This window comes from Agelaius tricolor, unplaced genomic scaffold (assembly GCF_023055355.1).
Source record: "Agelaius tricolor isolate 1412-34295 unplaced genomic scaffold, bAgeTri1.0.p SCAF_6, whole genome shotgun sequence".
Classification (NCBI taxonomy): domain Eukaryota; kingdom Metazoa; phylum Chordata; class Aves; order Passeriformes; family Icteridae; genus Agelaius; species Agelaius tricolor.
This window is the reverse complement of record NW_027269266.1, coordinates 30,492,846-30,563,964: the sequence shown is the minus strand read 5'-3', so window position 1 is coordinate 30,563,964 and position 71,119 is coordinate 30,492,846. Positions and strand designations below refer to the sequence as shown.

The 71,119-nt window shown below is 40.7% G+C and overlaps 4 protein-coding genes across 9 annotated transcripts in view; 2 read left to right on the top strand and 2 right to left on the bottom strand.

Annotated features, from left to right (window-relative positions):
* Window positions 1-400, bottom strand: part of FAM221A (family with sequence similarity 221 member A) — a 9,063-nt gene extending 8,663 nt beyond the window's left edge. The window contains exon 1 of the mRNA XM_071429201.1: window positions 110-400. Within this exon, the coding sequence (XP_071285302.1) occupies window positions 110-165 (56 nt within the window). The 5' untranslated portion in view covers window positions 166-400. The remainder of the gene's footprint in view (window positions 1-109) is intronic.
* A 6,685-nt stretch (window positions 401-7,085) lies between these two features.
* On the bottom strand, window positions 7,086-22,933 carry CCDC126 (coiled-coil domain containing 126). 4 transcript variants are annotated; one of them, XM_071429222.1, is made up of 5 exons: window positions 22,822-22,919; window positions 22,293-22,424; window positions 11,921-12,053; window positions 10,899-11,303; window positions 7,086-8,682 (listed from the first exon to the last, which is right to left on the bottom strand). In XM_071429222.1, the coding sequence occupies exons 4-5, from the start codon at window positions 11,134-11,136 to the stop codon at window positions 8,501-8,503; spliced, it is 420 nt and encodes a 139-aa protein (XP_071285323.1). In that variant the 5' UTR covers window positions 11,137-11,303; window positions 11,921-12,053; window positions 22,293-22,424; window positions 22,822-22,919; the 3' UTR covers window positions 7,086-8,500. The 4 variants fall into 4 exon arrangements, with proteins under 4 accessions (XP_071285323.1, XP_071285325.1, XP_071285324.1 ...); XM_071429224.1 differs by lacking the exon at window positions 22,293-22,424 and having other exon boundaries at window positions 11,921-12,058; window positions 22,822-22,933; XM_071429223.1 differs by lacking the exon at window positions 22,293-22,424 and having other exon boundaries at window positions 22,822-22,909.
* Window positions 22,306-23,190, top strand: LOC139591345 (uncharacterized). Its single transcript, XM_071429906.1, has one exon. It carries the CDS (start codon window positions 22,306-22,308, stop codon window positions 23,188-23,190), a length of 885 nt encoding a protein of 294 aa, XP_071286007.1.
* A 4,238-nt stretch (window positions 23,191-27,428) lies between these two features.
* Window positions 27,429-51,698, top strand: TRA2A (transformer 2 alpha homolog). Of its 3 annotated transcripts, none has more exons than XM_071429200.1 (8): window positions 27,429-27,679; window positions 36,629-36,762; window positions 38,309-38,468; window positions 40,886-41,074; window positions 49,125-49,240; window positions 49,673-49,780; window positions 50,478-50,545; window positions 50,720-51,698. In XM_071429200.1, the coding sequence occupies exons 1-8, from the start codon at window positions 27,644-27,646 to the stop codon at window positions 50,728-50,730; spliced, it is 822 nt and encodes a 273-aa protein (XP_071285301.1). In that variant the 5' UTR covers window positions 27,429-27,643; the 3' UTR covers window positions 50,731-51,698. The 3 variants fall into 3 exon arrangements, with proteins under 3 accessions (XP_071285301.1, XP_071285298.1, XP_071285299.1); XM_071429197.1 differs by having other exon boundaries at window positions 27,434-27,679; window positions 38,303-38,468; XM_071429198.1 differs by having other exon boundaries at window positions 27,437-27,679; window positions 38,303-38,468; window positions 49,676-49,780.
* The last annotated feature ends 19,421 nt before the right edge of the window (window positions 51,699-71,119 follow it).

Here is a 71,119-nt window from a genome sequence, read left to right as displayed (position 1 = left end):
CGGGCATGCCTCCGGGAGGAATGCCGGGCCGGCTGCAGGGGATGCGACACGGCTGGAAACGCCCGTCCCCCGCCCCGGCGACCCCAGCGCGCCGCCCCTGTGCGCTCACCGCCGGTACTCCGCGTACTCCTGCAGGGCCTGCGCATCCACCTGCAGCCGCTCCATGCCCGCCGGGCCGCCCGGGACACGGGGCTGGCAACGGGCAGGGCCCGGCCCGCGCACGGAGAGCGGCAGGCGGGAGGCAGCGGGGACAGGCGGGGCAAAGGCGGGGTACAGGCGGAGGAAAGGCGGGGGACAGGCAGGAGAGAGGTGGGGGACGGAAGGGGACAGGCGGGGGAAGGCGGGGAACAGGCGGGAGGCACCCGGAGGTAGCGGAGGGGAGGCGGGCGCAGGCGGGCGGCTGGCCGCAGCACGCTCCGCACGGGCGGCTGAGGAACGGGCGGATGCGGGAGGCGTGTGTGGGCCCGAGAGCACGGCCAGCCCCGAGGGCACGGCCAGCCCCGAGGGCACGGCCAGCCCCGAGAGCACAGCCAGCCCCGAGAGCACGGCCAGCCCCGAGGGCACGGCCAGCCCCGAGAGCACGGCCAGCCCCACAGGCACGGCCAGTCCAGAGAGCACGGCTAGCCCCAAGGGCACGGCCAGCCCCACAGGGCACGGCCAGCCCCACAGGCACGGCCAGCCCCGTGGGCACGACCAGCCCCACAGGCACGGCCAGCCTCGAGGGCACGGCCAGCCCCGTGGGCACGGCCAGCCCCGAGAGCACGGCCAGCCCCACAAGCACGGCCAGCCCCACAGGGCACGGCCAGCCCCACAGGCACGGCCAGCCCCGAGGGCACGGCCAGTCCAGAGAGCACGGCCAGCCCCACGGGCACGGCCAGCCCCACGGGCACGGCCAGCCCCGCCCCGGGTGTTGTCCCGGCCGGGGTGTTGTCCTTACCAGGCGCGCAGCGGGGCGAGGTGCGGCTTTGTTTCATGCGCAAAGCAGGTAGCTAGGTGGCAACCCACAAAAGGCTAGGCCATAAAAAACTTTACACTGTTTATTACGTTTTTAACAAAGGCATCGGCATTCATTGGCTACAAATTGCGCAATTTTTCTACTAATTAGTATTCAGCCCCCTGTTTGCTAGTCATACCTCTCGCTTGTCATGCTAATTAGTACACGGGCACAGTTCTGCCCTTTTGAGTCTGGGGTCTGTTTTGAGCTGGTGGTCGTGATTGCCCACAGCTGGAATTCCCTTTCCCGCAGTCACTGCTCAGTTCTGCTGGCTTCACTCCTGGTGGCTCTCATCCAGACAGTCCATTCATTTTGGAACTGTCTTCTCTTTTCCTTAAAACAAAAAATTAGCCAAGAAATTAGCCAAGCATACAACTTTCACAATGCAATTGCTCAACCATAACTGTCCAGCTATGGCTATTGATTAACACTGAAAAAAATTGCAAAGTTTGATTCAAATCTTGAGGGGCTCGATATCAAGCACAGGACACGCGTGGTGTGCACAGACTCTCTGGGAAGGCAGTCGCTCCCTGTGCCCCTTGGGATAGACACACCCCCGGAGCAGCAGTGCCAGGGCACAGCCGCACACACCCACCAGTGCCGTGCCTCAGAAGGGCACCCACAGTCTTGGGTGCCACCCAGCACAGCACCCAAGCCCTCCCAGCGCCTGCCCTGCACCCACGTTGCCCTCTGCCTCTGTTTAGACCCCACTTTTCTGGTGGGTAGGTGAGGGGTACTTTTGGCTGGTCACCAATTCCTCTTCCTTTACAAAATAAAATGTATGTTCCATTAGAAAATATGTTTGGCTCGTAGTTCAAGACTACAGGAGGCCAAATTTGGAAACATTCCTAACCAAAGATGGTTCTTAGACTGGCAACCTGCAAGTCCCAATTCCTCTCCATATGCCACAATCAATGTAACCATATTGGAACAACTCCTCCAATGTGTTTTTAGTGAATCCACCACAGGCTGCTATTTCTGACACTGCACTCTCTGTGTAAATTGATTGCTTCCCCTTGATACAAACAGACTGGCCACAAAGTGATCAAATATGTGAAAAAAAAAATAGTACGTTTTCCTTATCCAAGCTTTAGGAAATTGGTATTTAAATTGTGCTCTGCCTGCTAGCATAAGCTATGAGCCTTCAGGCTGTCAAATTGAGATCCAAGAGGAAAGGCTTTTTCCATACCATACAATGATACTTCCCTGGAGGAAAAAAAAATTAAAAAAAAAAAAAAAGGAAAAAGAAAAGAAAAAAAAAAGAAAAAAAAAAAAGATACAGCAATTCAGGGAAATCTCCACATAGTTTTGAACTGGGCAAGCCACCAGCAATGCAGCAGAAGGTGGTGAAGAGGAATGTCACAAGGACCATGGCGATGTTTGGCTAAAACATCCCCCAGAAGGAGATGAAACAACAGGGACACTCTCAGTATCCAAATAAGGTGATAGGGCATATGGTCTGGGCATTTGTCCTGTGGCTATGCCACATGTATAAGAAATTTCAGCAGAGCAGGCAGCACTGCAACACAACATACACATTCTGTCCCACTGAGATCTGAACACAAAGATCACCCTCAAAGGCAGGAAGATAAGGGAGCAAGTCCTCACTGCCCTCAATATATCTTCAAGTAGTGGAAGACAATAAAATCACACAAAAACCCCCTGTATTGTCAGGGAAAATCAGGGAAGAGAAATTTTTTCCTGACCAAAACATCAAAAAAGAAACAGATGGGGGAAAGGGGACCTTGAAAGCAGGATTAGAAGCTCTGCAGACAGAGTTTGAACATACTGAGGAACACATTGCTCCACAGGAGCTGCACAAAACAGAAGATCTCTGAGATACCTTATCTGTATGCACATTTTGCTGGTGCCAGAGATCCCAGCCCTGCCAATAAAGGGGGAGGTGTGGGGGTGGGGGCAAGAGCTCTGGCAAGCCTGGTTCACACAGAATGAGCAGAGCTCCTGTGTCATGGGTTGATGTGCCTCATCTGTGCAAGATCTTTGTTAAAAACAGTCCCCTGAAATACAGCTTGGGTTTAGAGAGAAGAACCAGGTTTCATACTAAAGCAGCTTTCAGTGAAGGGTACAAATGTTAGTCTATATGTCACTCATGTCAGTGTTTATGCATGAACAGCCAGGGAGAACTTATTGAGAGTAGGAAATCAAGTCATTTTTTGTGAGGCATCTGTCTTATGAACTACTTCCCATTAAAAAAATAGAGGATTTTTTCCCTGGATTTCATCGCAGCAAGAGTTTTGCAATACAGACAGTGTTCAGTTTATTAGCACCCAGTGCTAATAAGACTCTCACAAGATCTGCTTGGATCCAAATCTAGATCAGTAGACTTACCAGTAGACTTACTTGGGATATAAAAGGTACTTTGTAACCTTTTACAGATATAAAAGGTACTTTTGTAACCCAGAAATGGTGTTCTTAGCTAATAAAGGTATCTCAAACACTCTTTTTACTGTCATAGCATGAGTATTGGAATACATTTTGAATATAGAAAATCCATTCCTGTCTCTCATCCCTTTGGGAGATTGTTAATAGCCAAAATAAAATTCATTAAAGATTGCTCAAAACAGATTTTTTTTTTTTTTTGTAAACTACCAAATAATTTTGAATAGCAGGAAAAAAAAAAAAAAAAAAAAAAGAAGAAGAAGGCTTTCTGCTACCATGAAGATGCCATGACACAAGGTAAGTAAAAGGACCAGGAATCCAGATGGCATGTTTTACCTCCTGGAGTTGTGATGTAGCATACGGATACTGCTGGCCCAAGATCTCTGAACACATCAAAGTGGGTTGAACATATGGACACATACTTACAGTACAGCTCTGTGAGACCTAAGGTGCTGCCTACACATCAAAGGCAACAGCTTAATGCTTCACAGGGTGTTGACAGTCTCTCTCAACACCCTCTGTTAACAATAAAACGTGTGACCCTTTAAATTTTTTAAGCCCTTACAAATTTGACAAGTGCTTAAAATTATTCTCAGTGAAACATCTATAAATTGAAGATAGCCACTTCACTAATGCAAAAATAATTAATTTAGGAAAAACCTGTTTTAATATTTTAAACCTCAAGTCATCATTCTGAAGTAGTAGTCAGTCATTCTATTTCTATGGATCTGGTCAATGACTATCTGACTAGCTCTTCTGAAAGCAAGAAGAATTTAAGAGGCATAAAGCATAACAGAAAGAGTTTTCCATCAAATTGTTTCCTCCCTCCACATGTGTTATCAATATCCCAATATACTTAAAAGTAAATGCAAGCAGCACTCTCTTTTATAAACTTCTAACCATGACCATATACTATGCTACAATAAAAATTAGCTTGTGTATTATTAAACCTAGTTTACAGGACTTAAAAATGTTAACATATTTTCCTTCAGTTTTGCTTTTAGAAAACCAGAACGCGATTAGACACCAACTGACAATAAGTTGATGAATGCTACAGGGAATGTGGAAGTTCATGTGGAAGCAAGGATCAATTAATAATGAAAGTTTTTGCTGGAGGTACTGACAAATACAGTTAGGAAAGTTGTAGTAATTAAGATCACTTAGAGATAAGATAATTCAGCAGCATGTGATGCCACTGGTGCTTAAGAGATGTGATTCCATGAATGTATGTAATGTGATTTTTTTTTTTTTAATTTGACTTCCTTTTAGTAACCTAAAGGATATTTTCAAATGCCTGTGTGCATGATTCCTTACAAACTGAGATTAGTGAAATACCCATTCAGTACCAGTCACACATGAAAAACATAGCAGAAGTCCAATTCACTTTTTGGCTGCTGTAAAGGGAAGTCTCCCATTTCGTTCTTGCCTTTGAAGGTGGCATGCTATCAGATACACTAAATTGAACCCCAAAATAGCAGACTCTTTGTTTTGTAAAGTACAAAATTATAAAAGAGCACACTTGCTAGGTAAGGAGGATCATATTTGGATTGTTAATTTACATATCACCTTTAAAAATACCACATGAATTTTACATAAGAATATTTTAGACATTCAGCTAATTCAATTAGTCAGTGTATTTTGGGGAACTAAAAGGCTTTCAAGAAAATATAATAAATTAGAATGTTAAATTTTATGCAATCATTTTTCTAAATAACTTCTTGATAGAGGTACCCAAACTTACTCTGCTTCTGCATTCCCATGAATAAAGGCTGAGAGCAGCAAACAGCCCCAAAACATGTACCTGCAAAGGAGGAGCTTGGTTGCTAAAGCAACTTGCACACATCACAAACATGATGTGGTTTGGAAACCTCTGAATTAGCAAATATTTTAAATTAAAATTCAGATCTATCTAGTCAGCTTCTTTAAATGACTGTGTTATTAAAAAAGGATTTAGCAGTCACTTGGAAAAACAGACAACTGTGCAATATGTAATGCATAATACTGGCTGCCAAGGATACTGATGTTTCACAACACTAAACACAAGAACCTGTACATCCTCAGCCATGTTTCTGTATTTTTAAAATTATTTCATTTAAAACAGATCAGCAAACTTCCGTGATCTCAACACTGCATAGGCAGCTTGTTAAGAGTTGTATCGGTGTGTTTCAGAGTGTCTGTCCATCCATTCATCTCAAAAGTTCTTTAATGTGGAAATGCTCAGCACTTCTTCTTCTTCTTCACATACAATTGTGAAAAAATGCTTGGATATCTTCATTACATTAAGATTACTCTGCCGAGATTCAAAACTATTTATTTAGATGAGAAAAGCAACAGAAGCGAATAAGCGAGCGAATAAAGACAATTTCCCCAAGATTTTTGCCTGCCAGGTACTTAGTTATAGAACTCTAGGGCTGTATTGAGACCTGGGCTATTTCTGTCTATTTAGACAGAAATCAATATATTCCCTTCTCTTTCCATTTTTCTTCATTAGAACTTTTGTTTGGAAGTGAACCTTGTCATTTTTTGCTACCTACATTAAGCAATCACTTAGAGGCACAGAAGTACTGCCAATTACCTAGTGAAATCAGCTGATAAACACCCATGAGGCAAATTACAGCTGGGAAAATTCAAGTCCCCTAATTTACCAAAAGATTTCAAGAACAAAACAAAAACACCCCCCTATCCCCAAATCAGCAGTTGTTTATATAAGAGAGGTTATATGTCCTCCTGCCTTCTAAAGAATAGCAGAAGAAAGAAAAGGAAATAATATCCCAAACCCCATCCAGCCTAAGAACCAACCATAAGGAGATCCCATACACACAAGACCTGAATGAGGTCACTTTGGGAGGTTTTGTGATGTCATCTGAAATGGGGAAATACACAGCTGCATCATAAAAAACTGCAGCAGAAATACAACTTAAATATTACTCAGAAAGAAAAAATATGCTTGGCAACACAACCAAAAACTGTGATACTATGAAGCATTTTGGACCTGGGTTAAGTTGTAGGCTTTCTGTAGGCTTTCTTCACAAGCTCTTGGGTTCTTTACAAGACCTCCCACCTTGGTAGGGCTGCCACACCTCTCACGTGTCCTATACAGGAGGCTGCAAGCTAGAACATGCAGATGTTTTCTTACTACTGTTAACAGGAAAGTCAGCTGAGACCCTCCCTTTATCCCTTCCTTACCCTTTTTTACCTTAGTCTACACACCTGAAGTTTAGTTTTGCCACTCTGAAAAGAACTATGTGTTTATAGCACAAAGGTTTCAGTTTGTAACAAGCAAGTATCAAGGAAAGAAACCAGAGAGATGGATATAAAAATCTGTCTATCTATCTATCTATCTATCTATCTATCTGTCTATCTATCTGTCTTCACACTGTCAATCTGCAGGTTCAAAAGAAGTTCTGCACAGATCTTCTTTACTCTTAGGTTAAACAGTGAAGTCTTTGCCATTAAAGATCTAAATCAGTTCTTTTATTTTCAATTCTTTCTCCCCTCACCTCTAACCTGAGGAAAGTTTCAGGGCATAAGAATTTCAAGAGCAGAAGAAGTCAGTGACTAAGAAGGAAGAATACCAGAAAGAACACTACTACAACTCAGAGATGTACAATTTTCCAATCCAGAAACTGATAGAGGACATGTAGCAAGAATGACAAGACCATTTAATTACAAACAAACAAACCCAGGAACATTTACAAGTACAATTAAAAATTTATTTTTCTCTTTCAGCATTGAAGTGAGTACATGTTTACACACAATGTGACAAAAAAAAAATCATCTGGATATTAAGTACTAATTAAGATTGCAATTGTATTTTCCTTTATAACCATCAAGAATATAAGCAGGGAAACAGAAGAAAGGAAAAAAACACAACTTTGCCTGTATATCACCCAGTGCCTCTGGTTTTACTCATCCCCAAAACCTCACTTACAGGACACTTTTGGCAAAAGTCCCTGAACATTCTGTCCCCCCCACACATTCAGTACAGTTTAAAAAACAGGTTCAGTGGCACTTCAATATGATTTCAGTAACATTTGAGATACAGTGCACCCAACACTGCATGCAATTCACTTTGCTGTAAGGCTGACTTAAACGTAAGGCAAACATTACCTTGGCTCTCAACTATTCCATGATTAGACACCCTTAGAACACATACCCCTGTTAAATGCAGAGATGCCTTGATTCCCTTCATTGCTTTTCCTTCTGATCAAGAAAGCAATTCAGGGAGATGGTGTGCTATACTAAACACGAACTGCAAGGCATCAAAATGTTAAAACAAACAAAAATGAATAAAAATAAACTATATTCACATATTCAAAACTTATTTCCATCACTTAAATAATTTTATCTGCAATTACAAAATACATACACTTAAATATCTTTTAAAGAAATAATCATCTAAGATATCACAGATGATGATTTGCTTTTCATAATCTAACTGCCCTATCCCTGGCATAAAGATAAACCTGGACAGTGTTACTACCTAGAATGTTTTCCTATTATAATAAATTTTCTTAAATATACAGTAACTTCTCTTTAACTATTCTGACAGATAGTGCAAATAAAGACATTCTTTGGGTCACAATTTTAAAATATTACCACCAACGCTATCCTCAATTTAATATTGTTTTAGTAAATAAGTAAGAAAATATTTTAAGTGTACACATCTTCTAACATCTGTTTAGCAACACATTTTCCTCAGTTACCTTGGCTTAATGCAGACCACAAAAAATGAATAAACTACAATATTGCTCACCTATCCAAAAGATATGTTATAGTCATACTTAAATAAATATATTTAGAAATCTACCTATAAGTTTCCCATTGCTTTCCATGTATTGTTATTATCCAATGGCCTACTACATCAAATCATATCAAAATATCTTTAGAGACAACAAACATCACTTCAGAAGCACTGCTCAAAGGCAATGAAATAATGCTCTGAGAACCTAAGCACGTTAGGCCTACACAGATCCAAGCATGTTGTAGAATACAATAGTTTATGCTTGCTTTAGAGTCAACTACTGCTTTGCCCTAGCCAGAGACAAAAAGCTTATCTTAAATATTATCCATCAATGGTGCAGCAACACAAAGTGGGCCTGTTTGCTATCTGATGTTGCTTGCTGGCTTTGCACGTTTGTTTGCAGTCACTGGCACCTGGTGGTTCGTTCCATTAGTGGTGTTTGTTGCTGAGCCATTCACAACGATGTAATCAACCTTGTTTTCCAGTTTCACCAGACGTTGTAAGATGTCATCCAGAAGAACAGCAATTGTTCTCTTAAGATCAGCTGAAGATAATGGAAAAAACAAATTACAGCCTGTTATTTACTCTGTGTGGAAAAGAACTGCCATTTCAACACATTCACATCTTAAGACTTGCTACGCTCCCTAGCATACTTTTTGGAAAGGTGTGCAGATTGATTAAGAAGTACAGAATTAAACAGCTGCTTGAATTTTCTTTAATAACATTCCTTTGTTATTTTAGGGAAGGAAGATACCATTACAACAGGGAACTGTGAAGGCAGCCAATTAATATTAGAGTATAAGAGCAAAAACACTAGTTGGAACATTAGAAGTGGCTATTCAAATGTATTATTTCAAATTTCATCCTGACAACAGCATTGGAATACTCAGCTATGTCATCTTTTAGCCTTGGATGCAAGAGAATATATCTAAATACTTTCCACCATAAAAAACGTAGCTAATAGCTTTCCCATAAATGACAGATTTAGCCCACAGAAAAGCTGTTATTAAAAGGTATCTTACTGCTTCTTACATAAGCTATAAAGCAAGGGTTAAAAAAATCTATTTACATCTTTATTGACTGAAAAATAAGAGAAAAGATGGTAAAAAATTCTCATGATCTGGAACAAAAAACCAGTAACATCTTTCAATAAAAAAAAACCTATTTCTGCTGTTGCCAATCGCCATCTTCCTTCAGATTTGAAAAACATTAACAAACTTACCAGGTTTTACAAGCTGTTAAGATTCCCCTTACACATGAAGAAATCTACAAACTCTGTCTCTATCTGCTGCCCTCTAATCAGTTAACTAAGCAGAAAGATTGGGGAGAAAGATCACAGGCATCAAAGTGAAAAAACAGGAGTAAAACAGATAAAAATTAGTAGTAATTTAAATTTCAAAAAAATTAAGTACTTCCTTCTAAAATTAACTAGTTCTTATTTAGCAATGTTAACTTTGAAAAAAATTTTTTAAAAAATTGCTAAACAATTCAAGCCAGAGAGCCAGAGCAGGGTCTGCTGTCAATAACAGAGGGGGTGGGTCATGTACTTCGTAGTATCATTTTATGCTCAGCAATCTGAGGGAGGGAATTGTCAAGTTTTAATTCTGATGATCAGCAGATAGATTAAGAGATGACTTAAGTTCATATTAAACTCCAGACAAAACCACAGAAGACAAGTCTCATCTGGAAATATGCTGTAAGACTTATAGAGCAGGAGAAAGCTGCAGTACATGAGTAAAGGAACAAAGTTCTTGATGACAAAAAAAGATGGGAGGAGAAAACAGGGAAGAATAGAGAAGGCAGTCTCTTACTGTGATAAAAATTAATTTTAAGAATGAAAGGATTAATGGTTTAAACACTTTTTAGTCTCCTATTCCTCTTGGGTTGTTCCTGCACTTCTTGTCATCACAGACTTTCTTCCTTCTTCCTTAGCAGCAGCAAAAAGACTTCAGACACATTTTTGCTGCTTGCACTCTTATCAAAGGCCTGCAAACGGCATCCTACAAAAGGCAGAGCCATTTAAGCAAATCTTAAGGGGATCAAAGTTACTATACATCTTTTGAGATACTATTTTTAAAAATAAACAATTTTAGTTATCTTTTCAATATTTCAGAAGATAGTAAATACTGGCAACCTATTTACCAAGTTTGGTACAAATTCACAAGACAGGCAAATCAGAGATATGATGCACCAATTATTACGGCTCACAAGACAAGGGACGTTGTCTCTTATGGCTACTTCTAAGACAAGGAGAGATTCTGCCAAATTCATAATTGCCTTGCAGTCTCCAGACTGCAGACTCAACTAGTATCTTGCTTTTTCATTGCTTTTTTAAGGAGAAGAAAATCCAAGAAATAAAAGCAGGAAGTTAGCAATGAGGTACCAGAAGAATCTCAAATGTTGAAGTGACTTAATGTAAAACTTTGTCCCTTGTATCAAGCACCTGCTTATTCTTCAATAGCTGAAGATTCAGAAAAAGTCAAATGTGCTGTTACTTCTGTAAGTAACTGTATTCGTGTACCAGAAGAGATCTAAAAAGTATCCTGGAAAGCAAAAATTTCATGTATGAAGCTTGATTTTGCAACTCATCTTAATCTTCAACTTTGTTGAATAAACTAAAATCAAATCAGTTAATACAGAGAGGTTTTTTCCTGCTGAAGAGCATATAAATTCTCTTTTTTTTTTTTTTAAGTAGTATAACTTTACAGTTTTCAGAAAAAGAATATATTCAAGTAACTAGTATGGCTTTTTTCCTCTTACCATATCCTGACATAGAGGCTCCACCACCACCATTCATCAGGTTTTTATTTTCTTCTGCCAGTGCTTTGACATATCTTTTACTGAGATCTAGTATCTGTCCACGCAACTCAGCACTGCTTTGGCGTCTTGGATACTGAAAAGTGTAGCGCAGCAACATCAAACCCCAGATGATTCCAAAGACTAGTAAAAACATACTCAGTTTCTGGGACATATTTTTTCTTGAAAATGTTAGAAACATTTCTGATGAAGGCCACAGGCGCGTCCTAATTTCGTGAAAAGTAACTGAATTTGGCTTTGTCTAAATTACATTACATATTAAACAAAAATAATATTTCTATGAAATGGAAGATCTTCTGGCTGGATCATCTTGAATATATCTTCTCATGTTTTAGCTGGTCTTGATTCCTGAAATTTGTAAAATACCACTTGGTTATACAAAACTGCTACAGTTGTTGAGATCAAGAACAAATATCAGCTTCAAAATATGGTATTATTGCATCATCTAGCAAACAAGTTTTTTTATCTGCTTAGAGGTTCAGTTATATTTCCTTCTCACCTGTTATTTACAGGGTTTCCTCTTCCTATTTTTACCGATTTTTATCCTCCAAAAATCAAAACTTCTGTGCTTCCACAAAGCACCACAAGTATTTTAAATATTGTAATTTAAACTGAAATGAAACTCAAATGCATTTGAAAGAAGATGCAGTATCTAGAAGAGACCTGTATAACATTTCTGTACAATACTGTTTGAGTTATACACATACATCTAGACACAAGATCTTGTGAAATGATTCACTTGATTCTTGTTCTTCACTTTCAAGTACAGCACAAGTGTGAACAGACAACATATGGAATGATGTTTTTTGGTTGGTTAGCTAGTTCAAAGCTTCCTCTCCTTGCTCTGTACACCATTAAGTTTGTTTATTTGTTGTGGTGTCTTATTATTAAATAAAGAGATAAAACCAAAACAAATTGGCACATTGCACTTCAGCATTTTACTTCAACTTAAAAACATGTCTTACCATAGTACCCAATTCTGATCCTTCAATAGATGAAGGCTTCAGGAAGAAAGCAATTGGTAGGAAAGCTTCATCAGTTAAATAACAAATGTTCAGACAGTTTGAAGTAGTTTGAGCCACACATCTTCAGGGATATCTGTACTGGGAGAAAAAAAAAGATTTAAACCAAAAGTGAAGATATCTTCATTTACTTTACCAGTTGAAGGCTTCAAGCTACATGCTTTTAAAACAGAACTACATTTTCAAACCTAACTTCAAGCAATTGTTAGGGAAGAAGATAGAATTACTCTCCATTTTATTATGAATGCATGCACTTGAATGCCCAGTAACTGACTTAAAAATACTTTTAAAAGAAAGCTTGGTAAGAATCTCACTGAGCATCTCCATCTTCTTGTGTTATAAGACAGTAACAACAGATGTTCCAGATTCATTGCATATGAACATGCACATATATTTACACAGGCATCATCCTCTTACTAATTTTTACGCCTGAAACAGATCCCACATTTTTAGACCCTTTCCATGTGCATACCTTGTACTTCTCATCTTTCATCCATCTCTGACACTACTCCAATTATTCAATACTTTCTTAAAAGAGGATTTCTATTATTTAACATCGTCCAGATAAAGCTACTCATTTTACACAATAGTTACATTTTTCCTCACTATTCCCAGCTCTTCCCCATGTACTACCTGACACAAGTACTTTTTGGACTGAAATTACACATGTAATAGAGTTCCTCACCAGACTTTCTATAGTGGCACTTACACCTCGGTTTGTATCAGAATATTGAAACCAAGTTTCTTGTGCTGCTGAGCTCTCATCCAACCCTACCTCTGCCTCCATGGCACTTTTCATCCCCTGCACTGACCATCCCCGGCCCTGTGCCAACACAAGTGGCACTGCCAGCAGGGCCTCAGCGCTGCTTGTCCCTACCCTTCACTCTTCACATAATCCTCTCAGCAGGCCAGCCAGCATGCCTGATTCAAGTGGCAAAATTTTCAAGTGCTCTAAAATCAACATGCATATCTAAATTATTCTGAAAATTATTAACCCAAGGCAGAGGCGACATTGGGACTTGGACAACAAAGCTGCTGTAAAGTAACAACCAGTTGTGTGTGAAATGCCATATGGCAGCCACTGCCAGTACATAAACTGACTGCTGGGTGCACCAGTGCAAGTGGCAATCCCAAGTCACTGAATGAGGAACAGCTCACCCTCCACCGTGGGGTCTGACTGTGCATAAGGACAGCCAGCCAACACGCAGTAATTTGAACTCTCACTGTGTGGTATTTTCAGGGTCCCCCGTCGTGGGGAGGAAAGATGAATCTGACTCCATGTTCTTAGAAGGCTTATTTATTATGTTACTATATTATATTAAAGACTACTATACTAAAACTATACTAAAGAATAGAGAAAGGATATATACAGAAGGCTTAACAAGATACTAACTAAAAACTCATGACTGCTTCCAGAATCCCAACACAGCCAGACGGTGATTGGTCATTAAGTAAAAACAATTCACATGTTGGATAAACAATCTCCAACCACATTCCAAAGCAGCTAAACAGGGAGAAGCAAATGAGATACTATTCTTTTCCTTTTTCTCTGAGGTTTCTCAGCTTCCCAGGAGAAGAAATCCTGGTGAAGGGATTTTTCAGAAAATATGACAATGACACCACTGTAAATGCAGTGGGACATACTTTGTTCAAGGAATGTCTTTAATCCCCCTAAAACTGGTTTTAAGATACTAATTTGTCTTAAGTACATAAAATAAGGGGGAAAATAATAAAAATTTACATTCCATAGCATGAATATCTGGAACTGTGTGGCTTAAGATTTCCTGAAACAGATCTTCCCTAACATGCACTAACCAAAATTTCTTTTCCCCAGCTCTTTGCCAAATCCATGGCTCTGCACTCAGACTTTAATTAATAACTGCACCCACATCATTATGTATCTATATAATCTCTGAACAGTATGAAAAATTATGGAAAACATTATGAGGTCGAGGAGAAGAGTCTTCATGTGATGGCTCAGAAGACCAAACAGTATCTCTCAAGAAGACACCATAAGTTTCAAACCCCATTCCCAACAGTCTCTACTTCTTCTATTAAAAAAAAAAAAAAAAAAAACAAAACAAACAAAAAAAAAGAAACAGTGAAAAGAACAGATAGCTCTTGCAAAACGTAAATTGAGTTCACCTCTCCACAGATCTCCAGCCATATCTCATCCTGAAGCATTTAGACAGTATCACTACAGTCCTTTGGAGTAGAAATAACTCTGCCATCACACTGTAAATAAGACCACAAGCCAGGATAAGAGGTCTAGCCAAGAGGAACAGATTGAATAAACTCCTGCCAAGCAGCAGCAGGAATTGCAGACTGGGCCATCGCCATGCATATCTGATTCACAGTGCACACGCTGACTACCGAAACTAATGGAAATTAAGGACTTCACCTGCTGGGAAATTGCATAACAGTCATATAGTGACACGAGGCAAAGGAACTCTGAGCAAGGTTTACCAAAATGAAGGGGACTATTTGTACTTGCCACTTCTCCTACACATTTTTTAAAGGCCATTCCCTCTTCATGAACTCCAGTATAATCTCAAAGTTCTGGAGATCTGGTCTCCTCTTTCCCCCTGAAGTGCACGCACTTGTAGTGACTCATAAGACACTCCCTGCAACACTCTTGGGGTTAAAAAAAAAATTAAAAAAGTAAGCTTATGCCCAAATGATTTGGAAGTAGGAAAAAAAAGAGTATTGGAGCACATATTAAGAAGGAAAAAGCACATTAAGATGGATGGGCTGGGATATTCTTGTACCTCTTGTTGCCCTGAAGGGTCAGCACTTCTCTACAAGAATATTATAGTTTCAACAAAACTTGGGCTCAGAATGGACCTCTGTTTTCAGTAATTTAGAGGTAGTATCCCAAAAGATAACAGCACACATGATAGAAAGTAAGTGTACTTTGTGATCTTTATTCTCCCTTATTCTCTCAAAGCACACAATATGCTGAGTTGGAAATCCTCCCTGAGCAGGAAAAAAAGGAAGCTGAGACTTCCTTTTTCACACTGATTTATCCTGGTTAGAAATTCTGGCATACCACTCTTCCAACCACAGCTGAGGGATTTTTGTGGCAAAGGCAAAGCACTGCAGAGAGCAACAGGAAAAAGGATGCATGAAAGCCACACTGCTGCAATTCCTACCATCTCTAATCACAGAGACTGAGACAAAAGGCAGACAACCATGAAGATGAAGCAGTACAACCAGAACAAAATTTGAAAATCTGAGGAGGGAAAGAAAAGAAACAAAATCCCAAAACAAAACAGACCCGAATCAAATAAAACCCCTGAGTTAACTGGAGGCAAAATGGAAATCCTAGAATCCATGAAGAAAAGAATGTCTTCCAGATAATCCTTTCCATTAGCAGCCTAAAGTAACCGATTCAAGTGCCAGTTTCCCAAAGTACTTTAATCAGCATAGCACTTTAAATCAGCATGCATATTTTAATTATTCTGAAAGTTGCAAGCCCAAACCAGGAGCAACATTAGAACTTGGAGCTACAACCAATTCCTGAATGAGGATCTGACACCGGGTCTGCCTTTCACAGACATATAAACAGCTTGGCTTTCTTCACTGTTGATTGTCTAAGAAAAGTACTGCCAAAAACCTACCAAGGTGGATACAACTTTGTCCAGTGGTACCACAACACTGACATCCATCTGGCAACAAAACAATGAATTAAGGCACTCATCCACTCCAACATAAAATCATGTCTCTATCCTGTATACCTGTATTTCAAAATCAGTCATATATAAATTATATTATTGACTGCACAAAACAAGAGGAGCAAAGATAAAAAAAGAGCTACAGAAAATGCATTATATGTTCCATAATACAGCAAAGTTATACTTAACTACTACTTAACTAGCATCAGACTCCAGTTTGAATGCTGACCCTTCTCCATGGAAACTAGCCCATACTTACAAAACATCCTTCTTAAATTTTGTTGCGAAGTCTTCCTCTTTCCCAAAAAAACCAGAAAAATTCATTCCCAGAAAAACCAAGAGATTATATTAACATACAACACAAAAATTAAACAGTCTATAATGCAAAGGAATGCCTTGTACATGCTCTGAAACAACCTCAGGTTATCAGGAAAACAAGGCATACCTAAATCCTTAAAAGCTTATGTCACCTTACAGCACTGCCACTTCTGCCAGTCAATTGGCCCATGAAAGACTGGCACATATTCATCAGCATTTTTCTAGCCTGCCCAAGAGACTCCAGCCTTCCTAAACCACTAGAAATGATTGCAGGGCAAATTTAAACCTATCCTGCAGAGATGATTTGTGTACCTTCTAGTTTTGAAAAATGTACAGGACAGATGACGGTAATTATTTGTAAGAGGAAAAAGAAAGCAGCAAGTCCATCAGGTATTTTTGGTTGTTATTAATAAGCAGTTTGCAGATGCAAAGAATACAGAAAACCAAAGGCTGAGAGAAACCCACTTGATTCAAAGATCAAAAATACTTTTAAGAATAAAGCCAAGAAAAATGCAATAAAAATAATATCGTTAAGATACAGTCCAATAAAGTCACCTCTTTGGTCATATATTTTGAAAGACAGAACCTCAAATAATAAGGCAGTAGTTCCTCAGTGATACTCTAGAGACCTAGTCTCTAATGCACTTATATATTAGGAAGGTAGGTCTGATAAGTGGGAATTTTACTCCATCTATTACTTACTACCACAATATTTATCAGTTCCTCACTTTCAAACTATGATAAACAACAACATGACACTGTGCATTCAAGAGCAGGCCTGGTTTTGCAACCAGATAAACTGCATAAAAATAAGTGATAAGAGCTTAAAAAAAAAGCCATACACAGTCCTTGAGGCATACATCCAATTAAAGAGTAAGTGGAAAAAATCTTGCAATAGAGCAGACAGCAGATAGAAATCAGGACAGTAAAAATAAAAGCTGACATTAATAACAACTATAAAATAATTATACAGTACAAAATTGGAATTTATTACCGTCTCAGTGGATGTACAAAACGTTTATGAAATTGTTAACAATTTTAAATTACCATAGTAAAATTACATCTGTACAAGAAATTACTATTAAATTCATGGCAACAAACATCCCTCAGTACAGAGAGGGTACTGTATCAGTAAACAAAAAACTGCCTCTAAATATGCAGAGTGATACCTCATTGCAATAGCCAACAAACATTTCGGAAGACAAGAATCACTGGGTATTACAGAATACCAGGAAAAAAATTTCCACAGTAGCATCAAACTCCATTCTATTATTTTCCCCTTTTTTGCATCTATTTACAGAGTGCACCTTTGGGCCCATTTATCTCTGTGACCTCCAAAGTATTTTATTTTCTAATTTTCCAACAGAAAACTTTGAGCATCACTCAGCTGACAGGAATCAATTGTGCTGACCATTCTGAGAGCAGACAGGCTGGTTCTATGTTATTTGGAAAACCCTCAGTCATTTCTGTGAAGCAATGCAAATGTTAAGTCTAAAGAATGACTGACATACAGTGGAACAGTACAGAAAATACACAATTAATTGTAAAAGACTGAGACAATGAAATAAGCACCTAGAAGCCCAGGAGCTCACATGCTGAGACTTTTTGGAATGCCAAAAATGATGTTTGTATTCTGGTAATTTGCAGTCTTAGATGGTTGTTGCTTTGGCAGCAGATGAAAAATCTACATGAGGTGCAGCTGGCAAAGAGGTGCCCAGAGAAGTGAAGTGTTTACACAGAGCTCTGATTACAACTGGTGTGTAAGGAAGAACCACATTCCTCATATTTTCATGAGTACAGGAGTTCTCGAGAAGAGGCCAGTGAGACTACTGTCCTGTACTGGCACACCCATACTGGTGACTGTCCTTTGGTTCCCAGGTTCATTAATCAGGTTCACTCAGACAGCTGCACAGTGCCATAAAAGAGCAGGATACTCCACTTGGAACCAACCATTAACAGCAATGCCAGTTCCCAGACAAGTGAAACCACATTTAGCTGTCCTTTGATAAAATTTACTCTCCACACTTCAAGTATTCCTATTATTGCTGCTGTAAAATTTTGTCAACAAAAAAATATCACAGCAGAGAGGGAAAAGAGGATCTGTACTGACAAAACATCAGCAGTGCCTGACATAACACAGCCCAAAACTGATGAAACTCAAGGGTTTTTCCAGACTGCATCACAGATGAGTAGATAGAAGCAACCATTTATATTAATTGCTGCTAGACACACGCGAAAATATCAATACTATAAAACATGCTGCTATCTTAAGGACAGGTAAGAAGGCATAGTTCTGAGCAAAAAAAGGCTGCCCTATCACTATGAAGGCTGCTGGGCTGTAGGTTTTAGCAGTTCTATACCACATTCAGAGCATGCTGCCAAAGGAGTCTGCCTTTGTGTCTTTTCCAGGACATCTATCTTTATAGCTTCTCCTACAGCATGTGTTCTTCCATTCCCTGCTTCTACATGCCCAAGACTTGCAAGTACCTTGGCACACTGAAAAAAAAAACCCCAAAAACCCAAAACAAAAAAAACCCCTTTTGCCTTATTGCTAGCTGCCTCTTAGAGAACATCTTTAATGGATATTCCAAGTGAAAGAAACATGAAGTTTAAGGGAATAGCAAAAATGGGTAACTACCAAAAATACCTACTCTTCTACAAAGAAAGAAGAAAAATCTTGTGTGTTCCTAACAGTTCCTGTCTCTCAACAGAGCCAAAGGAAATATGGGCCAACAAAAGTCACAGCTCATCAAGCAGACACAGTGCTGCTGCTGACGAGCTGCTGGGACTACCTTAAACACATCTTACACCAGGAAAGGTTTTACCTCCTACAGGCTTCTAAGAACAGCACCAATCTGTCTCGTAGATGAACTTTGAGTTGAGAGCACAAACATACTGCTTTTGACTTGAAAACCCACACAGCAAGCTTACATGGTTCTGGTATAAAATTATCTGAGAGCCCAAACATTAGACCACCTTTTGTCAGTATTTTAGAAATACTGGAAAGCTGTTTCTATTTAAATGTATGCATTCCTATTTTAATTGCTTTTGTTTCACACTTTCTACCAATAATTATTTTCATTTTGCATTGTGTCTAAGAAGTCTTTTTAAGTACCTTAAAGTATCTTTTTTTTTTCAACACCTTCCCCCTTTATTTTGCCTAATACTGCAACTGAATGCTTCTAAAATAAACCAACCATTTAAAAACAGAAATTCTTTGTTCCTTGCCTGTGGGCAGTCAGCCAACATTCAAGATTTTGAGAGGGGAAATGGCTTGGCAAGAAAATTAAAGCAAGCAGATATCAATAGGGACAGTACATCAATAGGGACAGTATGCTACACTTGCTGAACTTGCCCTCCTCCCACTGGGCCCATCTGGGCCCCAAAACATTTCTACATCTCTGTATCAGATTTTTAAAAATAATAATAGTGAAAAAAAATTTAAACAAAATCTCACCTTAATTTTCCCTGGCATACTTTTCTCTATTTTCTCTTCATGTTTTTCTGCCACCATTCAGGTCACTGTAGGACCCTTGCTCCTTGAGAAGAGTCACTTATGACAGAGCACAAGGCACTTCCTTGGCTTCTCTCTTCCCAGTAACACTGCCACAATTTATTAATTGCAGGCTACGACAAGTACCCCATAGTACTCCCTTGTGGAATTTCACAGCTGTCCTTGTATCACTCTTTCCAAAGCCCCCGAGACTCCAAAACTTCCTCCTGAGATGTTTAGCTAATTTTGACTAGTTTTACAGAGGCCCAAGCCTACAAGATGATGCATGTACGTTGCTGGTAAGAGAGGGATTTTCACTGAACGTTTTAAAGAGACCTGAAAGGAAGGCAGGTGTCATTAAAAAAAGCAACGAGGGGAGGGGGGAGACAGCTAACAAAGTGACAGCTGCAGTGGGGGAGAGATTGCCACTGCTCACACATGCACACACAGGGCACCACACAAACACTATTCCTGTAGAACGGCAACAAAAAAAGCACTTGTTCCACTGGGGAGAATTCAACTTGCCTGATTTTCTTTCAAGGAACCTGTACAATTCAAACTGCCTATGAATTTGTACACCAAAATTACATTTCTATGACAAAGCTGCAATACAGACAAGGCTTTGGATTCATGCTCCTTCCCAGAAGACTTACCCAGGTGAAGATTTCAGAAAAATAACACTGGAGGAAATATTAAAGACAAGTGATTTCTTCTATATCTTTTCTTCTACAGTCTTACTTCTGGATTGACTTGCAGCTCAATGTAGCATAGCAATGAATTGTGACAGACATTAGTTAACAGTAACACCTCAGTGGTGTGCACTGCAAAATACTTTATTCTTAACATTAAGGTACCTAGAAATTTAACTGGATTATTTATAGCATGGTAGCCTCCTATTTCTTTAGTATTACTGAAGAAACCAATTTCTGGGAATAAGTTTTACATTCCCTTGTCTATGCCTCTAGTTCAGGCCCTATTTCACATGGGCAAAGTACCCATTCAGTTCTGAGCAATCCAGAATTAATCTTCTAAATTACATATGCAAATGCTAATATACCTATTTTCTGTAAAGTTCATAAAGTTTTTTTAGTAAACCATAGAAGAAAATATAAGGCTGTTATTAATAATGTTCACTAGAGAAAACTCAGCTCATAAAATGACACAAATTATAAATCACAGGTGAAAGAGGTTGTTAATAAACAAATAGCATGTGAAGTACATTTTATCAGTAAACTTGTACCAGGAAAAACAGATTCATTTGAGTGACTGAGCCTCACAGATTTTTGACAGCTACTGGAAAATGGCTATTTTTTACACTTACTAGTCTTCAGATACGTTGACTACACAGCTGACAATTTTAGCTGACAGCATGTATTTATCCTACTTACAGTTTAGGCAAGATACAAGAACTACTCCCCTTTACTATTCTCAGAAAAGGTACATGTGATCATGAACTCCAGGGGAAATATCTTACTTTTAGCAGCTAAATGACATCCAGTCCCCCAGGATACATCACAATTTGTGATTAGCTGATACCAATGCCTCCTTCAAGGAGGTAACAGCCAAAAGGAGTCTCTAAAAGCAGATACTACAAAAGCTTTAAAAAGAAAAAGCTGTGGGGGGCGAAGAGGAGGAGGAGGAAAGGAAGTACCTATATTTCCAACTGTAAAAATCTTTAGGAAAAGGACCAAAGGAATTCCAGCATAATTGCTTAATACTCTGGAGCTCTCAAGTACCTATTAAACAGCTACAGATTTTAACACCTAAAATACCAAAAAGAGGTCAGAATAACTTAGGCTTTATACACATGGCTATCTGCAGTCAAAACAGGAACAAAGATAACAATAAATTTCTACATTTGGTCTAAAACTGCAATCACACTGCTTGTGGCACTACTCTACTCACAGTCGAATATCATCTTCATATTGTCTCCTTTCTGTGATAGTCTCGTGAGAGTAAAGCAGGGATTCATTACATTTATTCCAAAATTAATACTATGTTACAGTCAGGACAAAACACATGCACACAAGGATGTACATCATGTTCACATTCTCAGGGCTCTCTTAAAATAAAAAGTTGCAATTCTTACAAAGATCACTTTTCACAGTGAAAAAGCACATCCATCTGCCCCCAGTTCACCCACTTGGGGAACTACAAAAAAAGCCCCCAAAACAGCAACCAAAAAGAACTAGTTAACCCAATCTGAACTGTTCTAAGGAAACCCCACATCATGTCATCGCATAAACAGAAATTATCTATGCTTGTTTTGTGGCACACAAACACAGAAATTACACTGCACTCTAGCTGTCAGTATCTTTTAGATGACAAGAGACATGAAAGAAAATTTACAGGATGCTACCATGTTAGGTTAGGGAACCGAAAAGAGAGTTTATTAATAATGAATGATGAACAGAGCTACCGAAATAAGGTAGAGATAATAGTACGTTATACATGTTTACCAAAATCGAAGGTAAGTGCAGTCAAAACATCATCAGATATTACAAATAAAACCAATTTTCTTATATTGTAAGAAGGAAGCGCTGTTCTGCAACTCTTACCGTCAAAAAATTCCATATATTATAATCTCCTAAAACTGAATGTTTCAAATTTTGCAGCCTTCATTCAGTATTACTTTTTCCTATTTCTTCAATAGTACCAACGTGAGCAATTTCAGTGGAATATTTACCCGTTTGTTTTGGGGTTTTTTACGCAGACTTGCTAGTGCCGGAAGATCACTTAACCTGACATTGGAAAGGATCCTGCCTTTGCCTGAATATGACTTTTTTCTTCCTTCCCGTGAGTTCCATCACATCACTCTAACATGCTTTACCTCTCTGGAAGTTATGTCCTTACAGCAGAAGGCATCGATCTTGCAGAGTCACTGCAGCCACAGCTTAAGCCTGAAGACCGCTGCTAAGGGCGGCGAAGGAAACCAGCAAACCCTCGTGTGCTCCGCCGCTTCCTGCCCACCCAAGGACACTGCATCACAGCCCTGGGACACGGAGCGCCCAGGCACAGCTCACCGCCCCGAGAGCCGCGCAGGAAGCCCGAAGGAAGCCGAGCCCGTCCCGCAGCTCCCGAAGGAGGGGCGGACCGAGGCGGCCGCTCAGGCGCGGTGCGCACCCGCGAGTGCGGGAGAGCCGCAGCCGCCCTGCGCCATCCCGGTCCCGCCCGAGCCTGCGGCCACCCCCAGCCCTTCCCCCGGGAAAACACAAAACACACACGGGCGGGTGGGCCTCCCCCACACACACAGTCCCGCCGCCCCGGCCCAATGCGCGGCTCTGGGGCTCTGCCGGGGCCGGGGCGCCCCCTCCGCGCCACCCCCCGCGCAGCGCCCCCCGCCGGCCGCCCCGCGCTACCTCCGCTCGCTGCCTCCGCCTCAGCCGCCTCCTCCCGGCCCGCGCCCGCGCGCCGCTTCCGCCCGCGCCGCGCGCCCCAAGCCCCGCCCCCGCCGCAGCACGCGCTCCCCCTCCCGCCCGGCACTGCGGGCGCCCCCCAGCGGTGGGAGGGAGCGGCGGCAGAGGCGTGAGGGGGCGGGCTCCGCGCCCCGCGGCTCTACGGGGAGTTTGTCCTCGTCCGTGCCCCGGGCTGCGGAACGGGGGCTGGGCATGTTTAGTCTGGAGAAAACTGAGAGGGGGCTCATCAGTGCTTTTAAATATCTCAGCTGTTGGCGAGTTATTGGCCAGGAGGGTGGTGCCCCGCGACACGACGGCGAGCAAAGGCCGTGAACTAAAACAAGTTCCGCCTCAACATGAGGGTGGTAAAGCACTGGAACAGGCTGCAAAGGGAGGTCATGGAGTCTCCGGCCCTGGAGACATTCAAAACGCATTCCTGTGTCACCTGCTCTAGGTGACCCTGCCCATGGCAGCGGCCTGGACTAGGGCATCTCCAGAGGTCTATTCCAACCCTAAGGGTTCTCTGATTGTTCGTGGCTGGCGTGGTACATAAACCTCTCCCCTGCCTCCCGCCCTCACCGTGATAATCATCTAAATAAAATTCATTGTGACTGAAGGACTGTGCTAGAGAGTCACCCCAGGCTCTTCCTGCAAGGTGCTGTTCAAAGGAAGCTGGTAGCAGTTAAGGAAAGGTGAACGTAAGGGCAAAGTAAAGAACACGTTGGACAGCTGTGGAGTTGATAACATTCAGAAGCACCTGTTGGTCACCTTATCTCCATCCCTTCACCGTGCGTCAGAGGCCACATGGCTTCTCCCTGCTTTTAAACCTGCATATTCTGCACGGGTTAAATGCGGGAAAAATCAGCGTTTAAATGCGATACTGTTCTAGAAAAAGGGATAATGATACATCAGAGGGGCCTAGACCTAACTATGCAGACAAAACTCTTGGCAGGTGCTGTGTCAGCTGATGAATCTGAGATATGTGATAAAAACTATATGACAAAACAGTATCAAGCACAGTGTTTCTTTTCAGTGGCATATGAAAATCAAACCTTAAAAGTGTTTATATAGTTCTCATATTTGTGGGTAATAACACCTCTTGGTATCATTTCAAGGGGTAGATAAAAGCCCAGGATTGCAGGTATGTTACAGTGTCCTGTATTATTTGTCAAAATAATAATAAATAAAAAAAACCCACCAGAACTAGGTTGCTGCTGCAATGTTATTTCATTCCTCTCCTGCCAATCATTATCTGTAGACGGTCCTTTTGAATTTAATTTGCATAGCTATTGCTCTGTCCTTTTCAAATATGAGTTAAGAATTTCCTCTCCTAATATGTTTAAACTGCTAAATGATAATGGCTAGAGAACAGCACACTAATCAATATGCTCTGAGATTAGCATAGTTTCTGCCTTCTGGCTTAACTAGTTAATCCTATAATCTGTATTTGCAGATAAGAACACATGCAACTTTATACTTGCTTTACTGCAACTATTTTTCCCTCTTCCTGATCCCTTACCAGTTGTTTTTACCCTTTCCCTTTAGGGAATGGGCCTGATCTGGGTCTATCTTTCCCCCCAAAGCATATTTTTTTCCAAAATCATGAATATTCTATATTTACTACTGCATTAAAGCTAACACTGTATTAAACCTGTATAAAAAGTGTATTAATATTTTTTGGAAAACCTCTATAAGGCATGCTTGAAGAACATGTAATTATGTCATGTTAGAGTATCCTTTAGGCCATCTCTAGATGCTTTCTGTGTTCAAACCATCTTCCATATAGGAGAGATGTTCCCAAAGACCCAGACCAACCTTGGAGTCTTACTAATAAATAGTGAAAGCTGAAATATAATATAAAATAATAATTGCCTTTATGGTCCAGGAAACTACAGGTGAAGTAATTGTAGAGTGAAGTCACTGTAAAGAACAATGAAGACAGATAAGTTACAGGAAAAAAATGTGAAGGCAGCATGTAGTTTTTAATTTAAAATGTAAAATTTATTAGACTGTTGAAAAATAGGTATTTGTATCAGCAACTGCAATTTTTATTTTAGGTTTAATTGCCAGAACATTTTAGGATAACAGGAATGAAAAAATTCTGCTGGAATAATACAAATGTCTTGAATGTGTGCATCAGGTCTAGTCTAACCCTCAGGAACTAAATCACAATGTGGATTGTAGCTAGATCTCATACATGTATATGTTAACAAAAATTGTATTCCTGTCCTCTATTCTCCTGACCTTTTCCTCTCTCCTCTGCTTGGTTTTGGTTTTGTTTTTTTTTTAGTGTAACCATTATGTATTTTCAGTGGGTCCTTCATATTCCATTTTTTTTGTGATCCATTCCATGGCAGAAAACCAATTAGTATTTTCAGCTCACAATTTAGGCATGTCCTTCACGCTCATTCCTTTTTGTCCCTGTAGTTAGAATATAGGCAACATCAGACAGGATCAGAATATGCCAGAACAGTATGTGATCTTGCAGTAGAATAAGTACTTTACTAATAAAGTTACGGTTGAAAAGGGAGATGAACAAATCTATGTACCAGAGCTGAACAGAGTAGGGCTGCTATAAAAGACAGATTATGACATGGATTCAGATCTGTTTTTTACATCAGCAGAGGCTAAAACTCAGGCCAACCTCCTAGGAATGAAAATTTATTTGTAATTGAACAGGAACTAACTAAGGAATTGACTGAAACTCTTTAAGTAAGTGACGTGCAAGAAACTTTTACCCAAAATTAAATATTTTGCAGACCTAGATGACAAGGAAGACTTTTCCTCAATATTGCCTTCTTTTCCATTGTGAGATAATTTACTCTTCAGTTGATTATTTGCTTCTGATTCACCAAGGAAAAAGAGCAAGGGTTGGCACATACAGTTCCAGCCTTCCATTTACAACAGAAGCACAAAACAACCAACACCATTTATGGTCCAGGCAGGAAGAGGCAGAACCATTCCTGTAAAGAAGAGTGCATGTCAAGGCTCTGTTAAAGCCTCAAGCTGTGGTGACCACTGGCTACCAATGTTCATGTGATGTCTCCACTGGGACAAAGCACCTGTTGGGAACCCAGTGCTTTCCTGCACTGACAGAGCAAGTTTAGCTGTGTCATCATCTTGGGACATTTTCTACTTAAGGAACTGCATACCTGGTCTCAAATACTGCAAGGTATCAGCAGTACTATTGTAGCTATTGGTGCATGCTGGAGGAGGAAGCACCAAAACTGTACAGGATACAGGATCAGGGAAACCTTTCTGAGGTGACTGAGCAGAAAGGATATCGTTTTTAATAAAACCATGGTTAAAATGCAATTCTCATGATTGCAAGTCAAAATTTAGGCCTTTGTTTCGTAGAAGCACGCAAGACTGGATCCTGTGACTTTACCTCCATGTGTGTACAACAAAAGTAGCCCCCCAGCCTTGCATATTAAATATCCTCTTGCCATAACACAACATCCCTGATGACACAGACCCACACAAATTCATATGGTCGCATAAACACATTCATATAAGTGTTCTTCCTTGCACCGCGGGAGCAGAACCCCGGAGAACGAGCTGGGGGAGGTGGAAGATAAGGGGACACAGGAGCAGGGTGATCATTTTCATGGCGCGAAGGAGCAGTCCTCGTAGCAGAGAGGAGGAGGCCTTAGTGCGTGGAGTGGCAGGAGGGGCGCGGGGCTGCCCCGCGTTGTCCCAAAATAAGTTCCTTTCAGCCGGTGTGCAAGAGGCCAGTCCACACACAGAGTCGAGGTATTTGATTTATTGACAGCTCTGCGCAGAGAGCGGTGCTGGGTGAGAAATCCACAAAGCCTTCACGACGACTCCCAAAACTTCTCTCTATCATACATTTTAGCAACAAAAGCGCTAATGTTCATCGACTACAAGTTACCTCCTTCTCTTACTAATTAGCATTCCATCTTCTATTGGTTAATTATTCTCTCGCTTCTCATGCTAATGAGCCCGCATGCTCAGTCCTTCTCTTCTCTTGAGTCGGTGGTCCGTGAGTCGGTCCCACATCTCCCCCTGCCGGAATTACGTTCTAGCCAGTCACAGCTGCTTCCGCACAGTCGCCAAGTTGTCTTGGGCAGTTTCTTCCTTATCTTGGGAGTTCTGCCGTATGTTCTTGTGGCCCGTGAATTCTGCGTTCTTTGTGTCCACTATCAGTGGTAACTCCTTCCCAGGCTTTGTTAGCCTCCTTCTAGGTCGGATATCACTGAAACATATCCAGCCCTGAACCTTGACAAGGCAATTCTACCGACAGCTAATTTGTCTTTAAACGCCGGGACATCACTCAGTGCTTGCTTGACAGCTGCCTGTCTCAGGGATTAAATCTCCCTTCTTACTCATTAGGCTTGAAAGCTCACAAATATCAGAGATCAAAGAACATCCTTTCTTAAGAACGTTTTTTTACAAATTCCACATTTCTGCAGCAACACCCGCTCACCCGGCGGGCCGGGGCGGGGCGGGGCTGCGGGACACCGCGCTCGCTCCCGCGCCGGCGGAGCGCGCATGCGCGACGGGTCTCCCCGCAGCGCCCGTCGCCTCCTTTGTGAGGGGCGGGCGCGGCCCCGCCCCGAGCGCGGTGCCGGGCGCAGACGGAGCGGCCGCGGCGGCGCCATTTTGCGGCGGTGCGGGAGGCGCGGGCGGGAGGTGGCTGTGGTGGTAGTGCTGGTAATAGCGGCAATAGCGGTAACGGTGGCGATAACAGCGGCCGTGGGTGTTGTTGCTAATCGGGACTAGCGTCCCCCTTTCGCCCCAGCCCCTTGGCCAGGACTCTGCCGACATGAGCGACGTGGAGGAGAACAACTTCGAGGGGAGGGTGAGTGGCCTCCCCTGCGCGGGCCGTGTCGCGGGGGGGATCGGACCCGGGGGCGGTGGGTGGCGGCACTCGGCGTCCTCGGGCCTAGCGGGGGTGGGGGCAGCGCAGCTTGGCTCTAAAATGGCTCCTTCGGGCGCCCGAGGCTTGCCTGGGCCGTGGGTGACGGCCCGCGTCCCTCTCTGCTGCCCGCGTCTCTCCTCACACGCTCCCTGCTCCCATCGCCCCGGCGGGCTGCGGGCGCCGGGTCCCGGTGCTGCGGGCCGGCCCCTGCCCAGCCAGCGCAGGCTGATCCTGTGCAGACAGCGCTGCTGGAGCCCCGGGGTTCCTCCACGCTGCTCTGTTCCCATCCCGCGGTCCCGAGCCGCCTGGTTGCCGCCGGGCCTGGGGATCGCTGTCCTGCCCGTTCCCGCGCCCCCGGCCGGGCCGCCGAGGCCTCCTCCCGCCCGAAAGAGGAGGGACCCCGCGCGCGTCCTTTTGTGCGAGGTGAGCGGTATCTCCTGGCTCGGGAGCTGCCTCGGGCCGGGCCCCCTCCCGCCACTGGGGAGGTCCGGCCGTCGTTATTAAACCATTGAAAGTCATCGATCGTGAAGCTGAAGGCTTCGAACGAGCTGCTGTGGCTTTGTAACCTCGTTAGGCCTATGTCTTCCCTCTGATGGCTGCGGGTTTTCATGTACACGTGTGACAGGTCCCTACCATTTTCAGTGTTTTTGTGGTTTTGTTTTTTGGGTTTTTTTAAGTGATGATCGAGCAGGAATTAGAAGCTGCTTGAAACAGGAACGAAATGTCTGCTCCTCCATCACAATTTACTTTTTTTTTTTTTAATTTTGCAGAGGTTTTCTTTTTGTTTGTTCTTTTGAGAGATTCTTTAGAAGAACACCTGAGCATCCTCTTGGTGACTCTCTCTGGTGATCCAGTGACAGCAGCCTTGCAGTTACATATATAGCTACTGTCTGGGGAAACAAGCAATAAAATCTTGAAAGAACGGCATTACCTTCCACAAATTATTTTTGCATTACTATTGTTGCCATTTTTGTGGTGATTAAAAAAAAATCCATAGGCTGCAAGTTCTTTACCCAGCTATGCAATAACTGCTGCTGCTTCCTCGGTGAGGTAAACAAAACCTTGCCTTGTGTTGATTGCTTGGACAAAAGGTGGCTGTGTAGCTAAGCAGTATTGGGGTAAATAAACAGATCTTTGAAGGGGTAACAGCTAAGTTTCAGAAACTTGAGCAGTGAGCGTGCTTGTTTTTTTTTTTTTTTTTCTCTTTTTCAAGATGATGGTAATCTCCCATTTTACAGTCAAGATTTGTATCTTTAAGGATTATTTTCTTGTCTGTATTCCCAGTGTGGGTTATTGTTAGGGAAGAAATTGTGTTAGGTTAATTGTCAGAACATCGGTATTGGGCTCTTTGATGGGACTGTTGTTTTTGTTACAAAGCTATGATAGCTCTGTACTTTCAGCATTTCTGCACATCACCTCCTCCCAGATGTAGAATTAAAATGTTTTGAGAGAACATGAAGTCTGAAAAGTCCTACAGTAGCAGTTTCTGTGACTTCTGCTTATCAGTTTTTGGGCTGGTTTTTTTTTTTTTTTTTTTTTGTGATGGAAAATTTACCTGTTGGCAAGAACTGCTGACTGTGTTGAGTCTTCATTTGGAAAACTTCGTTTGTTTTTGCTCCCTACACTGAAAATTCTCAATCAGTAAGGCATAACTGAGCATAATGGCAGGTACTTGATTGATTTCTAGTTGGGAGTTTTGTAGTTCTACTGAAGAACTTTTGTAAGCCTTTTTATTTTTTTTTTCTTCAGTAATACTGCTTTGTTGTGATGGTACTAACATTCTTGAAATAAGGAATTCTATTTCAGAGTAATGCTTTATTTTTCGTTTCCATTGGAAGTGCTCACAGGCATAAAATTAAGCACATATAACTTTGAGACTGTAATGTTTAGTCTGCTATTCCCAACTCTGTCAGACACTGAATATCCTGATGCTTCAGTTTGCTACATCCAGGCACTGAGCACTGAGAGCAAAGCAGAAGTTTTCATTGAGAGAAAGAACTGCAGAAACTGTAAGAAAGTTTGTAAAGAACCTGTTTTCATGGAATTTGGCACGAATAAGAATTCTGAGTACCCTTTCAATTCTTCCACCCCCTGTCAGTTTAAGTGCTAATTAGTGTGATGAGCTTTTAAAAACTGAATGCCGAAAGAGTAAGGGTGTTTTAAGTTTAGTTTAAGGTCTTTTATATTTCATCTTGTATATGGATGTTGTCCCAAAAGCACTTCAGTGAAAGTTGAGTATTAGCAGAATTGTTTTAAATGCTAATTTTATCGACAGTAAGATACTGTATGTGCTTTGCCTCTAATTTATGATTTTAAATTCATATTAACTTATCTGAATAGGCTATTAATAGTTATGGAAATAACTTTCAATGAAATTGCTTAGTTTGCACTCTTTAAAACTTCCATTTCTAAAGTATTGTGTGTGAAATCATTGTAGAGCTTTTCTTTCTCGAACTCGCTCCTTTATTGACTTTTTTTTTAAGCTCATATTTATCAAATATGCTCAAACTAATCAACATCTGCTCTGGTTTTGTGTCATTTTGTTTCAACTTGTTTCAAACAAATTCAACTTTGTTTCAAGCAAGTTCTTTATTAAGAATGTGGCTGGTTGAACAGAAGAAAACCCCCTCCTCAAGCAAGGTGATTTAATAGAAAGAAATTTACAGAGGAATTAAAAATACAGTGGACGTGCTAGAGCTAAGTTTGTGGACATTAGGAATTAAAAAAAATTTAAATTGTATTTCTTATCCAGTGACTTGGCTTTGGAAACATCAAAGTATTTTATCACCACTGAATGTTTTTTGTGAACAGATTAGAAAAATGAGGCTTTTTTTATCTTTTATTTCTGTCAGATGGCAGGCAACTCTTACTTCCTTTCATATTTTTTTGTTATTTTTTATTATTTTTTATAAATTTTTGTTATTTTATTATTTTTTATTTGGTGTTCAATCCTTGATGCAACTTTAGATGTTTCCCAGAGCAATGAACAGAAGGGAGTCTGAACAAACCTGCATTTCAGTAGCACCACTTGAAACTTTGATCAGTTGTTTCTGTTGAGCTTCTGGTAACATTTAATTTCTGTAATCTTAACAGTTTAGTAGTTTTCTACCAGTATATTCTACCAGTGTTGTTTGTCTAAATAGGCAAAACCTTTTATCAGAATAAAGATAAAATTCCATTTTACAACTCTGTATTGATTGTCTTCATTCTAATGGTCCTGCTGTATGCAGTATCTTATAGTAGAATAAATAGTATAATCTAATAAAACACTTCAAGAAATGCAGGATTTTGCACGTGGCCCATCCTGTTGAAGGGAATATGCAAATTTCATAGGTACACAAATGGCTTTTGGGTTAGTTTAGCTGTGAAACTGCCTTATGTTTGCTTCATAAAGTTTGGATGCAAAATACTTAGATACCTATGGAATTACGGAACTGATCAACTTTGAGATTATTTCTTTGGCAAAAAAAACCCCAAGGGCTTGCTTAGCTATTGTATTACACCTCTCCTGCAGTGGCAGTCTGCCACCTCTATGGAAAGGCAGGAATGTTGCTTCCCACACCTTTTCAAACACAAGCACAATGGACTGCTAATGCTCAGGGGTTCTGCATTCCCTTGGAGAGTGCTGTGATCACCCTGCAGTGTCTAATGACAATGTGTGAGAGTTTTTCTTCTGGAAGTCTGATTTTTAATTTTTATTGTTTTAATCAAGCTTAATAAATTTTGCATTGTTCTGGACCTTGCCAGCTGGGAAAACCGCTCCTTTTGAACACGTTCTTTTTGCTGTCTTCCGTGTCTGGTAGAGGAATGACTACAGAACCCTCCCTGAAGAGGTGATTTTCAAGCCTTAGTGAGAAGATGAGCTTGTAATTTCAAAAAGTTTATTGCTGAAGCCTTTTCTTTCTTTTCATACGTGGGATCATTGCGAAATACATAAAGTTTGCTTATGTTAGTAACTTTTAAAATATCCATGTCTTCTAGGTAACAACTTAAAAGATGCTTTTTATACAGAAGCTTATTATGTGTACTATTGTCATAGTCATAGAAGATCAGCTAATTAAGGGATCCATTTTTTTTAGTATAGTGACAGATCACAGTATGAAGCAAAAAGGATTTAACTTCTCTTTTGAGCTTCAAGGAAGGTTGGTAGATTCCTGCCAAAATATAATCTTGTCCTCATAAATGAGATGTCAATAGCTTAACAGTTTTATCCTGTGTATGTGGGCTGCTGCTAAATTCATGTTTCTTTTTTGACTGCTTATATTTTTCTGTCCTCTTTTAATAGAGTTTGACTGCATTTATTTTTTTAGTTTGGGTAGGAGTTTTTAACAAGATTTTTGGAAATGGTATTGCTTGACCACTTGTCCTGTCTTTTTTTTTTCACTCCAGGTCAAATGAATTTCACCTGATATTTCTGTGGGATTTAATATTTTGGGTTTTTTGTTTTGTTTGTGTTTTTTTTTAATTTCCCATGCTTTGCTATAGAAAGCTTAGTTTAAACTTAGGTTGTTATTTTTAGTTAGCATCTCACTCTAAATTTTGATAGCCTTTCAGTCATACTCTGAAATTGTAAGGTGAGAGTTAGGGTAAGGCATGACAAGTTCAGGACAGAAGAGTAGTGTGAAAGAACATGAAATTGTTTTGTTTGGTTGGTTTGATAAAGGTGTTGGTTGGTTGGTCACTTGTTTGTTTTGTTTGTTGTGGATCCCCCCCCATGTTCTTTATCATACCTTCTTTTGATGGGTGAAAAATGGAAAGAAAACTTCTTCAAGACTTCTGTAATTCTCCTCTGCATAAAAGTGTTTAAATGCTTTTAAAACAGTAATTACATTGGAAAGTAGGATTTCTTTTGAAAAATGCAAGGGATTTAAGTGGTAGATAGAACTTTTTGATCAGTTAAACAGTTTTATCAGTATGGATGAAGTACGTGGACTGATGTCCACCTGGCTCAGATGGATCATCTAAAGCTGTTGGTAGTTGCTCAGTGTCTGGGTTTGTATGATCATGGAGTAGTGGGCGTGGAGGAGAAATCCTTTCTATATCACTTTGGTTTGTTACTTCCTGGGAATGAAGGAAGGTAACAAGGATTAAAAATACTCCTCAGTACTCTCTTTACATGCTTCTAGCTGTGTATTTTATCCAGAGAATCAGTAACTGAATCTGCAAAATTTTTTTTATTTTTGTGTTTGTCTACAATTTTGGCTCCAAGTTCCAATTCTTGGTGAATCATTAGTCCCATTTCCTGGTGTGTATTTGAGGAAACCACTACATCTTACTCTGAAGAAGCACTGTTACAACTGAGTTCAGTTTTTTTGTAATTAATTTTGGCAGGGGGGAGGGTGTTTGGGTTTTTTTGTGTGGGTGGGTTTTTTGGTGTTTTGGGGAGAGATGTTTCCTGGAAAAGTGTTATTGGCAGATGCAGGGTTTATTTTGAAAGGGAAGTCTGATCTGAAGAATATGATGAAGTTGTGTTTCTTTTCCTGCAGACTCTAGTGGCAGCAAATTTAGATAGTTTGACATGGGGATAGTGAATTATCTGCCTACAAGTTTGCAAGGGTGAAAGTAGTGACTGGACAGCTGCATAACGAAGCCCAAGGCATTAAGATAGGTACTGTCTGTAGGAGGCTGGTGGGATGAGGAGCTGAGTTTACACTGAGTCTCATCTGTGGCCCTTGAATGACTAAGGATCTTTAGAACAGAAAGATAAGAAAGTGGTGCTGACGATCCAAAGTGCAATTTTAGTCTTTTCTCTCCTACACAATATTTAGTTTCTGTGGTAATAACAGAGCTAAGATGAGAATGCATAGGCTGCTTTAAGACTGGTACAAAACTGAGGTATTTTAGTGCATTGGGGTAATAGAGTTGTCTGCTTTCTTATGTTAAAGATGACATACTAAGAGCGTTGAGTACTTTTGTCATATGTATTGCAGAATGGATATAAGTGGTTCATGAAGAACAATTGGGTTGGTCTGTGGTGTAGACTAATATACAGCTTGCTAATTGTTTAATTATAGTGGTAAGTAGAGAAGAAAAATTCTTTAAAATCTCTCTTTGTGATTCCTCGAAGCTCTGAATCCCTTAATCCCTGCCTGTAGTTTTGCTGATATAAATATTACTAGGCACTTTCTCAGAATCATCCTTAAGTCCTTAAACTTTTGCAGGTTATTGTGATTCTCTTAGTCTCCTTTAGAAGCATTGTAGGAGTTGTAACTAGGTGAACTATGTTGCATTAGAAGATGAGATGTAATTGCTTCCCAGTGACAGTGTGCAACTGCTATCAGGTAATGTCTCTTCAGCTGCAGCTTATATCCACAGTTACTTGGTTGAGGAAGTTCAAAATCTCTGAGAATTTACATGGTTCCCTCTGTCATTGCAGATTTCAAGTTGTATATTTGTGAATACAGCCCATAAGGGTTTTAAACAGATACTTCCAAAAGACCTTAACCTATATGAAATTATGTAATATTTGCTTTTGTCAACTTTATATAGATTTGGTGTCATAGCTGATATTATTAAAGACTCTGTGGGTGGTATTGTAAGATGCTTCAGTTGAATAGCTAAGAACACTAAGCTGACTTGAGCAATTGTGTCCATGGTACTTTTGGCACCTCCCAGCACTTCTAGATTGTGCAGGATCCGGGGATGGGATGGGGGTTGCCTTTGTTCAGGTTTCCAGAGTTCTCGTTCAAGAATTGATCTTTCAGATGTAAAAAGTATGGAAAATGCAGTATCCTTATGAAGGAGTGTCTGAGGAGGGTGAATTCTTTGTCTTTTTTTATTGAAGGGTGTTTTCTGAATCTGATGTAACTTTGAATGTTTTTCCTTATTACTGATCATTTTTACTAGGGAGAAAAATACAAATAGTTCCCAGAGAAATTGGCAGTTGTTGCAAGTGATGAGTTATAAAGAGAAGAATTTAAGAGGCTGTCAGACATTGAAGAGTACAAAGAGGCGAGGTGATAAAAAGATAATATTAGTGGTTATGAGAGAAATTTTTGTTTATTGCAAACAGTGAATTCCAAATGTTAAGCCACCAAATTTGGTAATATTTAAAGGCATGTACATAATTTATTTCAGTGAAGTCCTGTCGTTAGCTTAGTACATAGCCATCTTCATAAGGGTTATATGGTCCACTGTTCACAGCCAAGCTTTGAATTTGGCCTTCATTATTAAAGTTTGGCAGGCCTATCATCCTAGTAGGTGACATTCTCCATGAGTCCTTTGTCCTTTTTATTGAGGTAAAGGGGAGTGGTAGTGTGGCTGCAATAGTTGTTAGTAAGGAGCTTCTCAGGTTCTGTTTCTGGTGAATTTACTGTCTGGAAATACGAAGACAGCATCTTTGATAAAGAACTCCAGCCCAAGGTAGTGAAGAATTTTAACTGCAAAAGAAACTGCAAATCTGGACATAGGTAGAGTAAGAAAGAGAAAAAATTGTGAAGACAGTCAGATGGAGAAATCATGCAAATAAACATGAAATGTAACACCCGTGGGAGGGGATCTTGGTATGCATTTTTCATTAAGTATTTTGTGAAGTTACAAATGTATATAGCATACTGTTCTGTAGGGGTTTTTATAGCTAAGCTCCCTAGAAATGCTGTGCACTATGAAATGTGAGGAAATCCTAACCTGCTCTTTGTTTGCTTGTTTTCCTAGTTTTTCTCTTGTGTGCCTTACCATGCAAGAAAAAAACCCCTCCTGTTTTTACTTCTATTGCATTGCTTTAACGATATGGTTCTACATCTTAGTTTATATGGATTATATAAGGAAAACAGGATAACAATGAGGAAGAAAAAGTAGGAAGAATAATAATTTATGTTGCTTATACCTATATGCATGTGTTTTGTGAGTAAGTATGTGCATAGATAGGTTTTGACTGGAAATCTTTGGCCATTCTGTTGAATTGAATGTCTTAGTAATCTGTAGGAGTAAAATTTGGGATATTTAATACTGAGAAGCACATAGTTATTATTTTAGGGGGGGGGAATCACTGATATCAACACTTCAATATATTTGTGCTAATTAGTTTTTAGTGTATCTATGTATCTTACAAAAAAAAATCTCAGAGGGGAGGAGGGTAGCTTTGCAAATACAGTAAAACACTGAGAACTCAGTAAGCTTATTGTTAGAACATAGACACTTATACAGTTTTAAAGATAATTTTTTTAAAAAGTTGTTTTATAAAATAGTTTCTTGCACTTTACCTGCTGGCTTTTCAAATTGGTAGATAACATCTGAACTCCAGCAGAGTTTTATAATCCCCACGTGCTTAAATATACTAAATGTTCTTTTTCCATTAAGGTTAATGTTCGTGAAGAAATTGAAGAGTTTTTTCCAAGAATGTGGAAGATAAATCAAGATAAAAGAAGGCTAATGAAAAGTATTAAAGATCAGAAAATTAAAATTGAATGGGGGAAAAAATTGAACAGAAGATTGGTCAGATAGAAGCACTTGAATATTTTTTTAAGGCTATAATGAATTGTTTGAATTGGGGAAGAATACACGAAGTATGAAAAATGAAAAACTCAATGAAGAATGAAGAAAAGTAGAAAGCAAGAGTGAAGTAGAATTAAAAGAATCTGGAAGAATGAATGGGTCCTAGGTTAAGTAAATGTATGGTTTATGTTCCAGTGTCTGTATGATCAAGTTGTAGATGAATTTGCATGATTACTTAGTTAATAGAGAATTGGTGATCTGGTTCAAGCAGGGACCTATTTGAGGCAAGCATACAATATTAACAGTGGGTTAGCAAAACGAAATTTGTTTTGGAGGGTATTGCCTAACCATTTGTTTTTCAGGAGCAATCAATATAATAGAATTACTGTACTGTAAATGTTAGGAGTTAGGCATTTACACAACCAATACCATTTTTAATACTGTCTTTTTTGTTAGGAGTCTCGCTCCCAGTCAAAATCTCCAGCTGGGAGTCCTGCTCGTGTAAAATCAGAGAGCAGGTCAGGATCTCGCAGTCCATCGAGGGCTTCCAAACATTCTGAATCGCACTCTAGGTCAAGATCAAAATCAAGGTATGCTCACAAAGTTATTCATGTCAGCTCAGCGTTACTGCTGTTATTTTAGTAGGTTGGTGAAGTTTCTTTTCCCCTGTTGTAGAAAATACGAACTCTTTGGGATGTATTAACATGGATATGTTAATTTGCCTGTTTGTGCTCATACAAGTGGATAAAGTTGGAAATTGATTTCATGGGTACGAATAGAGAAAATACTATAATTATAAGTAATCATGTAGAAATCACAGCTGAAATATGTAGGTTTCTCTCTTCCAGAAGGTAGAGAATGGATTGCATTTCAATTTTGTGAAGCTGTTTCCTTCTCCTGAAATTGTTTATGTGGGGGAGTTCTTGTGTAGACCTCTCCTTTAGGGGGCAAAAAAAAAAGTTAAGTTACACCTGACACCTACTCTTTTTACTCTTACATAAAAAGAGTAAGCTGTCTAACTGTTGGAAATACTGGAAAACAGTGTTTGTGAATGTTCTTGACATTCTTTCATTGGAGGCTTTAAAAATATAATCAAAAACTATGTCTTAATTTGTGTGTGGTCTTAATTTATGAGAGTTTTAAGATTTAAATTCATTTTTCAATGCTGCACATGTCTTCTCTGTCCTTCTCTACCCCAAGTATGGATGTGTGGAGGTAAAGCTTTATAGCTTTCAGGTCTGATGGAGCTTGCATGGATCAGAAGAGAAATGTCTTAGGCTTTTTTCTCTAAATATGCCATAAGTATTACCTGGTTTATACTACCTATCTTCTCTATTCCCTTTTAGCAACATATTGATGAAAATGGGGAGAGCTACTGAATCTTTCTTTAACAACCTTGAGAGAAACCAGAATACAGCATTTGTAGCACTAGAGGGGAAAGAGGAATAGTCTTACGTTGTCTCTCCTTCCCAGTTCTTGGGAGAGATCAGTAATACATCTTCTCTATTTATACACTTTATGCCAGAGCAACTGAAAGAGTTGCTGTGCTCTGAATTGCCAAAGTTCAACTAATGTTACAGTTTCTCTTCTTGCAGTGTTTAGCCAGGTGATTACCTACCTTATTATCAGCAAGACATTTGCAAAGAAGTGTTTGAGGATTAGAGCAGGTGTTTGGGGTTTGCTTTTTTTTTGGTCTGGAATAATTTTCATGCCTAGACAAACTTTACTTGTAGATATTGCAGCACTGTAGTCCTGCCAGGTATTTCAATTTTTCAGTCAAAACAGTACTTTACAGTGTGGCATATCTAATTTCTGTGCCACTGTGCAGTTGTTAGTTAGATAAGCAGCCAAGCTGATGTAAGTTTAAACTCTGAAATTCCTGAAAGCTGTTGTGAATATAATCCTCAGTGTATGCCAGAATTACTCTCAAAGAGTTAAAAATGGTGCTACTGAGCAGGTTATTAGAGATCCATGCAATCTTTAGGTGTGCAAGGTAGAAAAAGCTTAATGGGTTTAATATTGTAGACACCATCTAAAAAAAGATTTTTCTCTAGAAAATGTACTGTTTAGAGTTCAATAAATGATGGCCACATGCATTTGCCCTGACTGAAGGCTTTCTCTTTGTCGAAGATCCAGGTCCAGAAGACATTCGCACAGACGTTACACTCGTTCCAGATCCCATTCTCATTCCCATAGGAGACGCTCTCGAAGCAGATCATACACACCAGAATACCGTCGGCGCAGGAGCCGCAGTCATTCGCCAATGTCCAACAGGAGAAGGCACACTGGCAGCAGAGTATGTCATGTTCAAAAAGGCTGAGTATCGACAAAACAATTGCTGCTTGCATCAGTGTAGTCCACGTTACCTGCAGGCTGAGTTTGACCTGCTGGTTTGTCACTGGAGGATGCAGGGATTGGATGGGAGTGGGGGTTATGTGTGGAGCAATCTCTGTCCTTACAGCTGAGCGCTTACTTCTTGGGCCTGCAACTAACTGGCAGGGAAGTTGTAGAATTTAATTGAAAAACATTCTATTGCAAGTCAGTATGTGCAGGTAGGGTGACATTTGGCTTCAGTCAGCTCTAGAAGTTGAGCTGTTCTGATTCTTTTTTTGTTGTTGTTGTTAAAAAAGTATATAACCTTTACAAAAATGAGACCACATCTGTGTATGCTGGCAACCTGAAAGTATTGATAAGATTGACATAGGGATCCATAGAAGGAAATTCCCAAGTGTTTATTTGCTTATAGAGCATATGTTGATTGCCTGTGATTTTAGGCTTCTGATTGTTTCATTTGATTTACCTTGAAGTAATGCCTTGTGTTATTAGGTAATAAGTAAATCTTTATAGTAGACTAGAAAAATTTACATTTGTGAAAAGGAGGCACAGTAAGTCTTTCAAAATATAGATGAGACATGTTTCTGTATGAGCAGGAGGAAGTATAGCTACACCAACCAAAATCTAAAATACTAATCCTGTCGTTCTGAGATTTCTCCTTGTGTCCTTCTTTGTAACAGCAGAATGGTTGGGGTTGAAAATTGGAAAGCAATTTTGCCACTTCTTTTCTTGTAGAGAGAGCTTGCATACTGGGTTGATGGGAGGTGGTACAAAAACCGAATACAGAAGTTGCCCTTTAGTCCTCCACAATCAGTTTAGGCCTTCCAGTGGTGATGTAGTTGTCACTTGGCACTTAGGGTCTGCAGACTGATCTCAGTATTCTCTTGCCTTGGAAAAATTCATGGGGTTTAAGTCTAAGAGGGGTGTTAAAAACATGCAAGAGGTATGGATGGGGGAGGAATTTACCTGAACAATTATTTAAATGACGGATTTCATTATACTTACAGGATTTTAGTAATAAAATTAGTATAGTTGCCAGTGCCATTGAAATATGGAGTAAAAAATACATATCTTGATGTGCATAATTAAAACTTTTGAGTTACAAACTGCCAGGTCTTGTGCTCTTTAGCTATAGTGTGGAATTGCAGAATATTCATGTCTTAAAACAGAAGTTTGAACTTTGACAAATGGAAAGAAAGGAACTTCACATATATGAGTAGTGCAGGCATCTTATTTTCACAATAGGTTCCTGAGCAAATGTGCTGAAAAAAATATGACAGAAGATCTAAACCTTTTCAGTCTTTGAATCAGGTTGAAAAGCAGGCACTGAGGCATAAATTATAATTCATAGATTACTTACTGAAACTGAAATACAACTTTCAGTTGTGTCAGCTTCCAGTTGTTATTTTGGCAGAAACAATAAATCTCTGTGCTTGTTGCTGGTGTTTTAAATTGCTGCATCTAGTAGTACAGGTGCCAGACACCTAACTGAAAAACATGAAAAACTGAAAAAGATTTTGATCAAAATAATCTTACAGAGGATTTGTTAGATACAAATTCTCTGGCATGTAAAGAAATTTTGAACCTAAAAGAGAACTTGTACCTTGTACTAGTACATATTTGACTTTGTCTAGATGAAGTGAAATTTTTAAGTATCCCACATCATGATAGGGATTTTGTGCTAAAGAAATATGCATGCTTTTGGATTACAGTTTCACAGAACTGGCCTTCAACACTTGTTGCTCTCTAGATGAAAGAATCAGGTGCCTTTCATCCAGTTTACAAGTGGAAAGATTAACTTACAAGTGTAAATATTGACTTTCAGTATATTGGGTAGGAAATGCTGAGGTGGAGGAAGTTTCAGTAGAAGCTAGATTATGGTTCAGTTGCCTGTGCTTAGGAGCTCAAGTGCTCATATGTATTGTGGGCAGCTGGAGGCAGCATGCTCTCCTAGTGCCTGTGATGACCATGCAAAAGGGCTGAAGGGGGGAGTTCAAGCTGGCCGACCTGTCTGCAGCACAGATTTGTGTGTGGTGTCTGCCCCTTGGTAGTTTAAATATTACATACTAATAACATGGGTTCCTCTTGTTCTGTAGCTTTTCTGTATATCAGAATGATAAATTTTATTAACTGTTTTTTACCAACATGAGAAACTTGTCTTGGTCTTTTTTCTAAAATTAAAACCATTGAAAGTAGTTGCTTTTTGAAACCATCTTACAATTAGAATGATAACTGTTAATGTGTTAAACTGTGTATTACCTGTTTAGTTTTCTTCAGAGCAAATTTTTTATAATTGATAATTTTTGATATAAGAATATTCAAATTTTAATAATTTTTTAGAAACAAAAACTAATTGGAGTTGAACATTTGTGTTACCAGGCTAATCCAGATCCTAATACCTGTCTTGGAGTGTTTGGTCTCAGTTTGTACACTACTGAGAGAGATTTACGTGAAGTCTTCTCCCGTTACGGACCTCTGACTGGTGTCAATGTGGTTTATGATCAGCGGACTGGACGATCAAGAGGATTTGCTTTCGTTTATTTTGAGAGAATTGATGACTCTAAAGAGGTAAATGCATGCTTTGATACTTTTTTCAGGTGTGCTCTTTATGCATTATCTTCATTAACTGTCCGTAAAAAAAGACAATGAGTTTTTGAGTGTGTATTCACTAGCAGATTCTCACACTGAGATTAATTTTAAATGCTTTGTTCAAGCAATGTGGCAGTTCTAAACAAATGAAGCATTTGAGTTCAGGTGCATGGGCAGATATTGAGCATAAGCTGTCTGTATTAAATCACCAATGAGCTCTGGACTTTGATTTTAGTCTGTTACTTCAAAATGCAAATAAATCTTTAACGCTTCTAGATCTAAAGTATTTTTGAGACATTTTGGAAGTTAAAGTTTTAAGTTGTTTTCTAAATGAAAATTCTGGTGATTCCTTGTGTATTTTCTCCTTTTAGGCATTTGAAAAACAGTAGGGTTTGTCTTGATTTGTACCTTGGTCAATTGCTTTCCTTGTTGTTTAACAGATAGCTGTTAATAGCTAGACTGAGTTGTTAGTATAATAGATCTGTAAGGAAAGAATTAAAGAATATGAACAGCAGCCTGTGTTATGATCCATCACAATTTACATTAAGTTTTTTTTACCCCTATAATGATACCATGAAGTTTACCACGTTTACTGAAATTCGTAGATAAAGTTGCTATTAAAAGTAAAGACACCGTCTAAAAACTACTTTAAGTCTGCCTTGTGTGCATCTCTTTCTTTGGGACAGACTTCATCTTGTTTATGGATTAATAGGTTTGGGCAGATGTGCTGTTTGACTCTGTGTGCATTTGCCAGGTTTTATTTATAAGGAGGTACTAAATACGATTCCTCTCTTTATAGATCATTTAGTATTGAAGGCAGGGAGGATGGCTGCTCTGGAACCTATCAGAAGCTGAAAAATAAGAATGCTGCTGCTACTTGATAATATTTAAATGAAAAAAAACTTGTATTTGGATTATTTGATTGAACTAAGTTCTTGTTTGACTTCTGGTACGATCCAGAATCAGTTTATGGGAAGAGTAGTCTTGTAGATGTATATATGTGTGCTTGTTGCAAGTTATAGAGGTAAGTAAAAGGACACAAAACTTCCTTTAGTGTCCCTTCTATATTCTCCTGCAGTCTCAGTTGGAGAGGTTGGTAGAGAGATTAATGGGATGGATAGCTGTATATCCATCTGTCTTTAATGGCCTGCTCTGTTCTAACTTCTAGACTTGTATTTCTTTGCGCACTGAATTTGTTGGGATTTTGAAAAAGTGGCTGTTTTGTAAAACATTTTGCATCTGAAATATTTGCACAGTATTCCTTGGCACATCCATGTACCAGTCTTGTCTGCTGGTACAGCTTTTTTTCTCTTTCTTTTTTTTTTTTTTTTTTAAAGCTTCATATGTCCTTAGAGGTAGGTTTTTTTCCCTGGTTGCTACAGGCAATGGTCGTGCGTGATACCATGCGTTTCTTAAAATGTTCTGTGTAAATAGCATGAAGTAATTTGTTTAGCACAAAGCTGTTTTGGCAGATGCTATGAAGCTGGAATGCAAAGGAAAACAAAAAGAGATGTTACTTCCATTCAGAAATACAGAAGTAAAGATTAGGGCCTTAAGCAGGTACCAAAATAATTTGGAATGTAATTAAACCCATTTTTCTTTTCTCCAACGGGTTGGTGCCTGAAAAGGGGGAAAGGATGCAAACTCTCCCAACACCTGGAATTTAAATAACTGAAACATTTTGGCAAGAAGGACAGAAGCAAAACTTGTTTATTTGACTTAGTTCATGAGCCTTGAGGACAGATTTGAAGATGGCAATAAGTGGCAGCTGGTGTAGAAAAAGGGGAGATATATAAATGTAGGTACATACAGACATATAGCTAGATAGCTGTAGGTGTGAAATTTTGCAGCAGGCCCCATAGAAGAACACTGAAAGAAACGTAGCATTCTGTGTTTGGAAGATATGCATACTCAACTTTCCAGACTAAAAGCAATGACACTTGAATTACTTCTGTTCTGAATAACTAACTCCTCTTAAAAATAATAATAATTTTAAAAACTCCAACCAACCAAAAACCATAACCAGAATCCCAAACCTTCAACATCCAAAACATCTAAATAAAGAGATGATATATTGAACTAAATTACAACCCCATATAAAGATAGATGGATTAAATGAGAGTAGAACTCTAGGGAAAAAGTTGGATTTTTCATAGTCTCTACTATTGCCCTTCAGGAAGGCTAGCATAGGGAAGCTTCTCAACAGACCTGCTCTGAAATACAGGTAATACTAAAATTTTACATCAAATTAATTGTGAGTAGTTATGTTTAAGCTTTCATAACTTAATTACTGTCAGTTGTGCATGGATTCTCGTGCAGCTAAAAATCCCTCAGGATCTTCGTCATCCTACCACGTTTACAAACTGGATCAGTTATTGAACTAGTTAGTGTTGCTGTGAGTCGTGATTCTGAAACCAAGTTGTGCAGTGGCCATATGGTGGTAAAGACATTTTAAGTTGTCAACTAGATCGATGTTTTGGAACTCCAAAGACAATGTAAAATAGCATTTCTTAAAGGTGATACTTCTCAGTGTCCTAAAAATACAGAAGGGACGGTTTTAAAGTGTATTTTTACCTAAACAGTTTTAAAATTTCAGAATTTCAGATTATCAGGCCGTAACAGCCTTGTTGTTAGCTGTTCATGAGCATCTTGGTTATAAAGAGGAACAGTAGCTTAGCTTTTGATAACTACTACACAGAGAAACTGCCAAAGCATCACAGTAGCTTCAGACATTCCACTACAACAGGACTGAGAAAGAAGTTTTCAAAGCATGTCTCCAGTCCAGGAGATTTCTTGTAGAATATGTTCTATTCTGTTTGAAACTCTGCCAAGGTTAAGATGAAACTTCATGATCAGACAGAAGGTTCCTTTTCCATCAGATGTCTTTTATTGCAGTGGTATAGTGTTTGCAAAATAACACTCAACTGGATTCTTAGGTTTTGATCCATATTGAAGGTGCTCGTGGACACTGTCTTTAGTTCAAAGTGTGATAGCAGACAGTAAATGTCAAGGACTGATGGATGTCTAGGAAACAACTGATGAATGTCTAATGATTGTATGGGAACCTGAGGATTTGCTGTGCCAATGTTCTTGTCTGTCAGCTTGTTCAAAGCCTGTTTGAAAAGCTGTCATTATGTGCCTGTTTTTAGAATGGGTATATAGTGGGTTTAATTTATTGTAAAGTTATTTCAAGAAGTTTTTGTTTTTTAAAAAATATTTGGTATTACTTTTTTGCCTTAGGTGGTGCAGCGTCTTGTCTTGGCCACCCTTTTCCAAGTCCTCAGAATGTGCAAGTCCTTTGCATGTGCAACATGCAAAGGGCAATATCTGTAAACATCTGTTCAAGACTTGTTTCTCACACTCTCTTACATAGTCTTCAGTATTGGCAACACTGGCATGCAGCCAGTGTTGTAATATTGTTTTGCAATGTTTTCACTAAATTATAGAGGATATTTATCTGCCCATCACATAAGGACTTTTCTCCTGTGTTTAAGAGGATTACTAACTTCTGTGTACTAGGATGAGAAAAAAATTAGGTTGATGGAGGAGGAATTGTGTCAGGGTCTTAACAGTAAGTTGAGAAAATCATGAGTGAAAAGTGCTGGCTGTTCTAGGGACGTGGTTCTTACTACAGTTACCAGGGATGTCATATGCTGCTAAACCAGCTTTTCAGTAGCTCAGACTGTGAAGTGTTAGTTGTTTAAACTGAGGCTACTATGAATGTACTGTCTGTAGGAGGAACTCGTCTAAGAAGCATCAGCTACAGCAGCTGTTGGCAATATGGAATTTTCTAATGCTAGTTAGATGTTCTTCAAAAAGTTTTGAGCATCTTTCCAGAACCATTTTCTGAAGTGCTGTTCATTAACAATCAACACAAATCAGTAACATCTTTCAGTTGCCAAAAACCAGAATAATAATGGAGTTTATCAGTTCAACTTGAAAAACATAAAATGTGTGATGCAAGCAGACTAGCTTAGAACCAATGTTATTGAGCAAAACTCCCATGGCTTGTTGAAGAAATGGTTTAAGTATTGTTCGTGGTATCAAAAACAACCCTTCATATACCAGAAAAGAGCACTAGAAGGTATCAGATGTTTGGAATTACAAGTTACAGACTTCTGGAGACTCTGAAATACCATGAAGTTGCTAATACTTGAAGCTCTAAAGTATGCTTTAAAGATAATACATTAAATCCATCAATGCTGAAGCTCATAACTGTATATGTTTAAAAGTTATCATTGAAATCTCAAACTAGAGAATGTAAATTGAATGTTGTTTGAAAGTGAAATGGACACTTGAATTGAACTTGGCAGACTGCAGCAAGTGTAAAAAGATAAGTTTCTTTGTTAATTCTGTCAGGTTTTTTTTCCAGAATTTTTTTCAGTTGTTCTCAGTAAATCCAGAACTGAATGAGTAATCAATTACTGGAGGGGGGAATCTAATCCATTGTGTCTTTCATCCCTTGCTGTAGCTGTGATGGAGTGGAGATCATGTTTTTTTCAGTGTCATTAAATGCAGTAGACAAGAACTTCGAGTAAAAAACAGACAAAGAAACCCCCAAAATGACAGCGAGGAAAAGAAAAGGCAGTACCTTGTGTAGTTATTTTTAAGTTGTGAGAACGTATTTTCAAAATAAGTCACAATATAAACTGCTTGTGTTTGACTATTTAAGCATATTCAGTCTGTATGTTGTTAACTTTTTAGTGATTGAAAGTTATTGAAATAGTTATCCAAACTGGAAGTCTTTAATTTTTTTTAGTGAATTCTTGATTAACTAATACCAGCCACCCATGTAAGTTTGCGCATTTAATTAAAAGTTGTGTTTCCAAACTTGTTTTATTCTATCTACCTAATTGGTCACACATGTAGAAAACATTATATATTGCATTAAATATCAAATGACCTTGAAATCTTTCTTAAATTTATTGCTTTCTGACTTTTTTGAGCCACTGGAGATGATACTGTAGTTCTGGAACTGCTCATTTGGTCAAACTAACACCTTATAGATAATCAGTTTTCTTATTATGGATAGTCTGCTGAAGGTTTAAAATTCCGAAACTTTAAAAATGTGATCCAAGATTGAACCTATGCCATTCCCAGTCCTAGTTCTATGTTCTGACTGCAGACATATAGGTGTATATTCTAGCCTACAAAAATCAAGTTTTTAATAGAATTTGCTACTAGAATTTTTATTATATGTTTATAGGAATGCTGTGTTCTTGCTTACTGTCCTCTTGCAAAAGCCATGCAAGTCTTTTAACAACATTCAGATATTTAGAAAATAATCTAGGTTGTAATAAAAATAGATTGTTGACTGTTTAAAGACTCCTACGAGGGTATTGTGTGTCTTAAAAACCAATATTATTTGATTTTTTTCTTTTTAAAGTTTCATTTCATCATCTTAAACAGTATTTGAGAATTTATTAAACAGCATTTGAGAATCTGGCATTTTTAGAGAGAATATGCAATTTTTTCTCTTTGACACTGAAATATTCTTAACACAGCAGTCATGCACACCCAAAACCATTGAGAAAAGGAAAGTGAAATTTGTTTTGAATATGACTGCCAGTAAGAAAATTTTGTGAAACTCAAAACTTTTTTGTACACTACTTTAACTTCCAATAAAGCACAGAAGTGGAAGTGATTAGGATCACTTAGATATTTTTACAGCCTTCATACAAAATACATACTGTTGTATTGGTTACATGAACACAGGTTTTCAGAGAGGGCTTTTTGTCATCCTCCAGCAGTCCTTGCCTAATAATGTCAGCGTAAGTACTTCACTTCAGAGACCTGAGGTGTGCAGTTAAGAGTGGTGCAGAGAATCTTCTCTTTAGAAGCAATTTCCAGTTGCTAATTACTGAATATGAGTGATCCATACTATTAATTGTAGGTTTTGGCTTTCCTGTTTGAGGATACAGTCAGCACTATAAGAGGCTTTATTGTTTTTGTCTATCTATTAAAGATTTTCTCTATTTTAAAAATTTTTAATTGGCAATTATTGCTGAGAGCTGTAAAAGGAAAATGTTTTAATATTTGGTAGGACATTAGAAATTATGGCCAGGGTGTTGGGAGTTCTGTGCAGTCTGGTAACCATGATCTTTATACACTGAAATGTAACACATTTCCTGGTATTTCTAAAACAAACAGCCAGCTCTCAAAATTAATTCTTCATTTCTCTTGCTGGTATGTTGGTCTTCTTTATACTGCTCCCTCTGTCAAAGAATTCTTCCTCTGGAAGAGGTGTTTGTTGGCTTAACTAAATAAGACAAATATGCCAGATGTTCTGGATTTGAGGTGGCTTCTTGTCAGCTAAGCTTATTATTCTGGAAGTTGTTAACTGGGCTTGAAAATGCCATGCTGCAGAAAATTTCTTACAATTTAACTTGCTGCATTTCCAGAAAGATGTGTTTCATCACAAAGGTAATTTTTCAGCCAGATATTTGCAGCCTTCATTGTTAGGCTTGTGCACACATACTTTCCTAGGATGCATGCACAGATTTATTTTCATTTATATCATCCTTGTGGGGAAAAAAAAAAAAAAAGATGTTAAGGCTAGAAGACTAAAGCTGAGGAATGTGTTTTAGTCACAAAATATACCTGAGTGTATATTGAAAGACTTGAAATGCTCTTTGCTGTGCCTTGCAGTTGGCTAAATGTAGTTAGTTTTGTACAGGAACACAAATCACTAGGTGGCGATATAGTATGGACACAAACAGCATTACTAAAATACAAACTCTCTCTCAATAAATACATCACTGATCATCAGTCACCTCCAGTTTGGACACAGCAGTTAAATCATATGGATATCAGATTTCTGTATCTCCTTTACAATTTGTATGTAAGTTCAGTGAGGCTCTTGTTAGAGTTGAGATTTTTGAATAAATGTTTCATTATTAAAAAGAAAAAAAGTTCTCTGTTTAGAGCCACCTTCATGTTTTGAGGTTGTGTCTTGTTTTTTGTAGATAAAAAAATAGCAAAGTGGTTATGTTCTTTAACTCAAGATTGTAACAGTGTCTCTTCTCCAGACGTGAAAAATTAAAATAATGTGTATTGGACTAAGTGCTATGTTTAGTGTTGAGAAGTGGTGTGTATTGGTATTTCAGGGATTCTATAGCAGATAACAAAAGCTATTAAAATTCAAAAAGCAAATTTTAAAAAAATCCTTTCAAGTCCATTATTAGCTTTTAAAATTAATTGTTGTGGATTTGTTGGGGTTTTGGTTTTTAGGTTATTTTTGCATGGATATAAGTCTCAAAAAGTTCACTGTGCCCCTTTGAATAACTTACTTTGATGGTTTGAGTTTGTGAAAGGCCATTGTATTGATTCTCAGAGTGGAGGAGCTGGGGCTGGAACACCCAGCGAGTGCGTGCAGGGGCTGCGGGCAGTTCTGAAGGCACGGGCGTCTGAGCGCAGAGCCTTGTGTGTATCACTTAAGCGAGCTGCTATTGTGAGAGGGAGTGGGGAGGAAGGTTGTAATTAGGTATCCATGTAGGCTGAACCCGCCATTTTACTAAGCTCTGCTGAAGTAGGTCCTTGTAAGGGAGATGGCAGGAGGCTGGGAGAGCATGAAATGGCAGCCGACGAGCAGTAATCCGGCCATATGCACCCTACAGGAAGCCACTGTTTTGCACAGCTTTTGAATCCGCCCATCCCCTCTGGGGCAGAGGCGGCGGTAGGAAAGATGCAGCTTTCAGAAAAAAGCTGGTTTGGCTTTCAGTTTGCCTTTCACATGGGTAGAAGATAAAGTCTAGGGAGAGTGGCTGTGTTAGTGGTTAGCCTGTGCTCCCTTAAGAAGGATTGAGAGTCGCATTAGTTCGGCCCCCCAGTGTAGTCCTGTAACACCACCAGCACACAGGCATGGGGACAAGAGATGAGCCAGTCGCCACAGTGGGGCACTAGTAACCAGTCTAAACAAGACAAGTTCCAGGCTTGTTTTTCTGGTGGAAAATAATGTGTTTGTACATAGCCTTCCATAGTTACCAGTAGGTTGCAGATGTCACATCCCTGTTCCTTGTCTCTCCTGCAGGCAATGGAGCATGCAAATGGAATGGAGCTGGATGGCAGGAGGATTCGAGTGGATTATTCAATCACCAAAAGAGCACATACACCCACCCCAGGCATCTACATGGGCAGGCCAACACAGTGAGTTCAGTGGATTTAAACTGAATGCTAGATTCTGGTTGAAGAAATTACTAATATACGCTCTCAAATCCTACTGTTGTTTATTGTATCTTGATTTGTAGAAATATTGAAGGACCTGTTAATAAAAAATAATATCCAGCATGATCAATTAATGTATCCTTAGCCTGCTGAAATTCTAAAGTGCCCATTTGCCTTTGATTTTGATGGGAATTAGCATCAAATCCTTTGTTTTTCAGGGAGATTTGGAACGTGGTTTTATTTAACTACTTTGTCTGTATGTTTTTGTTATACAGTCTTAAGTGTCTGATTTACTACAAGACCACTTAAAAATATTTTAAATAATTTATATTTATCTCTCTAATAATTTAACTCAAGATGAAGACTAGATATATGAAGGGGGTTTTGTTTTTGTTTTTTCTTTTCCCCTAATAGCAGTGGAGGAGGTGGTGGCGGTGGAGCGGGTCGTCGCCGGGACTCATACTATGATAGGGGGTATGACAGAGGGTACGACAGATATGAAGAATATGACTACAGATACAGGTACCTTATCTTTATTTCATTTCTGTAACAGTGGATTTGTTGGAAAGTTAGATGACAAAACATACTCAGTTTGTAGCAATATTCTGCATACATGTCTGTTATGTGTTAGAGCCTCATTCCCTTAGGTTTTATGGGACTGAAGTAGTCAGAATCTTCAGTGTTTATGTAATTTTGTTTTACTGTTGGGCAAGGGGTAATTTTGCTGTGCTAAGGAGGTGTAGAGCATGTATCCCAGGAATCGAGTGGACAGATAAAAAGGGAACTGATTTTTCTATGCTGTATATAGAACCAGAGACAGCTGATACACACTGCTGTTTAAAAAGGGATTATTTGTAGATGGGATTTTTAATGCTTGACATTTCATAACCATCTTGCTGTTTTGAAAGTTATCTGGTTTCAGAGAATGTTGTTCAACAAGAATTGTAGGCATCTGGAAAAGCACTTTATGTGTTTGTAATGCTAGCGAGAGTTTATTAAATTCTTTGTCTGGGAATATCCTAGAGTTTAAACACATCAAATAGAGAAATATAAAAGCATTTGTTAAATAACCATAAGTCACAGCCAAATAAAGCAGAAATCATTCATGCAGGCCAAGTCTTTCAGTGCTAAGGAAGTGGTTCTGTTCTGTAGAAGTGATGTGAATAAGGCTCCTTTCATAATGGATGTTGTTTGGTTTCTTTTTTAATTTCCTTTAAAGGAGACGATCACCATCGCCTTATTATAGTCGATACCGATCGCGATCAAGATCCCGTTCCTATAGTCCAAGTAAGTAAATGCAAGTGAATAAACAGGATCTGGCTGTTTTTTGTTATATTAATTGATCAATGGGAATTCTGAATGTGAAAGCAAAAAAAGCTGGGCACAGTTAAGTTGAGATAATGTGTACAGTTAGTTTATGATTGTGTAATTAGTAATTGTGTCATCTTTTGTTTTTTCCAGGGCGCTACTGAAGATCAGAAGAGTTACAGTTGAGGACTTGATTTTTAAATACAAAGTTCAGATCTTTAGCTTCCCTACTGCTTTCCCTTCCATCTTCCCTTTCTTGTCCTCCTTCCAGCTCTTTCACAAGTCTTTGGTTCATTTAGAATATACATATTTTCAGTTGAAGTATTCCTATTTTCCACCCCTTCTTCTTGTAATACTCTTAAATATTGTAATTGTTGTAGTTTTTGTGTAGTAAAACATCTTGAGCAAAAGAATAGAAAACCCCAAAGTGCTGATACATTTTGGAAGTCATTCCTATTTTATTTCTAAAACAGTTGGACTCCTGACTAATCAGAAGAGAGCATTGATATTTTTAAAGCTTGCATGTCATATGTAGTATACACACTCGGATACTTTAACATAAACCTGCATTTCCAAGTAACTTGTTAATCTTTCTGTTAAAATGTTTACCTATTACTTTGATAAACAAGTAATGACTTTGAGTCTTTTCTGTAATGATAAATTTGCTTAGATAGTCATGAACCAGAGGATTTTTAATTTTTTTTTTTGTCAAGTAGTTGCTTTGAAAGTAGACTATTTGAGCTAGATCAGAGTTTGGTATTTGACTGACTGGGAGAATAGATCCTTGTACACTCAAAATTAAGGCTGTGTGTTTTATAGAAAAAAGTTTCTGGATTGCTACACAGTGGATAACAGTTGAAATTAAAATTGTTAAATTCCTGGGGTCTTTGTGGTACTTCATTGAATATTTCCTTTTAATTGGTGCAAGAGAAAAATATTTATTGAACATAGCAATTAGTTATATAATTTGCTGTTCATGAAAGAAAAAATGGCCAACTTTTTGGTATTGAAATAATGATGGAGCAAGTTTTGTTTCCAGTCCTTTTTGAACTTTTGGAAGTATGGATGGAAAAACCTACAGCTATGTGTAAACCTTTTTTTTCCCCCCAATAAAAGTTAAGTCCACTGATAATGTGGTTTCTTGTCTCTCATTCTGCGTCTTGTATCACTTCGGAAAGTATATTAAACAGTACTTGATACTGGGGTGTAGTTGATAAAGTCAGCTTTTACCTGTCTTTTCAGGAGCCTTGTCTTCCCTGAGAATCAGTATGTGGTTATTTGGGATGGCTAACCTGGATGGGTAGTCCAGCTTTCTCTTGTGCCATCCTTGTCACTTGCTGGAGTTGTGGTGAGATGGTGGAATAAAAGAAACCCTGTTGACTTTGTTTAGTTTTCTGGCAAGTGGCTGGTTGAATGTTGATATTGCCACAGCAAAAGGAATACAACCACAAAGCCCTTGCAGCAAATTTTCATCCTGATTGTCAGGGAAGGCCATCAAAAGAGTTTATCATGATTTGAAGAGGGTAAGTCTATGAAATGTAATTGCATTAGCTGTTTCTGTGTTGGTGCCAGGAACTATTAACAAGTAGTTAAAAGAAACACCAGCACACATCTTTAAAGTTTGTTAGAATATGCCAGAAAAATTGGTGACAAAACAAGTTCTAACTGGTTATTGCTCAATACCTTTGAATCCATGATGTCTTACCATAAATTTCAGTTGGAAATTCTTAGTAAATTGAAAGCAGAGTGGCTGAAACACTGAAGCCAAATCTTTCAACTCTGATGAATTTACCTGTATTAATTGGTGATCCAGGCAAATTAGGAAACGTTAAGAAAATTTTTCTTTGTAAACCAAAGTCCCAACATCTCAAGAACTATTGGTATATTTAATTTTGGTTTTGTTCTTCCAAAACATGGAAAGCAGTGTGCAGAAACAGTGAGTTGGCCAGTGTGACACCCAGGCACAAGGACTGCAAGGAGGATCCAGGGAGCTTACAGGCCTATTGGTCTGACCTTGGTGCCCAGGATGGTTGTGGAGCAGCTATCTTGAGTGCCATCACACATACAGGACAACTGAGGGATCAGGCCCTGCAGGCATGGGTTTAGGAAAGGCAAGTCCCGCCTGACTAACTGATCTTATCCCATGACCCAGTGACCTGCTGAGTGGGAGAGGGAAAGGCTGTGGATCTTGTCTACCTGGACTGCAGCAAGGCCTTTGATAGATACTGTCTCCCATGGCATATGGCATTCTCCTGGAAAAGCTGGTAGTCCTATGGTTTGGACTGGTGCACTCTTCACTGAATAAAAAAACAGTCTGGGTATCTGGCCCCAGAGGGTGGAGGGGAATGGTGCCACATCCAGCTATTGGCCAGTCTCAAGAGGTTCTCCAGGGCCAGTCCTTTCCATATCTTCATCAGTGATTTGGATGATGGCAAAATCGGTGGGAGCACTGATCTGCAGGAGGAGGGTAGGAAGGTTCTGCAGGGGGATCTGGACAGGCTGGATCAATGGGCTGAGGTTCAGTAAGCTTAAGTGTCAAGTCCTGCAGTTGGGTCACAGCAGCCCCAGACAGTGCTACAGGCTGGGGGCAGAGTGGCTGGAAAGCTGCCTGGCAGAAAAGGACCTGAGGATGCTGGTCCACAAGCTGGCTGAGAGTGAGCCGGGAGTGAGCCCAGGTGGCCAAGAAGGCTAGCAGCAGCCTGGCTTGGATCAAGGACAGTGTGGCCAGCAAGATTTACCAGTGATTGATCTGCTCTACTCCGCACTGGAGAGCCACACCTCAAATCTTGCATCCAGTTTTGGGCTTGTGTCTTCAAGAAAGACACTGAGGTGCTGGAGTGTGTTCAGAGAAGGGCAACAGAGCAGGGGAGGGGTCTGGAGCACAAATCCTGTGTGGAGTGTCAGAGGGAGCTGAGGGGGTTTAGCCTGGAGAAAAGAAGGCTCAGGGGTGACTGCATCACTCTACAAGTCCCTGAATGAGGCTGTAGAGAACTGGGGGTTGGTCTCCTGTTCCAGGCTATAAGTGATACATCAAGAGGACCATGGCCTCAAGCTGTGCCTCTGGAGATTCAGGTCAGGCATTCTGATCTCTTGACAGAAAGGGTTATACGTTGGAATGGATTCCCTGCCCAGGGAGGTGATGGAGTCACCATCCCTGAAGGTGTTGTGTTCCAATGTGGCACTCAGTGCCAAGGTGGTGATTGGTCAAAGGTTGGACTTGATCTCAGAGGTCTTTTCCAGTCTGGATCATTCTGTGTGGATTATGGAAAGCAGTGTGCAGAAGCAGTGAGGAAGCCCGATGCAAAAGCATGGGCAGTAGCTGCAGTGTGTGTTGAGGGAGGCATTTGGGCTCAGGGAATTAGGATAACAGGAAGTGAGAGTGAGAGGTGACTACTTTCTGCAGTGTATGGCATTTGTGGTCTGTAATTGTCCAGGCTTGAGAAGTTTTGCCAGCCAGGGAGCAGCTCAGCACATATGTTGCCTGGAAGCTGAAGGAGGGTTGCAATACTGAGCTTGGAGATTGTTGCTTCCAACAGATAGATCTGTCGACTTAACATCCTACTTAGCACAAGTCCATATAAAGTTATCAGTGGGAGCAGCATTGTATTACATGGTTCATTTTGTGCTTCATGTTCAGTGATGTAAGGCAGTCCACTTGAAGAACAGGTGAAAGTGGTAATTCCTGCTGTCCTGGACATACTTGTAAATGTCTGAAATGTATGAATAATTGCTGGACTTAATTGGCCATCTCTAAAACTGGCAGTCCTGAAAAGGAAAGGGTCATTTGCAGCTGTTTCCTCATTTGTGGGTGAGGCTTTTTTGGTTGGTTGGTTTGTTGGTTGGTTGGGGTTTTTTAACTGAGATCACTTGGGCAGAGATCTCTAGGTTAGCAGGGTTTTTTTTAACTTTTGTGGCTTGCATTCTCCCCAGGAATGGGAGTTTCATGTCTGCTTTGTTGTGAATGGATTTAGGAACACCGTTTCTTTAACAATCCAGGTTCTGTGTATGAAATTAATTAGCCAAAGTAATTTTAACTGTTTCTGCAAACACAGCTACTGAAACATACACAGTTTTCTCTAGATATTTTTGTACTTCTAGGTGAATTGTTCGAGTAGTCAGAACTCTGAACAAATGCTACATTTTTACAACAGAGTGACAAGAAGTCAACCTAAGTAAAAAAAACTTGATGTTACAGTGTGCTGGGACACAAGAAGCTGAAGTTCAGATGAGCTGCAGGGAATATTTAAATACTGACTTTAGAAAAACCTGACGTTTATCTAGGTTTATGTATAGCTTCAATTCTAGGCGTAGTCTAGAGAATGCAAGATAACACTTGCTCTTAAATATGTCCTGTTCCCAAATGCTTCCAGGAAGTGGCCACAAGAAGTTCACAACAGCTGCTACCCAGGCTGGTCCGAGGCTGTGCATGTAATGGAAAATTTGCACCCGATGGCAACAGTTAGGAGACATACTGATTTACATGTGGAGACAGAATACCTTCCAAGAGGGAGTGTGTGTATAAAGACAATGCACATGAGAGGAAGTTTATTAAGACTGTTGGTTAGCCATTTGTCCTGTGTAACTATACCTCAAATCTGTAATGACATCAAGACATGGTATTGCAGTACTCAGCAAAGCATTTGACTGTGGTGCTGCATGATGTGGAAATGGTGAGGCCCAGGCAGCTTGAGCATGCTTTTTGGGAAAGCACCTTCTTTTGCATGGCTTCACAAAGTAACAACTGGTCAGGCAGACTTTGCACCACTGCCACCCTTTACTGTCAGTCCACTTAGCTGCTGCAGTCCTCTAGAGCTAATGTGAATAACCAGAGAAGAAAAACAATCTGGGATAAACATTTTCTATTGCTTTCTACCAAAAGCAATTTGTTTTTTTTGGCTGGGCAAATGATGTGAATGAATTTCCCTCATTCTCACAGTCACTGCCCTTGCCTTTAAACAGCAGCATAAAGGAGAACACAAATGCACCTAAGCCACCTCACCTTCAGTGTCTGTAGACAATTTCTTATTTGCTGAGGTTTTACTTCTGCATCAAATCTTTCAGGTAGCACTGCATCCGTACACAGACAGGTAGGGACTGTTAGGTTCAGCAGAGGAATGTTTTTCTGTCTTTCATACACTTGTATTTGTAAATACAACACTTTGATCCAGTAAGGGTAGAAAACAGTTTGCCTTAAGTAGGTCAGTATGTCCAGAGAGCACAAAAAATGCCACCATCACACTATCTCAGTTTGAAGTATTAAACTGGAACAAATAAAGCCTAATACTTTTCCTTCTCTTGTTTTAGATACAGAAGTTAAAACATTCATTAAAACTGGAAGATACACTAATGGCCTTGGAAAGGCTACAAGCCACTTCAGTGGGTCTGTTGAATTTCCTGAGGAAGTGAGAGACCACCTTATACAGAATGATTTCTTAACCTTTGTGGTAGCAACTGAGGCTACATTTTTGATATCTAATGGTAGATCTCTTTCACATTCAAATAGCAACTAAATTGTTTTGGCAAAACATGAAAGAAGATCTTTGTCAACAAAGGTCTGCAAACCTTTCTTTAAGTCTATGTGCAAATACTATGATGCAAATAATTGTCCCACTGTGCAAAAGGCCAGTGGTGCTTCCTGTGTAAGATTATTTTTTAAGCTTAAAATGTAGTTGTTTCTCTGTACTCCCTTTTTCTCTTTTTTTCCTTTGTTTTAGGTGGAGCCTTCCAACTGTGAAGGTATCTGATACGTTAGGGATCGAGAATGGAGAGCTGTGGTTACCAAGAGCCAATATTGATGTAACAGTTCCACCAGTTCTGATCTGTGATCCATCCTCATTCTTCTTCCAGTACTGCATTAGGACAAGGATGCAGTCTGTGCACAGCATCTCAAGTTCAGTAATTTAGAATCTGCCAAAACTCCCAGGCTCAATTTTCTCATGCTGAACCAGTCCCATAATACTTGGATTATAGCAGCAGTGGTAAGCAGAACAAGCACAATGTAATCTTCCACTATGCTTCTTTGTCTTTCAGGATTTACCCCAAAGGAAAGTACAGACAGAGAACTCCTCAAGTAGCTTTCAGGTGTATCATAGAGGCTTGTATAGACCTTTATATTTGCTTTAAAATAAATAAATAAAATCTATAAACTAACTGGGGTAGAACAGTGAATCAGTTCTGTGTGGAGTGCAGTGTTGCAGCTCTCTAGACGGAGGAACCATGGGCTGCCCGGACCCCTTTTACTCTTTTACTCTTTTACTGTTCCATTTTTCCTCCTGTTCTCAGCATGTTAAGTAGCCAGCCTTTTGCCAGTTTGGTTTGTGGATCCAAGGGTATGAGGGAGATGTGTATTTGCAGCACTACCTCAACAATTTTAAGATGGCCCTCTTTGTCTCATGGTGGAAATTCTGTAAAAGTCATGGAGATAATAAAGAGAACCTGATGGATGGCTAAAGGTAGCTGATGGGTAGGGTATCATATCCTATATGACATTGGGATTTAATAATTTGCAGTGGCTCTACTGTTTTTTACAGGTTCTGTGGAAGCAGATGCCGAACTCCCACAGCAGTGCAGGAGAGAGGAGCCATGGAGCATTGATTACTAAATCACTGTTGATGATACATGATTCCACTACACTAACAACACACATCATTACAAATATTGTCTAGCATCTAATCTCACAATAAACACACAGACTGCCTTCACCAGGGAACATTCGACTGGTTGATGACTCTCACGTGCACTGCTGGGATATTTTGGTGTGATCTGAACTGTGGTAGGATGGCAACAGAATGGAGGACTTTGCCAGCCAGCAGCTGTCTACTGCTTCTCACCTTTCACAGTCTAACATGCTTTCCTAGGGCTCCTATTTCTTGTCTCCTCCTTGATCTAGATGTCAGCTTTCCCCTTTCTCCAGGCCACTGGATTCAGTGCAGGATTGGGCAGAGAGGAGTATCATCTAGGGAACAAAAAGGTGATCTCTTTCACACTGAAAAATTCCAGATGTCAGATTTGTAGTTATTTTACAGCTGAATTCTATCTGGTTGATGATCATCACTTCCAGGCAGAGCTGCTAATTTGGATTTCTCTGTCGTATCTTTAACAGTTTTGTGTGGTAGATGCTCAGGAACTGTTTTCTTAAAAAAAACAAAACAAAACAAAACAACAACAACAAAAAACCCAAAACCAACCAACCAAATTAAAAAAAAAAAAAAAAACAAAACCCTCCAAAACCCCACAAACACACAAAAACCCCCAAAATCCAAACTCAAAAATCCCCCAAAACAATTATCCCCACCCCCACAACAAAAAACCACCCCAAGCCCCAAAGATTTTAACAGTGCATCAAACACAACTTCAGTCTGACAATTTATAGTTCTAGGAGACATGAATATTTTTCTGCCTTCAGAGCAATGAATTAACTTTAGAGGAAGGCTAATTCCAAGCAGTCGAGTTTCCCATTAGACAAACACTGACTTCCCCAGCTGCTGCCCCCAGCCAGGTGCGGGGTTGCTGCTCAGCACCTCTTGCTCTCTCCCCACTGCAAGGTGTGGAGCACAGGAAAGTGTGCTGAATGCTCTGTTCTCCTTGGCAGAGAGGGGAAAAAAAGCAGAGATAACAGGTCCTAACCTGCACTTCACATTCCAAAGCCTTTCTTCTTCGTGTGTCAGCAGACATCTAATCAGGGAAGATGCCAGCTTCATCCCACTGGGCCATGTCCAAAGGAACATCTAGCAGACCTGCTGCCTCTTTAGAGCAGGTAGAGCAGGGTTATTTGCCAAGCTGAAGACTAGATTCTTGCTTGTGTCCAAGTGTCTTTTATGTGTTTACAACAAATATAAGTAATATTTAAAGTGGTTGATGCCAAATCTTCTGCTTGAGCAGTGACAGTAGCACAAATGATCACGGCTGTTGCTGTGCAGCCTGAATGCCCCTCCAGTGCAGCTGGCTCTGCCAAGGGTCTGTGTGATACCACCACATCCACTGCTGGCACTCAAGAGAAAAGGTAGCAAGGGCAAAACTTCACAAAAACCCCAAAAATCCCCAGTGCTGGGCTCACACCCAGAGTAGAACATAAAGAGCAGGGTTTTTAATGTTTTAAAGTTAAACATTCTATTGAAGTCTAGATTTCCAGACTGTTTTATATACAGTGTGTTTAATTTCTATCTCCTAGAGGCTAGAAGGGAACCCATGCAGCAACTCACCCTGTTGAATTTCATAGAAAGGAGTTAGGAACAACAAATCTTCAAAATATAAAAAGACAAAACCTTATGGAAGTTAACAGCTGGACTAAATATTAACGTAGCTGAAAATATTCCCTGGAAAGGAGAATTCATACTGGGATTGAGTCACGTGATGTGGTGGGAATGTAGGAGAACTGGATGGGTACATGGGTAACCTTGGAGAGATCTGCTCTCAGTTCTCCATATATGAAGTTAATAAATGCTCTTCTTCTAATGTTTTTTATTTTGTCTGTTCCAGCTTTGGAAGATGGTGGGCGATTTGCAAGAGGATCTGTGAAAGATGATTAAACAACGTGATATAATCAAAAAATAAGTTTATAAAGTCTAAGCTAGTACTGACAGATGCAGAACATGTAAGAGTGGCCTCATGCACAGGGACAGCCTTAATGAGTGGCCTCATGCACAGGACTGGGCTGTCTGATCCCAAGCAGGTGTCACAGGAGATGAGTTTTCAGAGGATCTAGTTCTGGAAGTCAAAAACCAAGAGGTTTCTTTCTCATGTGGATTCAGATGATGAAGGAACAGAGAGCTTTCCTCAGTTTGAGGAAGGGGTTGAGCTCCATGTCTCAGTCTATGCTTATCCCACCCCACCCATGATGTCCCCAGCCCAGTGCTGGTGGGGAGGCCCCTCCTTGCTGAGCACCCATGCAGTGCCTGCAAGCTGCACATTGCAGAGCAGCTGGAAACACAGCCTCAAACACCAAGACATTTTAAAAATATTACAGAATCGACGTTTTAATATTCCCCTAAACTTCTGCAGTTTAGCACATCTTTGATTGTACCACAGAGTTAATTTAGGTCTTCAAAGCCAGAGAAACCTGAGATATTAACCATAGAAATCAGAGTCACTCAGGACAGTGGTCATCCCTGGTTTAATCAAAAAGCAGCTGTACAGCCCAGTCCAGAGGCTGACCACACAGCCTAAACCTCCCACCAGTAGCAGCCAAGTGGATTTTGGCTCACTCTCCCCTACTGACAAGCCCCCAGCTCCCCACTGTCAAACAGGGGTCCCTGGGCTGCAGCTGTTCCCCACTCTGAAATCTGGGGGACTGCTGTGGGCAAAACCTGGGGGCTCCTCTACCCACCCCCAGCCCTAGGAAAGACAAAACATTTCTCTGCTGCCAAAATATTCTCCCATTTCACTGCTGCCAAAACTGGGGGTTGAAGCTGGAAGACCTCCTGCAGCTGAGCACTGACTGATGCCAGCCAGGAGCACCTTGGGGATTCCCCATCCTTTGCCCTGCCAGTCCCAGGTGAAGAGGGAGAGAAATGTACTTAATCAGAGACTCAGCAGCTCCATCACCTGCTCCAGGGCAGCTTCCAACCACACTGTGCTGCAAGCCAGCTGCTCCAGTGGCTGTCTGAGCAGGTAGGATTGGAAGTAACTGGTATTGTGTTTGGGCTGTGGAAGCAGAAGTATTTAGAAAGTTGGAATTGTGGCCCCCTGTTGTTTGAATCCTTTGGGAAGAAGGTGCTACTAGTGTTCCACATTTTGATTTCTTTTTAAATGGCCAGAGGAGTCCAGAAATTAATTAATAAAAAAGTTAATTTTGTCCTCATGAGGGTCCCTGGAGCCCATCTCTGTCAGGGGAGTACAGAGAAAGAGAATCTATGTCTGCTTCTGCCCCCTTCCATCTGTGCTTAACCCCTGCCTTGCCATGCCTCCAACCTTGTCTTTTCAGTTTGAGAAAGATATTTCTGTGTTGCACCAGTGAGGAAGCCTCAGCAGAGCCTTCATCCACGCTCCAGCCACGCTACAGCACAGCAGTGGCTCCAGGAAAGCCTGCACAGTGCTCAGCCAGAACAGGGGCTTGGACCCCCCAGCTGGGCACTGCCCCTCTGAGCTGTGTCCAGGTGAAACCCTGGGTGAGAGTTTGGCACCCAGTGTACCTCGAGGTGAGCAAGGTGCTGCTGGCTCTCCGTGCCTGTGTGCATCCCAGCTGTGCCCAAAAGCACAAACACAGAGGGGTCTGCTCCAACCCTGTGTGCTAACACAGCCAGCTTAAATACTGCTCCAACCCTGTGTGCTAACACAGCCAGCTTAAATACTGCTCACACAGCACTCCTGAAATCCTGAGGGGAGAGACAAGAAGAGTCAAGAGTCTGGTACCTGGCTGGAATCTATGCTAGAATCTATTAAAGCCTTAAACTGGAAAAACTTTGCATGAAATTGTTTTACCTGAGTTTCCAAACTGTGAAAAGAAACAACTTCCCTGGGGAATAGTGGATTTCCAGCTACTCACTGAGAGGAAATCTTCATTGTCTGTTGGAACTGCACAACCAGAGATGCAAAAGCAACATCTGCTTGCTTCTTTGTCTTTTTTTTTTGGGACTGTTGCTATTCTTCTTTGACTAAGAATAGCATTAATCAGTTTAATTAACTAGTAGAAGCAGGTAGCTGGGAAATTGCTAGACCTATAAAGTATATGCCTGTTTTTTAAATTAACTCCCCACAGTGGGCAGATCACTTGCTTATTTCTTCCTTTAGCATCTTCAAAATATTTTTTCACAAGTGAACATTTTACAGTTCTCAGTTTTTCCCATTCTTGTTGTGGCCACTAGTGTCTGACTTTCTGGGGTATTGCAAGCTGCATAGGAAAGGAGAAAGTGGGCAAGAGATGTCTAATGCATAAGAGGGGCAAGTAAGCAAATATAATGAGAATTAAGTAGATAATAGGGCTGGAGTATTCACAGTGGGGGAAGTATGGGGGAACCAATCAAATGAAAACTTAGCTAAGATTTGCAGCAAAATGAGCAAACCAAAACTTACCAAAAAGCAAAACCTTTGTTTTCTAAGCATGGACCTATCCCTCTGCAAGGGATCTTGAGCTCAAACTCCATGGAGGAATGAGTAGAAGAGCTGATGGTTTTGCACTAACCTGCCTCAGAACATTGGGGTTCCCATGCAGAAATGTATCTTTGAGGAGGTGGAGAGATTTAACATCTAAGCTTTGGAGCTTAGCAGAGGAAGAAAGCCACTGTCAGAGAAAGGTGTTGTTTAATGAGATAGGCACCACAGAGATCTGAAGGGGGCAGATCTGCAGGCAATGCCATGAAGAAGACTCCTGCAGTAAGGCTGTAGGTGAGAGCTAGGTTATTGACAGAAATACATGAACTCTCATGTCCTACCCTTGGGGATGTAAGTCACTCAAAATTTTTTCTTATTGCTCCACTTTGGCACAAGGAGAAAAACAGTTACTCCTTTCCCCTCCCCTGTGGTCAGAAACCCACTCACAATCTATAGAAATCAGGACTCTTCCTTCCTGCCAGGAGACAGCAAAAGTGATTGGGGAGCAGCTCCTTGTGTCACCAGGTGCAAGACCTCAGCTTTTGCTTCTCTGAATAGGACCAAAATCTGCTTCAGCCTGGATCCAACTTCTCTGATCTTTTAAAACACATCCTCATCTCTTTTTCTTGACCAGAACTTCTGGTAATAGCTGGCTTTTAAGGACGTTTTAATGGCAAGTCCCTTTGTCCTGGAATAGGTGCAGATTCTTCAATTCCTGTGGCAACTGTTAGTCTGCTGAAACAGAGGAGATAGAATGAAAAAGCAGGAGGAAGAGCAGGATGGGGAAGAGGAGGATGGGAGCAGGAATGTATCCACTCCACCACTTGTTTCCTGGAGAAAACTGCAGCTTCTTCTGACTCGCTAGAGCAATACACTGGGAACAATGGCAAAACATTGTAATGTTTATTTATGTTCTAATTTTTAAACAGAACAAGTGAAGTTTAGTCATCCTCAACAGACAGTTTTTATTTATATAGAGCGTAGTAACCTTCCAAATGACAATGCTTGGTTCTATGTCCACACTGCCTGGACTAATCACTCGTAGAGACTCATCTGCTTTTCCCTCCTCTGCCCTGAAAAAGCACTGAATACCATTTTTAAACTGCAAGCTTGCAAGGTCTCACAGGTGTTACCCTCTAAAGTAAGCAACCCAAATGACCAAATATCCCCTTTGAGACAGTGTCACTCTGTCTCTCCATGCAGATGGTCTGTGCTGCCCTGAGGATGAGCTGGGCTGCATTAGCAGAGAATAAACAGAGCAGGTCTGGTGGCTTCCCACCTCTGCACTGACTCCTGAGTTGGGACAGTTTTGCCTCAGCTTCTGCACCTGGTTCAGCCACTGGGTATGTGAAGTTAAGCAAAACCTCCAACACTCCAAGCATTTGAGGTCATTCATTTGGATAGCCATGTATTTTTACATTAACAAAACCATTCCCTGTGTTAATCTTTAGGCAGAAGGCTGAAGAAGTAGAAAAGTGCCTCAGGAGTGCTCTAGCTGTTGAGTGCTGTGAAGGTACCCTTGCAACCTTCACAAGTTTGGAAACACTTGTTGCTTGAAGGTGATTTGAATACAGGATGCACCCTTTAGCCCATGCACTCTGACAGGAACAGTGGTTCCAGAGGTGGAACTGGGATGTCTCACAAGCACCAAGTTATTAAGGTGTTTGATGGGCAGCGAAGCTGTGCTTATCACAGGGATGCTATAAAAACCTCTTGAGCTTCTATAAGAGCTTGCTCTCTTTTGGGGATTTGTCTGGATGAATTTTTCTGCATCACCTGATTTCTTACCCCTTCCCTACTTGTCCTGTAAAGCACACAGAGGAGAGAGCATGGGGAAAAACATCCCTGGAAGCGCAGCAGAAAGCTCATGGTTCCTGATGGGCTTCCTGTTTGCCTGGGACAGACCTACAGTCACAACCCCCCAGCACCTGTGGTGTGTGTCACAGTGATCCCTGTCTCACCCAGGAGGAGCATCTGCCTTCCCCCCTGCCCTCCCAGCTTGCCCATCCTCTCAGTGCCAAGGGAGGAGCCGTGTCCCCCACCAGCACGAGCCTCTGAGCCAGCCCAGCGTGTCGTCCTGAGGCTGCAGGTGATAAATTATGGCTGTCTCTGGCAAAGTCCATGTCCCAAAGATGAAATTCATTCCTTCTACAACTTCTCAAGGAAAAAGTAAATTGCAGCTGCTGCCTCTGTTGCAGCACACCCATAGGGAAGCTTAGCAAATCCAAGGAAGGGAGTTGCTATCGTCTCTGGTTGAACCACGAGCAGCTGTCGATGTATTCAGTTCTGGGATTCAGCACCCATTTACCCCATTGGGACTGGTGAAATGGATATGGGGAGGTAACCAGGGTCTAAGAGCAGCATCTCTGCTCATCTCTTGCTGAGCCTGGCTAGCAGCAGAGAGGATTTCCACTTGAATACCTACCCAGATAGCTAAAACCATCCTCTGCGGCATGTGGAAATATAAACCTTCCTTTTCCCGCCTGCTAAAGCCACCTGCTCTTGTCCCCTCCTGCTTTCTACTTTTAGCTCATTAGTTCCACTGTGACTACACTGTGCTGTCTCACTGCCTTTACTGAAGGCACGTCACAGGCAACTGAATGTATCTGAGCAGCTGCTTGACCCGCTTGCTGCTGAAAGTCAGCACCGACCAGTGTTGAGTCCCTAATTAATAACAGCCCCAGGGAAGAAGCAGCCCCAAAAACTCTGACAGCTCCAAACACTGTCAAGGTCTTTTTGTCACACTCTCCTTTCTAAAAGTTGGATTTGTTGATCCTTGTGGGTCCCTTCCAACTCAGGATATTTTATGATTCTCTGATTCTATGATTTCTAACTTGTTTGGAGTAAGAAAGATGAGCCTCCATGGCAATAGTGATAATTTTATGAGTTAGCTTCTTAAATATCAGCATGACAACGGCTCATTGAAACGTGCTGCCAGCTTACTTTCTTGATGGTGATATCCATGCAAAAACTTCCCATAATCTTCTACTAATCAGGAGGAATGTGAGTAGAACTCTGACGAGGTACCCAAGAATTTCCAAAATTCACCAGGTGCATTGGATCAGGCTTAATCAGGAAAGGCTCAGCTTTGATTCTCTTCCTGTGCTGGGAAGGTGGTCTTCCCCTCTAACAAGACAAAGTGTTACCTAAATCAGCATCACTTTTATAATCAAAGTACAGTTCCTCCTTGGCAAAGATGGAAGGAGAAAACTGTCGTGTGTAAGAGAGAGATAGGAAGGATTTGCCACTCATTTGGGTTTGTGGCAAAAGCTAAATGGCATTTTGTGATCTTCAGCAACAGGAATAATGAATGCACCAGAAGTGAAGAGAGAAAGGAGGTATAAGGAAGGAATTTCCTGTTGCTTTGCTAAACCACACTGGAATGTGGGTAAGGAGAGGGGGAAACAAGGTACAAGGCTGAGGACAGAAGTGCAAACTGGAAAATTCAGAAATTGCTCAGGAAGTTACAGAGGGAAGGGAAGGGAAGGGAAGGGAAGGGAAGGGAAGGGAAGGGAAGGGAAGGGAAGGGAAGGGAAGGGAAGGGAAGGGAAGGGAATCAAGAATTTGGAGAGAAACAATTTGTGGAAAGAGGACATTCTGGGACACACCATGGGACAAACCCACTTTGGAGCAGGTGGCTGCGGAAATTTTGTGATTTCTGCCTGTGGAGAAGAGTGGGACTGAGCAAGATGAAGATGAAAATGAAGAAGAAATTATGCTTGTCCAAGAAGTCACTTCTGGCAGTGGATGACACTACCTGGAGCTTAGTGTTTTATCCACTTTCTGCAACCAGTGCTAAGACTTTCCCTCCTGCCAATCCCTCTCTGTTACCTCATCTCTCTACAACACTGTCGCCTCCTCACTTCCAGCTGCAGTGAAGGTTCTTATTACAGAAAGTTGATTTGTGATGAATCCATTTGTATGGTATATTGCTGAGTACAAACTATTAACATTTAAATCAATAACCATGGAACTTGTAAAATTACATAAACAGCAGAGAGATTTGCAGGAAGGAGAAGGTGAATGTCTCAAAAGTCATTAATAAAGAAGCAAAACTTCAGTTTCGGAATGAGCTACTAAAAGAGTTTTATTTCTCTTCTTTGAGCTAATAAACTGTTTTTCTTCTAGAGTTAGACAAGTCTTTAGTCACTGAGTGAATAATATGGATTTTTGACTACCACTCTGATCCTTTTTTGCTTTCCTTTATGCTGGCATGAGTTTGCTCTTCCTGTCAGACATCGGTTACTGCAAACCCACAAAGATATCATCTGCTTTTAACTTCCTCCTCTCAGCTCAGGGTCTGCACTGCTTCTTCTCCAGCACAGTGCCAATTTCTTGGCAGGAACTGCCTCTGCTGTAGCCAGTGTCTGCCTGAGCTTCAGAGCATGCTGACCCCAGCATTTCCACCAACAGCAGCTTCCCGAGGCCACAGCTGCCCCACCCATATGTCTGGTGAGATACTTCCACCACCAAAGTCCTGCTCGTGGGAGATCACTCACCAAAATAGAGTTGTCAGATACAAAACCCAGCTGGAACTCACAGGGAATCCCTAAAGCAGCAGTAAAGCTCCAGCAAACCTGACACTCACCAAATCTGTTCTCAGAGGCAAGTGGGAACCCTGCAAATGGGGAAACCTACAAGAGGAGTACATCATTCCATAGCTCATTGCCTAAATGGGCTTCCAGAGGGATAGAGGCACCAAATACTGTTCAATAAGGAGAACAGGGGAGGGAGGCAGGTAGAGAGACAGGGAGACAGGGAATAACAGCTGGGGAAAGAAAATTGGGTGGAATATTTAGGTCAAGAGTTGTAAAGGGAAGGAAGAGGTGGAAAAGAAACACAGAAAAATCAGAAAAGGCATGGCTACAAGTCGGGCAATGAAGAGTAGAGACCGAGTCGGAAAATAAGCAGCACCAGAGGTTTGTCACGCTTTTCCTGTGTAAGTACACATCCAACTTCACAACTAGCTGCCTCTGTTGAACAGCAAGGATCCTGTTGCCCTGAAAATGAGAATGTGAAGGCACCAGGAAGGATAGGGCTGTATTACATTAAAATAAGAGGTTCTGAACAGGTCTGCAGGGAGTGTGCTGGTACCCTGGTAGGGCTGAATCGCATCTGTTTGTGGGATACAGCTCCCACAGGGTGACTTGCTCTCTGGCTTAGAGCTTGCTACCCTTTTCCCTTTGGCTTTTGCTGGCAGAAAGGGAAACATTCTGAAAATCATTGCCTAGGACATCAGTCTTTCTGAGATCAGAATGGTGTGTTTTATCTATGCAGGGATGTGAAATCCACTTTCTTGGGAACCACACATGTACACACTCTTCTTCTGTCTCCACTATCTTCAACACCACAAAGAAAATGTGAGGAGCCAGCATCCCTGCTAGGGGCATATGTCTGAATAGGCACAAGCTTAATAATGTCCCCATTTAAATATGTATAGAGCCAAGTGTGAATTGTTAATGTAAAAGCCCGCACATGCTCAAACATTTTGGGGTGGTTTGGCTTTTCCTGGGCAGTGAGGTTGGGGCATCTTTCTCGAGGTCAGCGCAAAGGAAAATATTGGTGTCTTCCCTTTTCCCACTGCTTGGAAACCGGGATCTCTGTTGTCTTTATCCCTGGTCTTTTGTGGCTACTGCAAAGGAGCATCTTCCAGAAGGCACCGCGTGCTTGTCCTCCAGTGGCTGCTGCCCTCCCGGCCCTTTTCCAGCCGGGGGCCCCCCGCCGCAATCTGCCGGCACTCCGCGACCCCGGCGCGGGCAGGGGCTGGGGGCGGGGGCGGCCGGGGCTGGGGAGGGATTTCTGCGGGTGTGAAGGAACACGGGCCGGGCGAGGGGGGCTGGGAGAGCGGCGGCCGGCAGCGGGCAAGGAGAGGCGGCGGGGGCCGCGCCGGCGCCTCCCGGGGGGCTCCCGGTGCCGCCGCTCCCGCCGCTGCCCCTCGGGCGGAGGCGGCCCCGGGCCGCCCGCGGCCGCACCGCCCGGGTTTGAAGCGGGGCTCCCGGTTCGGTGCGGGCGCGCCCCGCGCTCCCCGGCCGAGCGGGGCCGGGCTGCGGGCGGCGGGGGCGGCCGGGGCTTCCCCAGCGCATCCATCCCGCGGGCCGAGCCTCCCGCGTCCCTGCGGTGCGCGAACCCCACCCAAAGCAGCGAGCATCCGACGGAAGCGGCTGTCGGAGGGAAGGGAGCCGGGAGGTGAGCCCGACGCCCCGAAGCCATCACCCGCTCTCCGCTGGTGCCCACCCACCGCTCCCGCATTCCCGAGGAGCGCAGAGCGGCGTCAATCCCCGGCACCGGCTGCCTCAGCCCTGCCTCCTCCGTGCCTCAGCCCAGCCCCAGCCCCAGCCCCTTGCTCAGGCAGATGTCCGCCCTCCCTGCTCCACTCCCAGATGAGCCTGTCCTCCGCGCCTTGACAGGCTCCTCATTTAATCGTTAGGCAGCAACTCTTGCAAAGGAAAAAAACAGAGGGGAGGGCATCTTTAATTTTTGAGCCTCCCCATTCGTGTTTTGGGTACATCACAGTGTCCTTGCTGTCTGTGCTCCACTGGACGTAGGTGAACTCGATGCACCCCAGAGTTTTCTATTCAAGCACTCAGCTGTAAGGGGACAGTGTCCATGTAACCCCAACTTCTGCTGCTGTCCTTACATTATCTCTTTGTTTGGCCATGTGTTTGCAGAACCTATTTTCTGATCCTGTAAATGACACTAAATCTGTTGGGTTTCAGCAAGTAGTGCATGTTTCTACCTAGCATCCAATCAGGGAATTCCTAAGTAAACCAGGAATAGAAAAAAAATTACATTTTGAAATGAAAATGGCGTATCTGGAGGCACCTAGTACCCACAACACCAGTGTGGATTTGACTCCTTTGGTGGGGCATGGGCGTCCTGTTGGAAGAAATACTACATGATGAGTGGAAAAATTACAATTTCCCCCATTCCCAAAGGACAGTTCTCTATGCCCACATGCAAGTGTGTTAGGATGTGTCAAAGAAAAGGCAGCATTTCATCTGTGATGCAAATGAGCTCCACTGGCCACTATTGCTCTGCTTTTCCTTTAGGACTTGATGGCTGCAGTCAAGGCAGCCCCACCACTTCCCTCCAGGATATTTCTCACCACACTACCCTGTTGAGTTCTTTCCTTGAGAACTGTTGAGCTTCTTCAAAGAAAAATTTTGCTAGAAAGGAACCCATTCTTATTTTAGGACAACTCCTTACTGTTAGGAGACAACATTGGCTAGAGCTGAAATGAGTTTTAAAAATTGTGTTAAAATATTCTCTCTCAGTGTTGTTTTCTGTTTAGTTCAGTTACACCTAGATCAGAGTTTAAAATAGCAACTAACCATAGTGCAGGTCCCCATTCCAAGACAAGGAAAGGTTTTCATCTGTTACTTGGTTAGTCATTGACAGGGATTTCTAATGCAGTCAGGGGTGTAGTGTTTTCACATATCTAAAGCTTATTCCCAATTTATTTCAGGGGTCATGTACAAAAAGAGTTATGGAAAATAATAGATACCCTGGAAAAACTAAGTGTTGTGTTCAGTATTTAACTGCAAGGAAGACTTCACCTTTCACACCAAAACAACAAAACACCGTTTTTATTTTAATATGTTTTTGGTATTTCTTGATTTTTTAAAAATGTTATTTCCTAATCTAGGATATACCTTTTCAGGACTTTAAATTGTTTTTATCCCTAAAGTGTATAAAAAGCAAATAATTAAAAATAATAAAGATATAATTAATAAAGTTGGTTTGGGCATTACAAAATCTTTAAAAAATAACTTATTAGAAAATGCATTTGTTAAAAAAGTAGAAAATTAACATTTTAGCAAGAACATTAGTACAGAAGAAAAATTATATCCTTCTGCAGCATAATGCAGATACAAAACAAAATTATAGGATTATTAGCTTAGAAATTCGGCAGTTTTGAAAAAAAGTTTCTTGATTGTGTGTATGTTTTTAAAATTTTAATATGAGTTTTTCAAGCATGATGTTTACAACCAGAAATAGTCATTTGATAACCAGAACTCAAAGGTGTTCAGAGCTTTCTGCTGCTTGACCTACAACTTCAGAACTGCAAATCATGTCCTGGCTTGTTTTCCCCAGGCTCCACAGAGGCTTTAGGATGAGACTATGCCTGCACAGATATGTCTCATGCTATAGGTTTGCAACAAGATGTCCAACGTGAAAGAAAACAACCCAAACCAACAAAAAAACACCCAACATTTTGTACAAGACTAAAACTAAATCAATTGCAACTTTATCTGCAGCAGATGGAAACAGTGGCTGTCTGTACAGTAGGGTTCTTGTAGGGGTTTCAGGTATGAAAATCTCATATCTTTTTCACTCATTTTTTTTCAGTCATAATTTATAGATAAAACAAAATATTCTCTCAGGCTACAGTTTGCCAAGGTTTTGGGGTTTTTTTTTCTTCTTTTTGCTCAAATGAGTTTCTAAGCTGTCTGGAAATATGTATGGGGTAAACTTTATTTTTCTATGGGAAAAGAAAGGGTTGTTCTCTCTTTTCTAATTATTAAGACAACTGAACTTTGAAACTTGACATTTTGCTGCTTCTCATTGGAATACACCCATGAACTACTTTGAAGTTTGTTTTGAACCTCTGAAAGTTATTTACAGGACACAGGGAAAACCATTAATTAGGTTGACAGCTTTTGCATCCAGAAAGCTGATCTGGTTTGTTCTTTTTCTTCAAAAGCCAGCAACTGAAAATCCCCTTTGCAGCTCAGGAGTGTAACCTTTAGCCAGGTCAGGGAGAGATTTCCCAAGGAGCTGAGGGGGCACCTGTTGGCCTTTGCCTTGGTGGAGCCAGGAAATGCTCTTGTCTCCTTACTCCCACTGCTCACCTCCCCCTGCCCACACTTCTCCTCTAAGTAAATAACCACAACTTGCTAAAAACCTGAGCTTCCAGAACTAGCAGTTCCTGGGTGAGTTTTAAGACTCTTAAATCTCAAGGCAGTATTAAAGGGGTGTAATTAAAATTAAAAAGTTATATTTAATCGAATAATTAGATTATATGACTGATGTGAAACATCCCCATGTATTATTATCTTTTTACAAACAGTGATTTAATTATTTTGATTATTTTTATTTCAACTCCAGGAGAGAAAGCTCTAATTTTACGAATTTGTTCAAAGCTGCAGGAAATTTAAATAAAATTGTGTAAATTTCAGGGTTTACTTAAGCAATTTGAGCACCAAATTCAATTAATTTACTTTCTATCTATGTTTCATTGATAATAAAACAGATATTTGGAATTTTTTGTTTTGAAAGAAATTAAGATCATATTTTGACTAGAAACATATTTCAGCTCAAAATTAGCATTTCAGCATTGAATATTAACATTAGAAATCCACACATGACTAAAACAAAGGGGCACAAACACTTTTGAATTTTCCTGCAGCCATCATTCAATGTAAGAAAGTAGATTGAAGCATGCAATTGGCATTTTTTTCCACCCAAAGAAAGAAAAGAAACACATTTTGTCATTTCTTTGGTAATGCAGCTTTGACTATATTT

Coding starts and splice junctions, on each gene's coding strand:
- CCDC126 (XM_071429224.1), bottom strand. CDS start 11,136: ATGTTTCTAACATTTTCAAGAAAAAATATGTCCCAGAAACTGAGTATG. Junction 8,683..10,898: donor AGCCTCTATGTCAGGATATG/GTAAGAGGAAAA, acceptor CATTATCTTCAG/CTGATCTTAAGAGAACAATT.
- LOC139591345 (XM_071429906.1), top strand. CDS start 22,306: ATGTCCTTACAGCAGAAGGCATCGATCTTGCAGAGTCACTGCAGCCAC.
- TRA2A (XM_071429197.1), top strand. CDS start 27,644: ATGAGCGACGTGGAGGAGAACAACTTCGAGGGGAGG. Junction 38,469..40,885: donor GAAGGCACACTGGCAGCAGA/GTATGTCATGTT, acceptor TTGTGTTACCAG/GCTAATCCAGATCCTAATAC. Junction 49,241..49,672: donor TACATGGGCAGGCCAACACA/GTGAGTTCAGTG, acceptor TTCCCCTAATAG/CAGTGGAGGAGGTGGTGGCG.